We start from the raw sequence: 72089 nt of genomic DNA on the forward strand, positions 1-72089 counted from the left end.
GATGGGACTGTTGAAGGGTGAGTGAGTCTTGCTGACCACCCCTTGGCTCTCCAGCTCACGGATCATTTTGTGGATGGGGATCACAGCATCTCGATTCGTCCGATACTGCCGGCGGTGCACTGTTGAGGTGGCAATTGGCACTCGTTGCTCTTCTACTTTCAGGAGACTTACTGCGGATGGACTTTCTGATAGTCCAGGCAAAGTGTTCAACTGCTTGATGTTTTCTGCCTCTACAGCAGCTATGCCAAAAGCCTATCTGAGTCTCTTTGGGTCTTTGTAATAGCCGTTCCGGAGGAAATCTATGCCCAGAATACACGGGGCCTCTGGGCCAGTCACAATAGGATGTTTTTTCTACTCTTTCTCAGTCAGGCTCACTTCGGCTTCTAACAGGGTCAATTGCTGTGATCCCCCCGTCACCCCGGCAATGGAAATGGGTTCTGCCCCCACATGTCCCGATGGTATTAGGGTACACTGCGCACCAGTATCAACTAAGGCATTGTACTTTCGTGGTTCTGATGTGCCAGGCCATCGGATCTACACCGTCCAGAAAATCCGGTTTTCCCGTACCCCTCCCTGGTTAGAGGCAGGGCCCCTCTAACCCTGGGTATACATGGTAGAGGTACCTTCCAGGGGATCTGACAGATCATACTCAGCAGCTCGGTCATGGCAGGTTGAGGCTACTTTCACTTTACTGGAGTTCTCTCGATTAGTGTTTCCCTCTTTGAGTTGACGCACTCGTGCTGCCAGGACAGAAGTGGGTTTTCTATCCCACTTTCCCATGTCTTCTCCATGATCACGCAGGAAAAACCACAGGTCAGCTCGTGGGGTGTACCCTCTCTCTTGTAGTTGGGGAACGTTGGACTCTGACTCTGGGGCCTGTGACTCGCACTGGTGCCATATGGGAACTGTTCCTCCTCACCTCCTCCCTCATCTCCCTCATCTCCTCTCTGAGTTCTTGGACTACGGCAGAGACATGAGCCTGCATCGGGCCATTAATCATACTTTCATAATTCTTAAGCTTGTTGGCCACAGAACCCACTGTCTCTCGGTTGGTGTCAGCATTAATTGTTGCAATAAAGGTGGTGTATTGGGATGGCCCTAGATTTGCCAGGCTCCACAACATTTGCCCCGTGCACCTGACTTTGTCGGGGTCATTATCATGCTGTCCATCCCTCTCAAAAAGTACCTCTAACACTGCCACTTCTCTCAGCTGTTGGATCCCTTCCTCAAGAGTCTTCCAGCGCATTCTATGGTGGTGCTCTTGCATTCTTTCTCTGTGAACAAACCTCTCTCTGACACTTATTAAAAGCTGCTCTCAGAGGGAAAGGGACCCTGGCTCCCTTACAAAAATCTGATTGATACCTGAGTCCTGGGTCAAGGGTGCCAAATTCCTTGCCTCACCACCATCCAGCTGGACACTTGTACCTATAAGATCCCAGACCCGAAGTAGCCAGGTTGTATAAGCTTCACGTCCCCGTCGTACAATGTCTTTGTGCAGATTACGGAGACTTTCGTACGTCAGGGACTCGGTGATGATCGCAACTTCTGGTTCCCCTGTGGCTTGTGAGGGCCCTCCCCTATCTGGGTGCTCTGCTTTCATCTTAGATCTCCTTGTTTCTACAGGGGCAACTGCTGCTGGCTGTGATTGCCTTTGCAATTCAGCTGGAGCCTGGACAGTTGTAACATCTGTGGGTTCTGCTGCTGCTGCACTGTTAGACTCTCCCTCTTCAGGGTGGGGGGAAGGCCTCTCACCAGCTGGGGAAGTGTATTCTTTCAGCATCTGGCCTATCTCCTTCACCAAACCCCCACCCAATCTGGGTAGTTCACATCTGGAGTGGGTTGTGGGGCAGGGTCAGGCTCTGGGGCAGCAGCATCCCTAGACTCTGGTGGCGCATTAGGTTCTGGGGTAGGTGTCATGGTAGTTATCCAGGTAAGTCTCCCCTTCTCTCTGAATGCTAAATAGAGCAGGCCTATCAGCAACACCAGCCACTGTATGATATCATTAATATTTAGAGTGGATCTGAACCCTTCAAAAACTGGTGGGGCAGACCCAAAGAAATGGCTAAAGGGTTGGGAGAAGATTTCGCCTGGGGTCATTTCCTTACAGCAGGTGCCATTATTAAAGTAACCCCAAAAACACACACTTAATGTGTGATAGCTGTGAATCCATGTGCCTGCTTTCCAGAGGAAGTTAAAAATCTATGAATTCTTCACCTTATTCACCCATAACACAAACCGGATAACAGACACAGTAGCCTTGGTTATAGGACCCATGTTTAGATAAGGGCCTATAAATGGGAGAAATACAGCCACAATCACGTGCCACCCAAACCGGGGCAAGTTGGACCACATGGTGTCGCTTAATGAGGTTTCTATAGCCACACACAAAAGTTAGATTACTCAAGAACTGTTATTCCCTTTTGGTTTCTGTGCCCTCGAGCCCCACGTTGGGCGCCAAAATCTGTCTTGGTTTGGAAAGACAGGAGTCTGCTAAGGAAGGCAGGAGCCTCCCCTGAAATTGAGAATGTAAACTTTCCCCACCCCTCCGAATTGCTACAATTTTAAATTAAGGGGCTCTCAGGCAAAGATATGGGAGCAGGCAATAACAGTTCTTTAATAGGGAAGAAATAAAAAGGATAAAATAAACAATACAGTCCACTGGAACAACACTGACAGAGTCAGAACCCAACCTGACACCCTGTGGGTCCGGGTGTTGGTGGCAGTCTGATTGAAAATGTGGCTGCAGTCTTCTGAAGTATCAGGTGTGGTTCTGTTGGAGCAAGGGGGTTCTGTAGAGAAGGATGTAGTCTTCTTCTGAAGATCTAGGAGGAAAAGGCAGCTGCTGTTCTTCTGGGGAATCTCGTGGAGAACAAAACTGAACTGCAATTTCAGAATCTCAGAGTATATGGGGTAGCAGTGCTTGGCTCCTCCCTCTGGGCGGAGCATCTCACAATGGGATGTTACAGTTCTTATCAGTCATGCACCGATATTCAATAGTCTGTTATCAGCGGAGGTCCCCTCCCGAGGAAGGTGTGAATGTGGTCATTCAAAGAGAGAGATAAGGCAAACTGCCCACTTGACAAGGTAATCAGCCATACAGATGGTAATGGAAAACATCTTGCATGCAATCTTCAACAACTATTAACACAACTAAATGTTATAACTATAAATATTATCAAAGAAGTACAAATCTATCACTATATTTATATGATGTCAACAAAATATCAATGAAACAACAGCAAATAAAATAGAAATACCAATATTGAATTTTATCTATAAAATGCTGTTTGATGGGGTAGGAAATGGACACTAAACTTTTCCACTCAACATCCCTGTCATTTAATGGTTTTTTTTGTTTGTTTCCTTTTTTGTCTGTTCAATTACATCTCTGTTGCAAACCGAGAGCTTGTGAGGGGATTCAAAGGCCAGCCAGGGGAAGAAAGCATTGGTGGAGAATTATACTACAGTGGAGAGATTATTGATTTATGAGGCCCTTTTGAAATATTAATCAATCATGACAATCTCTCTGTCTTCTTCAGTTAGACACTATAATTCTTATTCAAATACAAGAGGAAGCTAGGAATCACAAAATCCTGGAATCTTCAAGGTTAGAAGAGACCTGCAAGATCATCCAGAACCACTATCACCACAGCATCACCATCATGACCCTGAAATTGTGTCCCCAGGTGTCACATCCATCCCCATGGTGAGGCACAGGGCAGGGAATGTCGTGTGTCACAGTGGGCAGTGCTTGTGGGGCACGACAGGAGCCTGGCACTTGTGCAAGCAGGATGTGTGTGGGATGTGCAGGGCACCACTGGGAGCGTACAGGGCGCTGCCCTGAGCTTTGGAGGTACTGGAATGTCCAGAGCTGCAGTTGGCAAGGCCACCTGAAAGCCTGTGGGGAAGGACTGAGGGACAAACCAAGGGAGAGGGTGTCACTGTGGGAGGCTGCTCTTGGCCACCCAGCCAGGAGGTCAACACCAAGGATTCTTAAAGGAACCAAGGGACATCTCCAAATCAGCTGCCCTTGTCCCTGTGGGGGAACTCAGCTTACCAGGTGCTCACTGGAACACCACACAGCTGGTCCAAGCAGCCCCAGGAGGTTCCCCAAACACCTGGACCACAACTCCTCGGTGCAGGGACTCGGGGAGCAGCTGGCAGAGGTGCCCTCTGGGATTTGGTGCTCGTTCCCAGAGGGGCTCTCGTGGCTGCTGTGGGATTGTCTGGGCCACAGCGACCACACAGCCGCCAAGTTTCAGATCTCTGCTGCTCTGCCTGCGCCCGTCTGGCTCCGAGATGGGCCGGGCACAGCTGGGCCTGCCTGGAAAAGCAGCAGCTTTTATCCATGTGGCCATGGCAAAGCTGCTGTGCCAAAAGGGATTCTTTCACCCCGTGTGCAAGAGGCCAATCCCCACACAGAGTTCAGCTCTTTCCTTTATTTACAGTTCTGCACAGGAGGAGGTGCTGCGTGGCAAATCCACAAAGGCAGCACAGTAACTATCAAAACTTTTCACTATTTATACATTTTAGTGAAGAAAGGCATTCATGTTCATTGGCTACCAGTTATATGATTCTCTTACTAATTTCACATATTATTTCTTTTTAAAATTATTTTTATATTTTTATAGTATCATATCTAAATATTTAGATTTTACATTTGTATTATATGTAATTTGTAATGTTCTATGGATATATTACATGTATGATATCTTACAATATTCAAAATATATTATTTCTCACTATTTATTATATATAGACATTATAAATATTAAATAATATAGAATATTTAAGTTTGTATGTTATATTAGTATTATGCTTTGCTATTAAATATTAATATAATAGTTTCTGTTATTATTAGCTAATATTATTAACTGTAATTTATCATTAACTAATATGAATATTTTAATATTTTCTTCTATTGGATATAAGATCCCCTTGCTTCTTATGCTAACTGGTCTTTTTCTCTGCTCAGTCTGTATCTTCTTTTGAAGAGGTTCCTTTTTTTTTTTGCTGGACTTCTGGGATCACTGGGCTGGGGGTTGGTGGCCACTGTCTCCCTGTGCCCTTATTTGGGACACGAGCAATTGGCCAGATGGACACAGACAGAGGGTTGTGGCCAGTGGCTCTGTTGGAAATGATACAACTTTTCAATTTTTTAAGTCAGTTTTGTCATTGGTTTATTCACCTTTGTCGAGGTAGGGGAGGAATTGAAGTTTTTCTCCCAAAGACTCTTTACACCGAGGTTTGGAGTTTCACTGGGTGAGGCCTGATGGGCTTCAGTCAACAAAAAGAAGATTTCTAGACTCTGAAAGTTTAACATCTACAGGTTGGGAAAAGCCAGAAGATACAGAGGACCTAAGTGGGCATTAGCAAACCTGACCCCCCGGTGCAGATGGAGACACCTGGTCTGGGAAGAGATTGATAAGAGAACCAAAGAAGGATCACCAAATGAGCATAGAAGGTGAAGGGATCAATAACCAGTAGGAGATTGAATATTAAGAATTGTGTGATTCAGAACCAGTGAACAAGAATTATTTCAGGTTTTTTATGCATAAATATGTGACAAGTCTGGTAAAGAGCCACGTGTGAAGGAATGATTCCACTGCACAACCTGGGCCATGTGTGAAGAAAAGGATTCCACTGCACATCCTGGCCAGAATAAAGGAATGCCTGATTATCTATGGCTTCAAAGGTGTTGTTGGAGAGTTCCTGCTTTTCCTGCACTTTCAGTGACAGCTCCATGTGTAGCTGCAGGCTGGGATGAGGGGTGTCCCTCAGGGCTCTTGCATGGCTTCCCCAATGGCACAGAGAGCAGATCCAGCTCACCCTCAGGACGTTTACAGGGGATGGGGAGCTGAGAGGGGCAGGTGACACTATGGAAGGATGGGACCATGCAGAGGGACCTGAGCAAGCTTGGGAAGTGAAAGCACAAGAACCTCACAAGGTTCAACAAGGCCAAGTGCAGGGTGCTGCACCTGGGGTGGGGCAATCCCAGAGTCACAGAATCACAGGGAATCATCAAGGCTGGGAGACACCTTCAAGATCATCCAGCCCCACCATCAGCACAGCACCACCATAATCAATCCTAAACCATGTCCCCAAGTTCAACATCCAGATGCTGCTTGAGCACTTCCAGGGATAGCAGCTCCACCAACTCACTGGGCAACTTACTCCAATGCCTATAACCACTCTGTAATTGGCATTCACATTGTCTGAAAAAATCCCTTCACCCCGAAGTTTTCTCCTGGGAAGCTGAGAAGCCTCAGAGAAAAGGAAAACAATTCTTATCTCATTTGCGTCTCCTGTGTTGTGCTCATGTGGAATGTGTTTGGAGATTGTTTACCCACAGGTGATTGCCTGATTGGATTCTGGTGTGAGTTGTTTTGACTCTTTGGCCAATCAGGGCCAAGCTGTGTCGGGACTCTGGAAAGAGTAATGAGTTTTCATTATTATCTTTTTAGCATTCAGTAAGTATCTTTTCTGTATTCTTTAGTATAGTATATTATAGTATTCTTTAATATAATATAGTATAATAAAGTAATAAATTAGCCTTCTGAGAACATGGAGTCAGATGCATCATTCTCTGCCCTCGCTGGTGAACCTGCATTTACAAATACTTAAAGTGATTTTTTCCCCCTAATATCTCAAAAATTAATTTCTCAAAAATTAATTTTCAAGACAAGGGAAGACCTGGAAAAGCTGGAAAGGGAGTTTTTCCCTTAGCTCCCAGGCAGCACTAGTATAGGTTGGGTCTCCCACCTCCTCACAGGAGGAAATTAGCAGGTTAAGTCAGCATGAGCACAGACAAAAGGTCTGAGAAAACTCTCCTGTGAGGGTTAACAGAGATTTTTCTTGCTTACTGTTTGCTGTGTGCGCTCATTCTTTCAATGGACTGTGTTCATTAATGTGGTGCAGTGTCACAGTTAGAAAACAGTAAGAGGAAGCAGGAGAAGGAACAGACAGTATTTACAGAGATTTCAGCCTCCCAGGGAGGCCATCAAACAACCTAAAGAAGAAAAGTCCATGTAAAGAAAGGTAAAATATTCCCATGAATGGCTACGAGAGGGGTAAGAGGCAAATAGCTACTTTTAAAGTCTAGTTACTACAATAAAAAAGAGGGAAAATGAAGAAATTGAGGTCAAACTGCATTTGCTTTTCCACTCACATACAAAAAAAAAATCATTTGGAGTTATTGCAAAATGCTTCACTGCATCCAAAATAGGACATTTCATTTGTTGAATGATGTCACTCTTTTTAACCCCTTAAAAGGTGGCCTGTTTTGAGGCAAAAATAAATTCACAGAAGACTCTTCAAATGATAGTTTCCAGCATGTTTCTTCTTCACAAAAAGCAATTCTCATCTCTGCTCAACAGAGGCCTGGGTAGTGGGGTGAAGGCATCATTTTATGGGTATTTAACACCACCAGTTTTTAACACTCTACATGAAGTGGCCAAAACCAGGGCTAATGAAGGAAGGGAGGACATTGAGAACATTGTAGGTCATGGTTGACAGCCATGAAGTCACAAGGCTCATTTCCAAGCATTCACTGAGCTCTAGCAGGTCCCTGGAGCATGCACAGAGAAACTTTATGTGAAATTAATAATGCTGAAGTGATTTATTCAGAGACAGAGTAAGGAGAGTAAATGCTTGTGTCACTGTGCACGTTCAGTATGGCTGAGCATGCCAGAGACTCCTTGCAGTCCAAGTTTTATCTTCATAGATACCTAAAATGTGCAAGAGCTAAACTTTAGCCTTCTCCATGTGGTATGGAAATACAGGAAATTCAGGTTTGGTGGATTAGTATGGAGCAAAAAATACTGCAGTGAAACAGTACCTTGAGGCTGGGGCCTCAGGGTTAGAAGATATAAGGGATGAGAAAATAAACTACTTCAGTTTTAATGTTTTCTGTTGCAAAGGGGGGACAAAAACAGGTGGAAATTGTGAATGTCATTGCATGTCAATAAGATTAACAAAGTAGAGCCAGACAGAGCTAGTGCTTTTTTTGTGAGGGCCTCAATGTTTTTCTCAGCTCGTTGTCTGGTGGACTTGCATTGGGTTGTCTGACCTGTCTCATGTTTTCCTGGTGTGCTTCAGATTTGAATTCAGACTGTCAGACTCAGCTGGCAATGGGCAGAAATTTGGAAACCAAGGAGGTGCAGGGAGCCTGCCCCAAGAACCCAGGCTCTCTACACACAGCAGCAAGACAAGGACCTGCAAAGAAAAATAAGCAAGTGTTTGGGGCAAAAAGGGCAGTTTTACCCAAGGCATGCTCCAGGGGCTTCCACCCATCCCATTTGGAGAAGAGGGAATGTCCCCCACATCAGGGACTTACCCCCCCCTCCCTCCCTTCCCCTTCTCTGTCCCCATCCCCATCCCCCCATCCATATCCCCATGCCCACCCTATCCCCACGCCCACCCCCATCCCCACCCCCACCCCCATCCCCACCCCCATCCCATCCCCATCCATCCCCATCCATCCCCATCCCCATCCCCTGCGACACAAAAGCTGAGGCTCACCTGAGTATTCCCCACTTCAGACCTCCTAAGAACCCAGGGACAGCCTGGATCACCCTTTGCCCCTCCCAGGGTCCTCTCCTCCTTCTGGCCCCGCTGTTTTGTAAACCCCAACTTCAGCAGCTGCCTTTGCACTGCTCTTCAAACCAGTGTGGCCTTGGCAGAAAAGAAGATACTGCTGGTTCCTTGTTGAAGATTGCATGCAAGATGTTTTCCATTACCATCTGTATGGCTGATTATCTTTTGTCAAGTGGGCAGTTTGCCTTATCTCTCTCTTTGAGTGACCACATTCACAGCTCCCTCGGGAGGGGACCTCTGCTGATAACAGACTATTGAATGTCACTGCATGGCTGATAAGAACTGTAACATCCCATTGTGGGATGCTCCGCCCAGAGGGAGGAGCCAAGCATTCCTACCCGGATATAATCCACAAGTTTCTGGAACACCAGCACGGCTTTTCTCCACGGGATTCCCCAGAGGAACAGCAGCTGCCTCTTCCTCCACTGGATCCTCAGAGGAAAGACTACATCCTTCTCTACAGATCCTCCTTGCTCCAACAGAACCACACCTGATACTTCAGAGGACTGCAGCCACATTTTCAATGGGACTGCCACTAGCACCCTGACCAACAGGGTGTCAGGTTGGGTTCTGACTCTGTCAGTGTTGTTCTAGTGGACTGCATTGTTTATTTTATTCTTTTTTTCTTCCCTGTTAAAGAACTGTTATTTCCTGCTCCCATATTTTTTGCCTAAGAGCCCCTTAGTTTAAAATTACAGCAATTTGGAGGGGTGGGGAGGGTTTACATTCTCCATTTCAGGGGAGGCTCCTGCCTTCTTTAGCAGACTCCTATCTTTCCAAATCCAAGACATTCCTCTATCCAGAAACTCTCTGGCACTCCACACTTGCTGGAATGGTTAAAACAGCAGCTGCTGCTCCTTCACAGTTACTTCACCAGTGTAAAAGTGCTTGCAGCAAACACAGCTCATTTCCACTTGGGCAAGAATAACCTCCCAGCAGGCAGCAGCTTCCCTTACACCTGTGGTGTGTGGGGTTTCTCTGGACCCTGCAGAAATCCCGCCTGGACAAGGGGAGGGTGGTCCCACTGCAGAGGGCAGGGAGCTGGCAGGACAATGAGGTACCCCTCACACAGATCTGTGCCCAACTCCAGCATGCAAAACCTCCTGGGGAAGATCTCAGCAGGCAGAGAGGGCTCACCATTGCTGTTTGTCACTATGATTTCAGAAAACACACTCATCCCATAGAGGAAGGTGCATAAAAGTGGCAGAGCCTGCAGAGCTGACACTTCTCTGTCAGGGGAAGCTGCTCTTGCCTACCTGGTTCAGGGCAAGCAGCTCACCTCCCTGCCAGCCCCAGTGTGACCAGGATGGCACCCAGGAGGATGCACTTGCTCTCTGCCTTCTCCCAACCCAGTGAAGTTTTTCCCTGCAGAGTTAACCAGGATTTATAAATTTCCCCATAGACAAATTGCTTTGGGAAGCTGAGCTTGGTAATTGGCTGGTGGTGACTAATCCCTGCCTGATTACAGAGTAGCAGTTCCACAGGTATGAATCAGAACCTGCAATTGTCAGCCCTCCCCCAAAACAGGGGCTCTTTCTCTCCTGGTTTGATACAGTGGAGCCATTGTGTAGCAGTGACAGTTCACTCCTCACACTCGCCAAAGGGAAATATAATTACTGTGCACTCAGGGGAAGGAGAAAAGGATCAATATACAGAAAAAGAAATAATTACACACAAATGCACAACCCCTGCAAAGAGAGACGTTTCTGAAATCTCAGGGAGGAGGGGAAGAATGGACCACTTCAATTTCATACCTCTGTCTGAAATTGGTATCTACAAATTACTGTCCAGGAGCAAAACTGTCTCTAGAAGTCCCTGAAAAGAGGATGCTTTTCCCCCAATCCAGAGATCCACAAAGGAGCATGAAGCCACTTGGTTTTCAGAGCCTCTTCCTCTCCTCCACAGGACAGTTTCAGCTTCTTCCCTATTCCAGGCACTGTGCCAAAAAGGCTGAGGGTGCCAAGCCAACATTTCCTGAAAAGCATTTCTCCATTTTCCGAAGCTGAGCTTGCAAACCGTGGGCTCTTGCTTCCTGTGGGGGCTCCTGGGCAGGGGAAGGGCAGCCCCCACCAGGGATCCCTCAGAGTGCCTTGGTTTGCCATCCAGGGAACCCAAATCCTCACCTGGTCACTGATGGACAAAGCTGAGCATCTGCCTGCCTGGGGTGGGGGGCTCAGAGGGAAGGAAAGAGGAGCAAAAGCCACCCGTCACCCAGCCAGCTCCTGCCTTCACTTTGGGAAGTGGGAGGCAATTAGAAGAGGTCGCAGCTTGGCATTTTGGGATGTTTTCCCCCTGGGAAGGGGGTAGGACTTGTCATTGCCATCCCATTTCCCATTAGATACAGAGAAAGGGATGTTTAAAAGCCTAAAAGGCTCCTGTAGGTAGGTAGAGATGGATATTTCAGTGCTAAACCAGACTTCTTTCAGGACTTCTGCAAATGCACAGAGGAGAGAGAGCATTTTAGGAACACTTTGCCATTCAGATATTAACTACAGATGCTAAAACGAGTGTGTCAGCTCTCTGCTTCATTTTTATTTAAGCACATAAACTGCTCTCCACTTGGAAGAAATAAGGCCTGTACATGGCCTCATCTGCAGATCTTTGTGCTTGCCATCCCAGAACTGCCATCCAGGGATTACCATCCAGGAGCACTGTGAGAGCTAATGAAATTTTAATCCCCCAGTACCGAGCTCAGTATGTACATAATGAATGTTTGCACACACACAGAGCTCTTTGTCACCCCAAAGCAGCAGCACTCACCTCCTACAGACACTTGTCTGTGTTAGTCAGGGCTGTGACTTCCTGCTCCAGGCCATTAGAGTGTGTCCATCCTCCAGATCCCAGCCCTGTGAGTCGTTTGTTAATTGACAGACCAGTCCTCACACTCAGCCTCATGTGCTGTCAGTGGCTGCTGCTTTGTCATCCAGGGCTAATATTCCTACCAAAATCCATGTGCAGCTCCTCTCTCTGTCACAGGGATCAACCCCACAACTGGCATTTCAATAATTCAGGCAAGAGGAGAATTTTATAGCTGAGCTTAAACCACTTTTTTCTTCATGGAAGTTATTGCTTTGTACAAGTGGGTTCCTTCTTCCTATAATAAGGGCCTTCATACCTTTTTTTTTTCCAAGTGTGGAGCTCTAAAACTACATTTTGTATCTTAAAATAAGCAACCTGTTATTCAGAATACCTCAGTCCTGAGGAACTTCTGTTGAAGCTGAGGGATGTATTTCCAAAATTCAGGTTGCTTATTAAACAATGGAGCTAATAAAGGCTGTTTTCCTGTGAATTTTGTTATGTAATCTCACACCTCCTGCCAAAATAAGCACAGTTCATCCTTATCCCTGTCCCCCACCTTAATCTCTGTCTGCACCTAGAAAAAGGCTTTTTCTGAGTATTTCTGAACAACAAATGCATGTACAGATCAGTGAGGTCTGGATGCCAAATGGCACATACACAGCACTGCCACCTTTGCTTCACACTGCCTGTGGCACCACTCTGGGGACATCTCCTGTCCTCACAGCCACAGACCCTCCAGAGGCATGCAGGAGCATCATTCCCTTGAGAGATATCCTGAACTTCTGCAGGTTAGACTGAACTTGGGTGGTGAATTAAAGGGGAGATGGAGTCAAACTGGGCAGTAAACCCCTTTCTTCCCTTTGGAAACAGGTTAAAAAAACTGGCACTAAATGTAAGCTGGGCTCAGCTGCTGGCTTGCCAGGGCACAAAGAAACACCAGAGCTAGGTGCCACCCATCAGTATGGCAGGAGATGTCACCCAGGCCCCTTGGTAACCCCAGGAAGGTTACAGGCTGGCTTTTAAAAATTAATATCCAAGCAGGCACATGTGAACAAAGTGTTAACCAAGGCAGAGGTTCTTCCAGCAAACTCCCTGCTGAAGTGAGTGATAAGCCCTGGCAAACTGCAGGAACCTCTGCTTCTCCCTGAAGATCCTGTGCTGTTTAGTCCAGTGTGTGTTTCTCCTGGTCCATCCCCTCTCTCTTACAGGGTATTTATTGATGTGAGCAGAAATCAGAGATCAATGAATTTAAACTCAATTTTTTTCACCTCTGAAAACAAATGTGAAGCAAAACTTCAGGAGCAGTTCCCTGTCCTTGACAGCCCACAGGAGCTTCAAAATATGGGACAGTGCACACAGACACACAGGGATCACGAGTGAGGAATTCATTTGCTCAGAGAATGCAGAATTGCAGCCTCAAAGAGGTGTGCAACTCTGAAAATGTCCTTAAAAAACAATAACTTCCAAATCAGGCAGCAATAATATGTTTTCCCACTCTAGGGCCTCTGAGGAGTTATTAAATACAATTTTCCAGGCTTATTCAAATGTCAACTCATTATAGCCTGTGCAAATAGGAAGGCAGACCATGGGATTTGTGTTTTTGTTATAACTATTTTTATATTAAACCTATAAAATGCATAAAGGAGCATTAAGCCCTGTTATTCTCTCTCTTTTTTTTTTCTTTCCCCATAGCTGCCCAGCTTCTTTTTGAAAAGGGTCATTCAAAAGCAGCCAAATAATAAAGGCTGGATGAGGACATTCCAATCCCTCCTTATCCACTTAAAACCCACAATATTTCAAAGGCACTTCTGGAGTGCTTCTTTTGGCAGCTACAACTGGAGCCACAGTAGAAACCTTTCAGTGGGTCATCCTGATGGATGGCCTCTTACATCAATGAGCCAGCTGTCCCCATTAGGAGTGGGAATCATCTGAGGGGGCTTTACAGGAGCATTTATCACATCAAGGATTAAAGGTACCTTGCACTTGTATGGCTCTTTGCAGCAGCAGATCTCCAAAGATCTGCAGAGAGCTTGATTTTGTTATCAGGCAATGGAGAAGGGGAGACCTCCCAGCCCAGAAGGGCTTGTTGAATGTCACCCCATGGTCTGAGCAGAAGAGCTGGGACTAAGGCACTCAAATCCCAGCTTGGTGTTTCATCATCCTCATCATCATCCTTGAGCCTCCTCCTCCTGCCCAATCCCTGTGCAGTAACACCTAATTAAAGGCATGAACACTTTTGTGTTTATTTCTCTCTCTCCTGCAGACACTGGGGTTTTTTTTCAAGCATTTTTGAGCGGTGATTCTGCAGCTGACAGCAAATGTCCTTTTGATGACTTTGTCAGACTGCCAGGGCTGTGAAGACATCTCCAGAATCCTCCACTCTCCCTCCCTGCCCTTCCTCTTCGTGTGCCAGTTCCCACTGAGATGTCCAAATGTGCTCCAGCTCCACTCAGGAGCTCTCCCAGACACTCCAGGGCAACCCCACTTGTACAGACACCACACATCTGACCACAGCGAGGGCTCCCTCAGTCCCACTGCCTTTATCAAAATCCCAGGCGGCAGCCAGGCAAAGCCCAACATCAGTTTATTTTAGAGGCCAAAAAGAGTCTTTTGTTTTATTTGCAAGGTTTTATCAGTCTTTACTGTGTCCAGTTCTGGGCCCCTCAGTTTAGGAAAGACGTTGAGATGCTTGAGCACGTCCCGAGAGGGCAACGAGGCTGGAGAGGGGCTGGGAACACAAACCCTGTGAGGAACCCCTGAGGGAGCTGGGGGTGTTCAGCCTGGAGAAAAGGAGACTCAGGGCTGCCCTCATCACTCTGTGCAGCTCCTGAAAGGTGCCTGTGCTCACCTGGGGCTGGGCTCTTTCTCCAGAACCAGAGCACACAGCCTCAAGCTGTGCCAAGGGAAATACAGGTTGGATATTAGGAAAAAGCTTTTTCCAGCAAGGGTGACAAAGTTCTGGAATGTTCTGCCTGGGGAGGTGGTGCAGTCCCCATCCCTGGGTGTGTTTAACAAAGCCTGGATGTGGCACTGGGGGCCAGGGTTCAGTTGAGCTGTTGGGGCTGGGTTGGACTCAATGATCTTGAAGGTCTCTTCCAGCCCAGTGATTCTGTGGTTCTGTGATTTATCTCCTTGAAAGCAGATGAGCAAATTTCACCTAATATGGTAAAAAGTGAACTTGCTGCTAAGGCAGAGCAAGAAATCAGTCTTATTCCAGCTCAGAATTTAACCAGTGATGAAGCCCTATGCAAACAAAAACTGCCATGACTGGAAACAAATGCCCAAGTTCTTGCAAGTCCAAAGGGCTTACACGAGTCCCTGGGGCTTTGAATTCCTAAATTTCTCAGAACTTCTGGGTTTTTAAAATAAGTACAGTAGCAGATAAACAGGATTAGAGACTCTAAGACCAGATTTATAAACCTTTCCAGGCCTACCCAGGCTGTGCCCACTAGATGGTTCCTAGAAAATTAGTCTCCCTTAAGATTTCCTGGACTGGTACAGATTTAAAATTTAATTTTCTTTAATAACAGTCCCACTGAGTAATTGTTTGCACATGCATGGGCATGCTGAGATAGATGTGGTTATTTGGCTCATTTAATTGTCTGTGCACCAGGGATCTGGCAAGAGGACCTGTTGTGTCAAGCAGTGTCTAATCTCCCATAAAAACCCAGCAATTCTGGCACACACACTCAAGCTCACAAGTTTTAAGCACCCTTCCTCATCAGTTATACAAGCAATGTGTGATCCTCCACATTCTTCCAAAATAATTTTTAAAAAAAGGCTGTTTAAGGATTTTTGTCTGTTTGGGATTTTGTGTTTTGGGGACTTTGGCATTTGGGGTTTTTTGGGGGTAAAATGGGGGATTTTGGGGGAGATTTTGAGGGTTTTGGGGGATTTCAGGATTTGGAGTTTTTGGGATTTGGGATTTTTGGGGATTTAAGATTTTGGGATTTGGGGTTTTGGGATTTTGGGGGTTTGGGACTTGGGGTTTTTGGGGGTAAAATGGAGGATTTTGGGTTTTTTTTGGGGGGCGATTGGGGTTTTTGGGATTTTGGTATTAGATATTTTGAGGGGGGGTTGGGGTGGATATGGAGGGATTTGGGGAAATTTGGGATTTGGGGTTTTCCCAAGACCTATCCTGCCATCCCACATGAACCCCCAGCCAAGCCAGCAATGCAAGCACAGGTCTCTTCACAGCTGGTAGCTTTCTCCAAATCATACTTTTTGGGTTTTTTAAAATCTGGATCTCAACTTTCTCTACTTTAAAAAAATTGGTTGTGAGAGAAAGGGTGATGGCAAAGAAAAAGCTTGAAAAAATACAGATGTTGTGATATCTGAAGGCAACTAAAATCAATCAGAAATATGTACTTTTAAAAAGTTCATTAATTGTGACTTTGGGGTTGATTACATGATTTTGGGGGTCAGATTTGTGCTTAAAAGCCCTTTAAGTGGGTTGAAGGCCACGTGCCTGAATAATGTATTGCTTGACCATCCATGCTGCTGTCTCTCAGGGCTGTGATTGACCACGAGGTTTCCTTGTGTTGTCACCTCTTCCTTGCCTTAAGAAGGGCTCTGTGAAAAAGGGGGAGTTTCACCATCTCTGAAGCATACAGGGGAAAAAAACCTCAGAGTTCGTGCTGATTTAAGTCTGAAATGCTGCAGAAAAATGCAGCCTTGCCTTCAGGCACCTGATCTCATTGCAAACCAATGTGTTCTGGGGAGATGAGGACTGCTTTTCCAAAGCAGGTTGCTGGACTGGTTTTCTGCCTGGGCTCGCCAAGGGCTGTGTGAGTGCTGCTGCTGGCACCAGGGAGAGGGAAGGAGCACGTGGCTGGGAAGGTGGACAGAGCTGCTCCTCCTTCCAGCAGGCAGGACTGTGGTGCTGCAGGGATTGCCAGCTGGCTGGTGGCAAGCTGGCTTTGGTCTCCAGATGCTGAGAATAGCCCCTAAACAACAGGACACTGCTCCCCTCTCCCTGGGACACAAGCATGGGTCAGAGGGAAAAGCAGCCTTGGTGCCTTCTCCAAGTTCCCAGACAAGTTGTTAGAAATAATAATAATAAAAATGAATGAATATCTGGAGGTTTTTCTATTCCAGCTCTGTAATCAACAAAATGCTGTATCCTTCCCCACTGATGAGCATTTAAATGTTCTGTCCCCTAGCTGCAGCCTGCTAATGGGGATCATGAGGCCTGGCTGTGCTGCCAAGAAGAAATCTCCAGCATGGCTTTTTCCAAATCTCCACGGGTGCCTGATCTGTGTGCAAATGCTTTTTGCATTGTTTTTTAGTCTTCTGTTTTGTTAGGTTTTGCACTTCCAGATAATGCCCCTGGATGGCCACGTGGTGGCTGGGAAAGGCAGGAGGGCACCAGTGGGAGATCTGGATGCTCTTCCACTGCCCACTACCAAATGGGGTTGGGAGGGAGCTAAACACAACAGCCTTCACCATCTTTGTGGGCTAGGCTTTTTTTTTTTATGGTTTTCATTTGAAAGCCAGCATGAATTAGCATATTTCTCTCTCCTTTTACATGAATGCTGCTAATTATTTTATTAGTTGCAAGAACAAACTGAATTTGTGATTATTAGTGTGGGTATAAATCTCAGTGTGCTCACAGACATGCTTGGGAGGTTTTGCACCATGTTTTAAGATAAAGAACAAGTGACTACAGCAGTGATTATGACTGTTGCTTTAATCTTTCACACAGTTGGAGAGTTCAGTGCCCATGGCTGAGTCCTCATTCTCTTCTTTTCCTGCTGAAAGTGCTCCCAGTTCAGTGCATCTAAGTGGGAATAGGGACACGGAGTTCATGTCCCTACAAAGGTTAAGATGTCCAGTATTTCTTTTACGTACACAGTATTGTTACTGTGATTTCACAATCACTCAGACACAAAAATGTTAGGTAGCTTGCCAGGGAAAGAAAAGAGAGAGAAAGGAGGACAGGGAATCCAGACAAGTAAAATGGATGGTTCTGGAGAGGGGCTGCAGCTGCATCCAGCCAAGGCAGGTGAGGGCTGCATCCCCCACCTTGCACTGGTGCCAGCAGCAGAGGAGGGCATGGACACCCCCAGAAAGGCACTTCAGCCCTCATTTCACCTCCCTTCCTCCACTGTGTGTGTTTTCCCCACTGGTGCTAAGGCAGACAGGTCACCTGCAGCATCAGCTCTGGCACTTCAGTGGAGGGGCTGCAGAGAGTCTGGCTGGAGCTGGAGCTCAGCCTGGTCACAGGCAGAGTGCTGCTCTTGCACTGCAACTTCAGCTGACACCAGGCACGCTCCAGTAATCTGAAAATCAACCACTTCTTTCACAATGAGGGATTTGCAGTGCAATTAGGCACAAACAAACCATCAGAAGTGGATGTGGGCAATTCAGTCAAACACCCTCATACACATTCTTCAACTGGTTACCTCATGTCTGTATCAATGACATTGATATAATGGTTCTCAAGCAGAAAAAGGCTGCAGCAGCTCAACAACTCCCTGTCCTAAGCTGATTTACAGCCTGAACAAGACAGAAGGATCTCCCATGACTTATGCCTGAGAGGGAGAATGTGCTGAGTGCACGTTTGTCTTTGGTCCAACATCATACCAAATGTGGCAACATAACCACTCTGCTTAGGACCTCTTAATACTAAATCTTGATTCACAGTCTCCATGAGGCTGTTTCAAGTCCTTCTAACTGCAGCCTGATGCAGACATGAGGTGCTGCACACGCACTGAAGGTGCCTGTATGAACATGTCTGGATAGCACAGAAAGAACTGGTGCAGAGACACCCAGTTTCAGATCCCCAGACTTTCCTACTCATCAGTCTGAAGACAGAGGAAGGAAGAAGAAACCCCAGCAAAAGAGAAGCAGGACTCTTCATTAGCAGCATGAACTTTCACAATGATTTTATCAAAGGACAGAAAAACCACAGGTCAGTCAGTGGGTGGCTGTGACTTAACACAATATTGAGCTCAACCTTCAGCTAATTAAGTTCTCTAGAAACCACAACTGCAGGAAGGCAGACACTTGCTAAATAGATTAAATTTTTCTTTGCTCATGTATTTTTGATACCTGTCATCTCCATTCCCACCAGACAAAATCACCTTTTCTGTCCCATTTCTTAGCACTTGGACCATCCAGATCCACAACAGCTCTCAGCAGCAAAAATCCCACACCCTGTGGGACACCAGTGACCTGTGCTAACCAGGGGGTGCCTGCATTGGGCAGCTGAAAGGGAATACAGGTGGGGGCACCTCCAGCACCATCAATATGAGGGTCCAGCTCTGTACCACTGTGAGCAGACAGCTCCTGAAAGCAGAAAACTAAACAGAACCACCACATAACTGAGCTGGCTCCTGCCACCTGAGCTGGAATCCTGTGCTTGGGTGGAAAGCCAAGTGCCCTGAGAGCCCCTATTCTTGCAGGGTGTCTTTGTCCATCATGTACAACTCCAGGAGTTGTATCTGAAACATTTCAGCAGCAGCAAACCACAGCTCAAGGGGCTGCTACCTCCCAAGGTCCATTAACTCACCACAAATCCCTGCTGCACAGCTGGTGTGGCTGAGATGTGCCTTACACCTGATGCCAGAAGCTGCTCAGTGGAGCTTCAGAAGATGCTTTTCCTCTCCCTAAAAGGAATAAAAAAAGAAGGGTTTCTGTTGGATGTGATGAGAAAAACCTTCCCTGGCCAGCTGCACTCTACAGGGCTCTGTTTGGTACACATAATTATCTGCTTTGTAATGGGGATTTACTGCACATGTGATGATGTGCTGTGTTTATAAAATACCTGATGAAGGTGGAACCTGAGCACACCTGTGTGTAGCTGTGCAGTGTGCCTGCTCTGAGGTGGCTGGTGCGGGCTGCCCTACAGCTCCTGCTTTGATAATTTGTCCCTCCATTATCCCTGCTCTTTCACAGGCACCAAAAGATAGGGGTGAGGAGCTGCAGCAGAACAGCTTTGCATGATGGCAGCAGAGGGTGCACACATGGAAAGGATAATTGGTGATGGTGAGGGGAGACAGTGAAACTAAAGCACATGACAGCCCCAGAGCTCCCTGTGGATGTGGCAGGGATGGACATGATGGATGTCAGCCTCTGTGGAGCCTTGGCTTTCTGTGGGAGCTGCTCATGCAGCACAAGATGTAACACATATTCATCTGTATGCAAAACTGGGGCTGGGTTTAGGAGAAACAAAGGAAGCAGCTGTGGAGTGCAGCAGGCTACCAAAGTGGAGAAAGCCCAGATGGTGAGGGGAAAGGGATCTTGTGCATGCACTGGGCACCAGCAAGCACTGCTGGCAGGGAGGGAGAGGTAGGTGCATTTTTGCTTGCCCTTCAAGAAGGATATTCTGACCTGCACACCATGTCCCCTGCACTGCACAGGGGTGGGACACTGAGGGCATGTGTGGGGTTTTTTAACCTGGGTTTGAACTCTTAGTGTGCAAACTCTGTTGCTGTCACAGCTTCAGCAAGAGCAGCTTGCCAAGTCAAACCCCTGCAGTTTGGTTCACCTGCATCTTTTTTTTTTTTTGGCACTGCTCTTTTAAACTCTAAGGGGAGAGGTTTAAAGTAGGCGTTAGGAAGAGAGTAAAGAGGTACTGGCACAGGTTGCCCAGAGAAGCTGTGGATGCCCCATCCCTGGAAGAGTTCAAGGCCAGGCTGGATGATCAGATGTTTTAAATAACCTGGTCTAGCAGGTGGCAGGGGAGTTGGAATGAGATGATCTTTAAGGTCCTTTCCAGCCTAAACCATTCTATGATTCTGTGACAGCTGGCTGAGGCACAGAAAGGGTTAAATCATCAGGAGAACTCAGGACATTGAAAATGTCTATCTATCTGCAAATGGAGTGAGAGTTTTGGGGGTTTTCTTCCAAGGTGAAAGGATCTGCAAGTAGCCCTGAGGAGCAGGACTCTTGGTTTGATGGGGTTGGAGCACAGGCCATGGGGTGTCTGGGGCTGTCCCCAACAGGTGACCTTGCTGCTCACATCCAGACCAAATCTGGGGATGTTTAAATGTAGGATTTGGGTTCAGTCCCCTTGCACAGACACAGTGGAAAGCTGAAGGTTGGGAGGCACTGCTGTGGGAGCACGTGGCCTTAATTCCCTGCTGCTGGGGTCACTCATGGCGGGCTTTGGTACAGGGATCCTCTGCCTGGTGCCAAGAGAAATACTGCTGTGGGCTTTACTGACCCTGGTAGATAAAGCAGTCAGATTTAGCTGTTTCAAGGTAAAAACTTGTTGGGGAAGATGAAACAGGAAAGCCTTATAAATATGATTGTCTGGCAAAAGATTTTGAGAATATAGAAATTATAAGTGATTGAAATGAAAGCAAGCTTTGAGATACCTTAGTTACTGAACAACTGGAAAACAATGGTTTGGCCAGGCTGAAGGTAATCTCTTTTGATGGAGCAACACCCTCTGCTTGCAGACAGGTCCAAGGGTCAGAGCAGACCCTACTAGTTTGGCAGAAGGGGTCCAAGGAGTATTTTTTGGGGTTTAAAATGTAACATAGCATGGTAATGTAGTGATTCTTATAGGCTGTATGTAAATGCTATAGGATTTGTATCTTGTACTAGATTGGTTAGTGAGAATTAGAATATTCAGTGCAGAATGTAGCTATGATATTTTCTGAAAAATCCTTTCCTTAGGATTTTTTTTCTCCTGAGAAACTGAGAGGCCTCAGGAACAAAATGTAAACAATGATTATCTGCTGCTGTGGAATGCAACAGGTGGATCTGTGATTGGTCTCATGTAGTTATTTCTAATTAATGGCCAATCACAGCTAGCTCAGACTCTCTGTCTGAGCCACAAGCTTTTGTTATCATTCCTGCTTTTTCTGTTCTTAGCTAGCCTTCTGATGAAATCCTTTCTTCTCTTCTTTTAGTATCATTTTAATATAATATCTATCATAAAATAATAAAACAAACCTTCTGAAACATGGAGTCAGATCCTTGTCATCCTGGGACCCCTGCAAACACTGTCACACACAGAAGAAGATTTATTGTATTGTAACAGGAACCTTATCCTCTCTCTCTCTCATCCTCTCTACCCCTCTCTCCTCTCGGGCCTGCTCTGAGCTGTGGCTGGCAGCTCCCAGCAGGGCCCTGCCCCCAGGCCCTTTGCAATAAACCACAAGTTCCACGACCTGGCTGCAGAGATCTCTTGTCTCCGTCCATCCCGACCATCCTACCCCCCAACACTCCTACAAAAACTGAGTGGGTAACCAACCACCTCTAAAAACCTCCCTGTGCTACAGAGCTCCCTCACTGCTCAGCCCCTGTGGGTGCTGGCCTGGGGCACCCTCCCTATCCCTGGACACCCTCCAGCCCAGCAGAGGCAGCCACAGCCCCCCACATTTGCCAAGCCTCTGCTTGATTCGCTCCTTTATGAGGCCAAGGGGTTTTTCACGCTCTGTGTGGCAGATTTGGAGTGGCCCAGATGAGTGGAACTATTTGCATGCAGTTGAGGTAGATGAGATAAGGCCTGTGCAAATAAAGGGTCGCCAGGCTGGGCTGGACTGGGATAAAGCTGGCGGCCTCCTCACAGGGCTTTGGCAGCAAAACCCAGCTCAAACCTGATGCAATGGGTGCTGTGGGCTCGTGGTATTTCCACAGAGCTTGATGTGTGTGATTTGGATCTTTACGAGTTTGTTAACAATTGTATTCATGCCTAGATGGGCGAGATGAAGGAGCCAAAATTCCAGGCAGTGGAAGGTAATTAATGCTCATCTCCAGTGCCAGAAGTTGTTGGGAAACTGTGGCCCCATCCCAAAAAATGGGCAGAGTCCTGTCTCACTTGGATAAATCCCTGTGAGGTAAGAGAGCTGGAGTTGTACAGCAAAATCTGTCACTATGGACACGGGGTCCAAGAGGGGCTGCACAAGAGCCCTGATCTGCCCATGAGCCCTGCTCTGCTCATTTCTGGGAATGTGGCAGCCCATGGATGGGCTGTGGGATGAGGGTCCTGTTTAGCACAATCCCTGTGAGGATGCCAGGCTCCCCAAACACCCAGGACCTCTTAAAAATACAGACCCAGGGGGGGGTCTGCAAGCACATGCAGAATATTTGGAAGGCATTCATACTGCACTGAAGGGTACAATATAACGAGTCATTTTTAAAATTGTCATTTAAATATTTGATTCGATTTCAGGTAATCTAAAAATGGTATTTCTTCCACAGTGAGTAAGCAGGCATGACATACTGGGACAAGTGAGTCCAAGCTCCTGTCATTAATATCTTACAGAAATGGTCGAAGATTAAAACAAATGACTGAAGCCAAATACATGTATTCATTACTAGGAATTTCCCTAAAATATCATAGATTCTTCCTTTTCTTAAAGGCAAATCACTTGTTTAATCAACTCAACTCTACTTTTCCTCTGAACCCTTTCTTTTCCCCCAGCTTTAACCCATCTCATTGGGTGGCTTTTTTTTTTTTTTTCTCTGATTAAAAACAATTTCCTAGATTTTTATTTTATTCATGACAGAGTGTGGGTAGGTAAGGTTGAAAGGTTGTGGTGGTATAAAACTGTAGAAAAGCACGGTCTTAAAAGTAGGTTCTTTATGTTGTTATTATAATTTTAATCAGGGATATTATTTTTAAAGGGTCCAAGATTGTCCTCAGGCCTTGGCTTATGCTCAACTATTTAGTCATAAATCTTAAAAAGAAAACACCAACCTTGTTTGATTCCCCCCCCCCCTTTTAAAAATAATCTGTTTTAAAATATTTTGCAGTTGCTGATTCTGAATGAAATAATGAATGCATTTAGCATGATAAACAGTATACACTCAAAACTGTAAGCAAGAAACTGCTATTTACAGATCTTTGCACACATCTGTAATCCATTCCACCACATTTCACGCACACAAAGCCAAGTTAAACAGCAAAAACCTCAAAAAAACCCAAAGCAAAACATAAAAAAGCACATTCATCCAGAGCAGGATTGCAAAGTCTTTAACTAGACCAGGAAAGGACTGAGAGTTTATCCAGTATAGCTGTTCAAGCCACAATCACAATTGTGTTTTCCAAACTTGCTAAATAAAGTGCGCACCTTATTTTTCCTGCCTTTTCCCTCCAGGATGGAGTAAAATGCCTCAAGCAGAGAACATGAAGACACCCAGGACTCTGGACTGTCCTTTCTGCCTCCTGGGCACAGTTAGGTTTTTAAACAGCTCAGATGCTGAGCTAAAGTGGTCAGTTTTGAAATCTTTATCTGGCTGCTGCTTCCCTCTGGGAGGTGTGCAGAGCACAGCTCATTAAGTGAGCGTTGGTTTCTGTGGACAAGCCATCTGCTGGGGAATCATCATGCCTCTGTCGTGTTCCTTCTGCTCCAGGGGAGACAGGATTCCCTCTGCCTTCATGGTTTCACTCAGCTTCAGTCACCAGGAGTGTTTGCTCTGTGGGGTCGATGAGAGCTGCTGTGACGGCTGGGCCAGAGGGCTGGAACCCCCTAATTCCATTTCTGCCTCCAAGTTACTTTTTAAATGTTCCCAGAAATGCAGCAGAGAGGAACAAGCCCCAGTGGGGTAGTGGGGCAGTCTGCTTTCCTCTCTCTCAGCTGGTTTGAAAGGGCATTTATAGCTGATGTTCTTTGGGCACCACCAAATAGTTGTTGGGATTGAGAAATTCACCTGAGCATCCTTGTTTCTTCAGTTTCCTGAGAAGAAGGAAGTTGTGTCATCTTCCTGAGTCAGGCATGGGGGAGACTGGGATTTATCTCCGACCTGTGGACACCTAGAGTTCACCCATGCCTGTCTATGCAAGCCATTCCTTGCAAGAACATGGAGTGAAATGTGAATTTTTTGAGCCCTGTTCACCCAGTCCTCTTCAGTTCTGCTTGAGCAGAACTACGGTGAGCTGCATCAACATTTCAGCTTGGTTCACCCATGGGCTCTCAAATATTCTGAATTCTTGGTGCTGCCATCAGTGACTTGAATGCCTTCTCCTCAGGAAAATATTTGAGCAAGGACTGTCACCCTGACTGAGAAATGCAAAGTATTCAGGGGCATCTGAGCTGGACAAGGCTGCTCTGGATCTCTTGGTGTAAACTGCTCTCAGCCCAGGCAGTGCTGACCTTGGCAATGAGCAGCTGCCTGTGCCTTTGCCCTGCCAGGACCCTCCAGTGGCACAGGGGAGTGCTGGGGTGGCTGTGAGTGCTGCTCACAAGTGGCATGGGACTCTTACAGCAATTTTCCTTACAGAGAAATCCCTGTGGCTGGTTCCTGGGAGATACAATGCACACAGGGCTGCCTTCAGTGAGGTTGGGACCTCAATCTCTTGAGGCACTAGGGAGCCCAGGTCTGTGAGAGTGTCCTGTCTGCCTGGGGGAAGGCAGAGGTAGGTAGAGACTGAGGGAAAATTCATCTTCCCTTCCCCTGAAGTCCCACATGTTTTTCTTGCAACAGAGAGGGTCAGGTGAATAATTCTGATTCCCTTCATCTCAGTCATTCATCTCTTGAACAAAACAGAACACAGGAGCAGGGTGTACTCTCAGCCTGTGTTTCTACCAGGCAAGTCAATCTGTCTTCTCCCTCCTCTCCCTCTCTAGCCCATATCAGTCCCTCCACCACATGGAAGGGAAGCAACTCTGCTCACAAACCCTCTGTCAGATAAAGCACCTGGTCCAAGGAGACCTCTTGCCACTTCCATTGGCTCCATGCAGTGTCAGGGAGCTCAGAGGCTCTGCTCTGCTCCCCTGGCATGACTCTCCCTGCACTGAGCAAGGCTGCTAAGACTCTTACAGGATTAGGGATGACCAGCACTCTGTCATAACCATTTCTGATCTCTCCACCCTCTCTCAGCACTTGGGGCTACTCAAAACTCAAGTTTTGAGGCATTTTCCTTGCATTCACTGGAGAAATGATGCTTTCAAGCCCCCCCTTCCCCTCCACCAAGAACAAATGCACCACCTGATCTTAATCCAAAAAGGAGGTGTTACAAAGAGGGTCTAAAAGGAGAGGGAGGTGTGATATGGTAAAAGTTGAGAATTAAGCTAATTTGGATATTTCCAAAGTTGAACATTCCCATTGCATTTCGCTGTGGGATGTTCCCCATCATGGCTCCAAACAAAGGCTGAATTCCAGTGCCAGATGAACTCTCTCCCTGTGCTTGCAACCTGAACTTAATCACAAACATAATTGTGGAAAGAACAAACAGCTTCAAATGAAGCTTTTCTCTAAAACCAAAACAAGAACTTCAGTGCTATGGACAGAGAGATGATCTTGTATCAAAGCACAGGATTTAGTTTTCATTTCGTTAGGGGATTTCTGGTGTGTCTGGAGACAAGACCCTGTGATTTGGGACAGAGCCTAGTATGGAACACATAAACAAGGGACAGTCCTTTCTGTATAGCAGGGGTGTTGCAGGAGGGCACAGCAACACCTTGAATGAGACCAGAGACCTGCTGCTGATGGGATACCTGGGAAGTGCAGTCTCTCTCTCATAGCTCTCATTTTGTGTGGTCAGGTCTTTGTTGCAACCGCAGGGTGCAGATTCTTCATCTTGGTGACCTGGTCCATCTGTTATCCTGGCGAGCTCTGGCACAGCTTTCTCCATTAAAACTAGACACTTGTGTCTTTAGTCTTGGGTCCCAAAGGTCTCATACCCAATGACAAGTCCTTGTACAGGAGGCACTTCATAAAGCACAGGGAATTAGCTCAGGGTGAGAAGAGAGAGAGAGAGAGAAATGAATACCAAACCCTCAATGTGTATGTACATGTATATAACAAAGTGACAACATAACAAAAAAGGGGTCACCACAATATTCTCTCACGCTCTTTGGGAAATAAGTGACCTTTCAGCAGGCAGCTTTATATTAGCTGATTTCTTAGGTATGCAAGCTATCTAAAAACAGTTGCTCCCTAATCTGCTCTCATCAGCTCCAGGTTATGGGAGTTCATAAATCCATGTACGTTTGACGCTAATGGAAAATCTGCATCGTGACTCCCTGGGGTGACCCGAGTGCGTGACAGTAACGAGCGAGCTATGCATTGCTTGGTCTGCCCACAAAAACACAAATGGGGAGGAATGAGGCAGAGACAAAGGGAAGAGGTTGGTAAGATGGCAGCATTTGTATTTGTTCTGCCTGAAGCAGCCTTCGCTTCCCAGAACCAGACTCTGCTTTCAAAGTCCCCGCCGACACCAACCGCGGTCACTGAGGGACTCTCCTCATTTGTTGCAATGCTCTGAAAGCATGATTTCAGACAGCTGGAATGGCAGAGACCTGAGGGGATGGGGAGTGTTTGCCTTAATACATCTAATTTATCATCTTCTGCCCACAGCTGCAGGAGAGGGAGAGAGAGATACTGAGCAGATCAGTCCAGCAGTGCAATGAATTAAATGCGGCAGATGAAGTGGGACACGACGCAGTTTGCTGTTCCCACAGACTGGAGACTGGGTGGAAAAAAGCTGTTTCCAAGGGCTCCACTTCACTTCCAAGGCACTTCAGTCTCTCCCCAAGCTCTGGCTCCAAATGGTTCAATAGGAATGTGAGGAAACCAGGGGGCAGCAGGGAAAGGAGAGAGATTTTGCTTCTTTCAAATTTGTGATTTCTATCCCAGCTGTATGTTGGGAAACACAAGGGCATCCTTGTGGCACTCAATTTACCAGAAAACATAACTAACAACAAGTTTTGTCAAGCAAACAAGGTCCCCTGAGCAGAACCTGTGAAGTGCTTGGCTGTTTTTATGCAGAAAGCTGCCTGCTCTTTCAGGGAAGGGGGGAGAAAGTGCAAAAGGCTGCTGTGCCAGGTTAGTTTGTAAATGGTCAGACCAGGACAGCTGGAATAAGGGGCCAGTCAACATCCAGGCCAAAGAATTAAAAAAACAAAACAAAAAACCCCACCACCACCACCACAAAACAAAAACAAAAACAAAACAAAACCAAACCAAAACCAAAAAACATAATGGAACAAACAGAAAACTTTTAAGCAGGTATTTGTTCTTTCCATGACTACAGACCCATTTGAAAAATTGTCTCTAAGAACTTTCAAAAAAAATCAATATTTTTCTGATGGGAACTGCCCAGGCCATCTTAGCCAACTGGCCACAAAATGACACCGAATCACTTGGTGCTGCTTTCAGTGATTATTTCCCTGAAGGACTTTCAGGCCCCAAAAGATGACTGACTCAAGTCCCCGGCCAGCCAGTCCTGTGCAGGGGTGCTGAGGAGCAATTTTTAAAATGTATAATGGACGCAGCTGTTTCCCATCTGCCAACTATGCCATGAGGAACAACATCCCACAGCTGAGGCCCTCTGAAAGGCTTCCCACACAGCCAGAGCCTGCCCAGCTGCAGTCCCACCCAGCAGGAGCGTGTGATGGAAACTGTCAACAGGTACCCAGTGTCCCTGACGTGAGACAGCAGACTGAGGGACAGAGGGGGCAGAAAAACAGAAATGGTGATGCAGAAGTAAGAAAAGCAGCACCTGTGTCACTCAGACTTACTTAGAAGGGTTTGGTATTTTTGTTCCTTTTTTTTTTTTTTTACACAGGCACAAATGTTTGAAGCTAAAGTCTAAAACAAGTCAGAGCTACTTCACACCCATCCAGTGCAGAAAGCCCTGCTCTTAACACCCCAGTGTGTGTTTAGACTAGTATTTTATTAGAAAGGGGGGAGTGGAGAGATGGGGAAGGGAACTAATGGCACCCTGGATGGAAGAGACCCCATTAAGACCCCCTGCTGTATAAAGTGTTGAAACCATGCTGGGCTGAGGGCTTCCTGAGCTGCTTCTATTAATACAACAGAAATAAATGGATTTTTGGCTGGATGGTCTCAAAGGGCTGCATGGTCTTAGGGCAGAGGATTTCAAGCCTTTGTTAACAATGAGGAGATGCAGTTGGACTTATTTATTATTTAGCCACCTGTGGTACAAATGGCTGCACACCCCTCACCCCTGTGCTGGGGTTAAGAACTTACTTTGCTTCCTTCCGTGGACTGGGATTGTGGAGTTGCATTTCCCTCTCCCAAGCTTCTGCTGCCACTATTGACATCCCTTTTTAATCACCTATTTCTGCCTTTTTCTCTGCTCACAACTCCCCTCTTTTCTTTTCTTTATTGACTTCCCATTCTTCCTCCCCCTCTGGTACTTTTCACCCTCGCGTTGACCCTGTTGCCACAGAATATCCAAACAAAGCCAGAATAAAATAAAATAAAAACATAAATAAAATAAAATAAAATAAAATAAAATAAAATAAAATGTAGTTTGTTGACTCCCAGGGAAATTCTCACAGCACCAAGAAGCCAGAAGAGAGATGGGGCATTTGCTTTGCAGCATTTGGGATTTTGCAAGAGTTCTCATGAATTGAACGCCAATTTTCTCCTACTGGTTCGTGACCCAAGCATTGTAAGGAAAACAATGGCTGTCACTGGTGCCAGTGTGTGTTCCTGGTCCATAACCTGAATGTCAAAGCAGCAGAGTTATGGGATAAAAGGCAAAATGGCACAGCTGACTGAAATTTCCTAAAGGGCAATAGACAAGAGTATGAGAATAAAAGAAGACTTTCTTCAGCATTTCAGAGAAATTCTGATCAGAACTCTCACAGCTGAGAGGCTCCTGTAGAGGGACAACAGCAATATTTTCATTTCCTTCCTTCCTTCCTTCCTTCCTTCCTTCCTTCCTTCCTTCCTTCCTTCCTTCCTTCCTTCCTTCCTTCCTTCCTTCCTTCCTTCCTTCCTTCCTTCCTTCCTTCCCTCCCTTTGCCTGGTTGCTTTCCTTTTCTGTGTTGGTTCTTTCCATTTGGAATCTGGAAGTAAAATCTGTCCCAGGAAAAGCCTTCCCAGCAGTGGAACTGAGATGAGCTTTCCATTGCCAGAACGTCCATCCTTGTTTTACCGATATTAAATTTTGATGCACAACCAAAATTAGCTTGGCTTCTTGATTTCAGCCCAGCCAGGCCAACTCAGCATCCCAAGAACATGAAATGAACACGTTGGACAAACCCTGTGTTTAACAAGCTCCCTTTGTTCTCCAAGCCCCAGCCACAAAAAGCAGCACACACAAAACTCAGGGAGATGTGGCACCAAAGGAGGATGGTCTCTTCTGAGCCTGTGGCCTTTAGCCCACACAGCCCAGGTATTTGTCTCCTCCCTGGAAGACATTCCCACATGGGAATCAATCTCAATCACACACCAACTTGGCAGCCGTTCCAAAGTGACAGCTGGCTTTAAGCGCGTTGTCTTTATTCTCCTTTGCCCTCATCCTTCACAGATGCCCATCACAGCCTCGTGCCAGGATGGAGGGAACATTTCCTGTGTCTCTGCTGGTCAGGGAAAGCCCTTCCCACTCTGAACTGGAGAATGAATCCAGGCACTGTGTCACAAGCCCAGGGGATGCTCAGCTGCCTCCCAGCCCCTCCTTTTCACAGCTCATGGCTCTTGTGGCTCACCTCAGGGACCCTGATTGCAGGTGCCTGCCTGTCCCTGACACAGGAGGATGTGGTGGTGATGGAGGGATAAATGGCCAAAAGCAGATGTGCTGGTGCTTCTCCAACATCTCAAAAGCAATGCAACCATTTTAACTTCATCACAGGCCCCAGGGCGTGCTCAGATGGGCTTGGGACAGAAGAGAGGTGAGAGGGCTGGTCTGAGGAATTAGAGGAAAAGGATGTTTCTTGGCTAAGATTTTCCTAAAAGTACTAAAGATATTAAAGATAATTCCTTATCCTGCAAAACCTTCCCATAGGTGCTGTAAACCACAGCCCAGCTGCTTTAGTAAGGAAGGCAAGACTGCACCATGGCTGCCAACTTAATACATTGCTGTGGGTATTTTGTAAATCACAAATGTTTAGCTTTTTCCTCAAAGAATATTCATTGAAAACATTTTTCCACATCTGTGGTCTACTGCAGGCTAATAGAAGTTGTACTCTGGGTATGCTGCAGGATCTGTGGTTCATTTGAGTGCTTTCACAGATTTCTTTAATCTGTCCAAAATTGCAGGTTTCAAGTAACTTGTAGTATTTTGAGCCAGACGCCTCCAATTAACTCTGCTCCTTTAGCTGAACGTACCAGGGAGGCCCAAGGCATTAAAACCAGTTGCAAGAAGAAACCTACCCAGAATAAATACAGTTAGAACCTAAGCTTATTGTTCGCAACGGGGTAACTCACACAATTAAAGAGCTTTTCTTTTTTGCAGGAAAACAGACAAGGGGGGGAAATTAGAAGAAAATGGAAAGCCACACACGGTGCCTGCCTCAGTTTCCCTCCAGCACTGCTGCTTGCTGCCCATCCTGTATCTCCGTGTCCCCTGTGAGACACCCAGGTGTCTGGGGCATTCTCAGGTTCCGTGTTGCTGAAATGGCTCCCGAGGTGTTAAAGAGTCTTTTTTTCCCAGCTCTGTGACCAAAGAAGAAGTCAAGATTCCTCAGCTCTGGTTCTCAAGGTTGTTTATTTTCTCTTATCTAAAACATTCTTTTTCTGACCTGCTGAGATCTGTCCAGCAGGTTGGGTTGAAGCACGCTGACCGCCCTTGGGGTGGTGTTAGCTTTTTATACTAAAAACTACATGTACTTTATTTACAATAATCTTCCAATATCTACCACCTATGTTAGACAGTCTGTCTCTACTCTAAACCAATCCAGAAGTGTCACCATCATAGCAGAAGATGGAGGACAAGAAGAAGAAGGAGAAGGAGGACAAGACACACCCAGATTCCTCCATCTTGCCTCTTGAACCCCCATTCTAAAACCCCAAAATTCTACATTTTCACCCTGTGATAAATTCACTATCACTCTACTCAAACTCTTGTGGCTTGTAACTCTTCACACAAAGTTGGTAATTGTTTCCATGGGCTAAAATCAAAGGCACAGGTGTCTTTGACTCCGTGCCAAGGTCTCTGAGCCCCTTGCCAGGGTCTCGAGTCCTCCAGGGCAGCCAGAGGAATGTTCTGGGTTCCAACAGGACGTGAGGTAGCATCACCCCAGACTCTGACCCGGATGGGTGGCAGCCAGCTGGGGGCTGCAGCCCCGCTTGTGCTGCTCCTGTAGGATTTGGGACAGCATTCCCCAGCCCAGCTGCCAGCAGCCTGGCGTGCCCAGTACCTTCCCAGGTCAAGGACACGCTGTTCTCTCCCTGCAGGGCAGATAAACTTAGGGCTTATCACCTTCCCCAGCCTGGAAATCCTGACAGCTGCCCCAGAGGTCTGGAGAGACAAAGGGCTTCTGTGGGCACACGTGGAGGGGCGATGCTGGAGGATGGCGTGGAGGGGGAGACCTAGAAATTGCAGGGTTTTAGCAAAAATGTGGTTCCAAGCCAGGCTGGTTCGTCTGGCTGTGGGTTTTGTGGGCTCACAACAGTTCTGGGTGCTGGGCTGAGCCAGCCCTCTGAGGTGAAAGTTAAAGAGGAGAGTTGGGGGAAAAAAAAGGGAAAAAAAAAAAGAAAAAAAGAAAAAAAAGGAATGGAAACCAATGGGAGGAATTGCAGGAATGAAACACTTCAGCAAAAACTGCACATTTTGTCACTTTGTGCTGTTGTGTCTTCTCTTTTGGTTAAATTGGGAACTGCTTATGACAGCAGAACCCAGTGCTGGCATCACAGCCTGGGATGGAAGTGCAGCCTCTGCATTAGGCTTCTAAGTCAGCTGGTGGAAATGCAAGAACACAACATTAGTATAGACACAATTTCCTTTTTTTTTTTTTTCTTTCAAGTTTTAGACACTTTAGGTGTTGGATGACCCTTTTCCTTCATACTCTATGAAGAAAAAAATCCCATAGACACACGAGTCAGTCTTCTGCCACTGCCTGAATCAAGAGCTGTGGCTCCTTTTTCTAACTTTAAGCAGAAATGCAACTTCCAATAAAGGCACTGAAATTACAGTCCTGCAGATGAAAGTTTTATATATCCACAGAAGGGTTTTGTCACAAGGGAAGCTGTAACCACCAGAGAAGTCTGCTCTTGCTGCAGACTGACCTGAGTGCAGCTCTGTCCCAGCAATGGGTCGTTTCTCTGTGCTCATTTATTTGCCCAGACAACTTTCAAGGGCACCAAATGCAGAAGGAGAGTGACTTTCTCTCTCCTTTGCAGGCAGATGTCCTGTGAGACTCCTGCCAGCAACACAGACCCAGCAGGAGGAGAAGCCTGGAGAAACCACTTTTTTGGCTGCACATGAGCCATACTTATCCTTTTCCCCATGGAAAGGGAATTGCATATTTGCTGGTGCCTTCACTGATCTAAGCCCTGAGGTCAGCACCATGTGCATGTGAATCCAGGCTGGAACAAGCCCAGGGAGGAGAAAATACCTCAAATTCTGTACTCTGAAAGCCCTAGGTAATTACCTATACCCTGAGCCACCCAGGGTTATTGGGAAGGAGCCACATCCCAACCTCCCATCATGCTGGGGTGGCCCCACCACACGTGGATACCAAGCAGGGAGGCAAAAAGCCATCCTGAAAGGCTCAGCAGCTGTTCTCCTGCCCCAGCTCTGATGTCTCTACCTACACACTCTTCCCTGCCTCTTGCAAACCTGTCACCATGATGTTTTCTGAATAATCCTCTTTGCCCAGGATTTTCTCCTGGGAAGCTGAGAAGCCTCAGAGAGGAATGAAAACAACAATTATCTGATTGCTGCTCCTGTGTTTGCTGCTTTGGAATGTGGCCTGGACATTGTTTACCAACAGGTGAATGTTTGATTGGTTCCATGTGAATTGTTTTTAATTAATGACCAATCACCATCAGCTGTGTGGACTCTCTGAGTCAGTAAATGAGTTTTTATTATTCATTCTTGTTAAGCCTTCTGTCTGTATCCTTCTCTTTCTTTAGTATAGTTTTAGTGTAGCATAATATAATATAATATAATATAATATAATATAATATAATATAATATAATATAATATAATATAATATAATATAATATAATATAATATAATATAATATAATATAATATAATATAATATAATATAATATAATATAATATAATATAATATAATATAATATAATATAATATAATATAATATAATATAATATAATATAATATATCAGCCTTCTGAGAACATGGAGTCAAATTCTCATCTCTCACCTCGTCCTAGGGACCTCACAAACACCACACAAACCTCTCTCCCTCCATGCCCAATCCCTTTGTCCAGTCCCTCAGTTTCTCAGCCTTTCCCTTCCCAGCACAGCTATGGGAATGAAATGTCCTGAAATGTTTTGACTGAAAACCCAAAGGGATGGAGGGTGAGGGTGATTTTGGTTTGAGCTGTTCACTCTTGGTGAAGAACAGATGTAGCAGAAACAAAATCTGTGATGGAAAGGGCCAAGGAAGCAGCCAGAGGCCAAACTCTGCTTGTTAAGGGGAGGAGAGCTGGGACTGAGGAGGAAAGAGCACATGAGCTGGCAAAGCAGAGGACAAACAGCAAGCACCAAAATTGGAGACAGGGGAAGGAAGGGATTTCACCTTCTGAGATGCTCTCAGGCCTATTCATGGTTCTTATGAACTGATTGACTTTCAGAGAGCAAAGGAGACATCCCAATGCTCGTGGCAGCTTTCTTTTTTTTTTTTTCTCTTTTCTTCCAGGAAAGACCTGGGTTGTCTCTCTCCCTTCATCTCACTTCTTCCTTTCTGCTCCTTTTCCTCCAAGATTAGACACGTGCAGCTGCCAGTTCAGGTTGTTCAGGGCACAGTTTTGCTGCCTGTGACTGGAGATGAGAATAAATGGACAACTCAGCACAGGTCAGGGCAAGCATTGCCATCCAACCTGAGCACTTCCAGGGATGGGGCATCTTGTGCCCTTAAGAGAGAAATCAGCACTGTGGAGGCAACTGTTTCAAAACTGCAGCACAAATTCTGAGGAGCCTGAACACTTTTGGAATGTCAGAGGGAAAAAAGGAGACAGACGAAATCCAAAGCCACTTAGGGAGAGCTAAAATGCTTGGTAGGAAGCTGTGGTTGTTGGCTCAGCAGCCCTGAAATGCCACATTAGCTGCCCTGAGCCCACTCCAGTTTCAGGCAAGGAGCCTGTGTGCAGACACTGACCCTGGGAGCAGCAGTTTGCTGCCAAGCAGGAACTTTCCACTTTCCAAGCCCAATTTCAGTTTGCTTATGGCAAAAAAAAAAAAAAAAAAAAAATAATGCCCCAGCTCAGCAAGGAGCCCAGCCACCCACTAGAGGTGACAACCGTCAAGATTTGGGCTTCATCTGGTACCAGAGAGGGCTAAAACACTGTCCTTGCAAGCATCTATTGCTGCTGGAGATGGGTGAAATAATTGGGCAGAATCAACAAAAAGGGAGAGCTGTCTGAGAGAATTAGCTCAGAAAAAGACAACTAAACAAAGGTAGGCAGGTAGGTGTGCATATATATGTATAAATGAAGGAATTTTATTCAAAGTCCTTAAATTCATGCCCAGACTTGGCACGGCTTTCCCATGACAGCAGCAGCCCTGTGGGGTGTGGGCAAGCAGGGCAGCCCTGTCCCACCACGCTGCCCCCCCAGAGATGGGACAGGTTATTTATGAGGGGCTTTTCGGTGTAAATTCATGGTGGAGTGCCATCTGCTGGGCTCATGCAGGGCTCTTCTGGCACGGGAGAGGGAGAAAGTGGAGATAAACCCCAGAGAAATGGGCTGTGCCTGTGCTGGGACATCAAACTCACCAAACTTGAGACCCTTCCCCAGGCAGCAGCCACAGCCAGGCTGGCTCACCTTGCAGCTCGGCATGGCCTCTGCAAAATGCTCCATGGAAATGTTCCCTGGCTCCCAACAACTCCCAAACCACCTGGGAGAATTGCTGGGGAGTGGATCCAAGCCAAAATCAGGCTAGGGACCATCCTGGTTGTGTGGATGTACCAGCAGCAGCCAGTGCCTGGGGATATCCCATGGCAGCAATCCATTTGTTAGCAGAGATATTTTCTTTGTATGAGGTGCATGTGATGGATCAGGCCTGTGCCAGGGAGGAGGATGAGCAGATTTCATATCTTGCCACCTTAACTATCAGTGTGAGCAGCTTTGAACCACATCTGGGGGTATCTGCTGCTGTCCAGCATCCACTCAGGGAGTTTGTCCCCCTAAATGTGCAAGATCCTCAGCTGAGTGCCTGAAGCTGTGTGAGCCCCTCCTGTTTAAAATCTCCCAAGGGAAAACCACCTCCCTTTGAGCCATCCCTGCCTGCTGCATCTCCTCTGATTCATCCCAGATGGTGGCAGCCATTGAAACCTGAATCACACTTGCATTGTGCTAACCCACCTCTGATTGCAGTGTGGATGAGGAGCACAAAAGGAGGAGGGAAAGGAGCAGGAGAGAGCGGAAAGCAAACTGCAAATTAAAGGCAAATCACAAGGTTGGTTTAGGCTATTGTGCAAATGAGGGTGGCTCAACTTTCTGCTGTGCTGGCAAACTGAGAGGCCAACCATAGTGCCAAAGATCTTCAGGATAGCAGCTGTAAGATCCCTGCTTTTTGTCCTGTTAGGGTTCCACCTTCCTAGTGGATTTCTGTGTTTCTGTCCCACCACTGAGGAGCCTGGGAACCAAAGGAAGAACATACAGGGGCAAACCTTGTCAAGGGCTCTCAGAAAATGGTTATGAAAGGACAGAATCTAAATCCATGCATGCTTTAGCAGCATTCAGTAACCACTAATTCTAGTTTCCTCTGTGAAATACGTCAAAAGTAAGATTCTTCTCCATCAATCAATCATCTCCCAAAAGGAGGAAAGAGACCTTGACAGCAAAGAATGGATAAACTGAACAAGCAAAAAGCAATATGTCCTTCAGAACAAAGCACATACTTTCCTGACTGTAGGGTTTTATTCATGTGCTTCCAGCTCACTCCAAGCACAAACTTATCACCCTGGTTTTCGTGTGCCAAATCAATAACAGCTTGTGCAGGGATTGCGGAATGCAACATCTGAAAGCCTCTCATGCACTTTGCTGAAGTAAAGGACTGATAATAATTAATAGCTGCCAAGGACATTCAGCCTTGTTGAGTGATTGTTAGCATGGTTTTCCCCTGGACACAGTTTAGACAGAGCCTTTCCAGTTTTCCTGGACAGTGTATGCAGAACAGGAGACTTTGCTGCGTTTTTGTGGACAATGCCTGGCAGAAGTTGAAGAGAACATCCCATGAAGCCCTTGGACTGAAAAACTTGCTGAGAACTGGGTCTGCACCTCTCCTGAAATCTTTTCCCCAGTTGCACTAGGAAGGCAGAGCTTTCCCACCCATAAGGACATCCGGGTTTGGGTAGGTGAAGTAGCTCTGGACAGGCTTTCAGGTCACAGGGGAGCATCAAAACACTGCGTGCCAGAGGCTGAAGGATTTGTTCCAGATGGTTTCTGCTTCTTGCTCTCATTATTCAACTGCTCTGAGAGGGTTAGAAACCTTAGGAATTACGCCTGGATCGTAAGCTGCCTTTATTCCACAGTCATTCTGGAGCTGATCCTAGAAGCGATGCTTTTGGGAGCAACAAGTCTAATAACATCACACAGCACAGTAGCTGAAGGAAGCAAGAGAGCTGAAGTTCAGCTCCTGGCTCAGCAGCTGACTTTTGTCAGCTTCTCTCAGAGCAGAGGAGGCAAGTTTCTGAAACCTCCCCAGTTTTAATTTTTTCCTTTGGGCCATCTGGAGCTGGGAGAGCTGCAGAGTCAGAGGGCACAAAGCCCCTCAAAGGCAGCGGTCTCACAGAAGGAGGATTAGCTGGCAGGAAGCCAGGAAAAAATAAATGACCCTGTCTCCAAATGCCTCCCAGGTAAATTTAGGTTCCTTAACATTTCTCAGCAGGCAGGTGTTTTCACTTCATCACTTCAGCTTCAGTTGCTGCTTCAATTTTTCATCAGAAATGCTTGTGACAGCATGGGACACACCTCAGTGGGACACAGTACAGAGGAGTGCTCCAGCACCTGCCGTTTTCCTTGTGGTTTTCTCCCTTTCATAAGGCACAGGTGCTCCTTTGGAGGTGCCAGTGCTTATGCTTGGGCAGCTGGAGGAAAGATCTTCAAACAGATTGAGATCCTTGGTTTTCCCAGAGCTGTGTGGTCAACCCCAGGCTGTAGGATCGAGATAAGGGATCAGATCAAGCTCTGGCTAAATGTGCATGTGATCAACAAGGAAGCTGTGATGGGAAATGCATGCCCAGCAGCCAGGGGATGCTGGCAGGATGCAACCACTCTAGACCTTGGATGAGTTACTGGGAGAGAAAGCTGCTTGTGGCAGGGCCCAATCTACTTCTTATTCCCAGCAGTCAGGGAGACCAAAATCCAGTCTACACAAATGCAATTGAGCCCATTAGCAGACATCAGAGAAGCTACCTGCCTTGACAAAAGCCAGCTGTGTTTCTAATTAAGCAGGGATACCTCAGAGTGTCTGTTCTAGCCACTGTGGCTACAATCCCAAACCCCCACAACAAATTACCTCCCCTTCTCTCTGCTAACAGATTTACCTGTTTATCTACCACTGTTTGCCAAATGCTGGAGCACATCCTCACACAGAGGTGTTATTGGAGCTGCCACCTGAGATTTGTTTGAGCAGGGCTTGTAGGTTTGTGATATAAGGGTCCACTCACAGCCTGAAGGGCAGGAGTTCCTTTTGAAGGGTAAACAAAAGAGGTCGGTGGGAGTTCAGGCATCCCTCTCCTTGTATCTCTTTGCTGTTCCTGGTGCCAGCAGCTGAAGAGACTTCCCTTTCCTGCTGATTCAGAGGCAGAAGTGAAGGAAAGGCACACACAGGCAGGTGCTCTTGCAAATTGGCCAAGGCAGGTGCTTGATCCAGGGCTGCAAACGAAAGTTGCTTCACCTGAGCTGGATCAGCCTGCTTCTTTGTGCTATGTTAGTGCTGAAGCACTAATACATAATACCCAGGCTGGAGCTAAAGCTGCTGGTGTGGGTATGAGCCACAGCAGAGCCCCAGCAGCCGGGAGCTCACTGCCAAACCCTCTGCAGAGCCAGGGAGGGCTCAGGTGGTCAGTCCTGCTGCGCTCCCAGCTCCCATCTGTGGACCTGCTCTTGGTTTTCTTCATGAGCAGTGAAACAATGGCACATTTCCCTCCTGGCTGCCTTTTGAAGGCCCTCTCCTTGCTGCCACCCTGCCACCTCAGCCTGTCAGGCTGTGACAGCTGCAGGACAGGGGTGCCCAGCTGCAGGAAGGGGGTGCCCAGCTGCTCTGACCTTCAACGCTCGCACAGGCACCCATGCAGGGCAGCTGCTCTGTGACGGGGAGTGAAGAGGAGTAAAAGGAAAGTAAATCCTCATCTGCTCAGTCTCAGGTGGATAAGTACTGTGAAACAGTAAAATGACATTTCCAAGGTGCCAAAACACAGCTTGGACCTGGGTGGCAACTGATCTGCAGGAGATGTGGTGACAGTCCTTTTCCTTTGTGCTTAGCTTAAAATGAGCGTTCTTGCCGCTGCAGCAGCAGCACTGGTCAGGGTTCATTGCTTCCCAGCTGTCCAGTTTCACCCTTGCTGGCAGGCAGAGGGATAATCCTGCTGTCATCTGTCCTGCCAGCGCCTCTCCTCCTGACATGGTGGAGCTCCCTGCTGCCCCTGGGGCGCCCTGTGCTGCTGCACCACAGTGAGGAGGGTCCCTGGGTGCTGTGACCCTTCCACCAGAGCCCAGAGGGAAGGGTGGAATGAGAGCTTTGCCAGAACTGATGCTAAAGTGGGTCCCTGGGCTCCATGTTTACTGGGAGGTGGCTGTTTCCAGCTCTGGCTGCTGGGATGGCTGGACTGGAGTGGCCTCCATGCAGGGCTGAGCCCTCCATCCCTGCTCCATGGCTTCTCACAGAGGGAAAGGGGAGCAACCAGCTGCTGCCCACAGGGCCAAGGACAGCTCGGGAAGAGACCTAGCACAGGTTTGAGCTTGGCATGAGTGCCTTCAAGGGAGAGCCACGTGCTGCTGCAGCAGGTGGTGGAGCTGTAGCAGGATGATGGCATTGAGAGGAATAGTGGATTTGTCTTTACAAACCAGCTGTGGGTCTGCTGGTGGATAAAACCAGCACTGGGAGATAAAAGAAACAATAGGAAGGATTCCACTGATGAATGGGAAAAGATATTTGCTTTTACAAATAAACTTTATGTTTGCTGATAAATGAAATTAGACACTGAAAGATGAAAGAAGCAATGGAGAAGAAAAACCCCTAAATTCCATAAAAATTAAAAATGAAAAAGGAGGGTTATACATTAGAGGGAAATCTCTGGTCTCAGGCATTCTGGGCAGTGTGTACCTCTCAAGTACCTCAGCCAGTGGGGAAAGAGAGAAGGGAAATACAGCCAGGAAAGTGGGATAAAAAGCAGTCTGCAACCTCCAAAAATTTGAGAGATCCCAGGGGAATGCCCCATGGCCTCTCCCTGTATTCAAATAAAGTCAGAGGACTCCTCTGTCTCCTTTTTGGGCATAAATCTTTCCTGTTTGTGGATTAATTTTCCTAACAGCATCTTTCTCCAAGCCAGGAATACTGGCAGGTGTCAGTCATTGCAGGGAGGATGCTGAGCTCCCAAGTAGAACATGGAGCACCAGCAAACCTGGGGTTCTGCCTCTCTGTGCAACAGCAAAAACATCCCCTTATTCTCAAGCTGCACCAAGGGAAATACAGACTGGATATCAGGAAAAAGTTTTTACAGAAAGAGTAATAAAGTTCTGGAATGGCTGCCCGGGGAGGTGGTGCAGTCCCCATCCCTGGGTGTGTTTAACAAAGCCTGGAGGTGGCACTGGGGGCCAGGGTTCAGTTGAGCTGTTGGGGCTGGGTTGGACTCAATGATCTTTAAGGTCTCTTCCAACCCAGTGATTCTGTGAATTCTGTGAATTCACAGGTGCCTCAGCTTGGAAACCCAGAGGCACAAAGGATTTGAGGTCTGCAGGAGATGAATGAGGGCTGGATGGGAAAGAACAGAGCAGCAGGGACATGGACTGGCTCCTGGCAGGGGCATGGCCTGGGCTGGGTGGAAGTGCTGGCTGCAGGAGGCTGGGCCACAGGGTGCACAAGGACAGAGGGGACACAGGGTGAGGAGACAGAGTGGAAATGTCAGGCAGGGCACAGTGAGCGACTTCAAGCAAGGCCTGGGGCCAGGAGAGGGGAAGGGTTGAGTGCAGAGAAGGACAAAGACAGCAGAAGGTGAAAGGTGTGCAATGGGGACAGGGGAAGGCACTGGCAAAAACAAGCCTTATCCTTACAAAGAATGTAACTTCTATTTTTTTCTGTTAAAGCTTTTTTATTTCAATTGCTATTCCATTTTTCTCTTAGCTTTCTCTGCCCATTCTTCCCCTCCTGGTCCTTGACCCCTGTGGTAATTCCCCTTCAGAGTTTGCTAATTTTCTGTCTCTTGCTCTGCCAGTAGAACTGTCACCACAGGCATTGTGCCGTGTCCTCTGTGGAAGGATGTGGAGATAGCAAACAGTCTGCACCTACAATACAAAGGCTGCTCTCACCTCTGCTCAGGCAAACAGCTCAGAACTCCCTGCCTGTAATTATCCCTTGGTTCTTCCCTCTGTCCTCTTCCATTCCTCCAGCCTTGCTTTTCCTGTGTGTTTTCCACAGTCTGGCTCCTCTCCAGCGTTGCTTCCCCACCTTGAGCTGAGTCTATCCTATCCCTGCCATCACTTGCAGCCCTTCTCCCCCTTGCCCAGGCCAGGGAAGGGAGTGCTTTGACAGGGAGGACGTGAAGAGCACCCACTGCAGATCTCTGTGGTCATGGCTGAGGTCAGGGAGCCAAACATTTATGGTTTGTGCGTGGGTGTTATGTAAATAGCAGCAATTATTCACTGTCAAAACTCCACAACTGAGCCAAAACTCAACCGTTTTTGCTGGACTGTTCACAGAGGCTTCTACTTCTAAAGGCTCGCTTGCAGCCAGACTTTAGCCTTCCTCTCACAGATGTAGGGTTCTTATTGCTATTAAAGAAGTCACATTTATAGTCAGCTCGTCACACCATCCTCTCCTGCCATGAGAGCTGTGATCCTGCTGGCTATGGTCCCAAAAAACATATTCATTTTTTTTTTTTCTGTGAATATGTGATTTTTTAAAATTTTTTTCAGTCTGTTACAAAGTGGCAACAGTGGCCTGAAAGTGCCTGAGCGCAACAGGGCATCACTTCTGGGTCTGTTCAGGGTGTTTGAAGGGCTCCCACTGAAATGAAGGGAAGCATCTCCCCATTAACTCAGCAGGTTTTAGAGCTGCTTGCACTGAGGTGTGTCAGCCTCTTTGTACTGCTCACCCTTTTGTTTATGAAATCCTGTGTGGATGAGAAGCTCTATTTCGACTACACAGGAGGAAGTGTCCAAATTGTTTGAGTCGTTTCAGTGGAGGCAGACACTTGGCTTGCACAAAGATGGCCTCACTTTCTTCCTTTGGCCTAGAGATTTGGAAATGGCATTGGCTCTTCAAAAGGCAGTGAAACCTACCTGCAGCTGGGTTCACTGGGTAAGCGACAAATGCTTCAAAGGGTGACAGAAAGCCATCAGGAGTTGTGACACCTTCTGATGACCCTTCACTTAGTGCAAGGTGGTGGAGGGTGGAGCTCCTTGGTTATACCTAGATCCCCAGGAAAATCCCTTAGTAATCCCCATCCATACACCCTTTGCAAGAACACTCCTCCATCCTCCTTCTGCCATCACATGCAGAGTAATCCTCCTTTTCCTGCGTCACCCCTTTGGTGATCCTTCTTATTCTGCAGGATCACATGCACAGTCACCTTCCCCTCACGCTCACTGGGCTGGGGAGAAAAAACCCTCCCCTTCTACACGTTGCAAAGAAAGCCTCCTCTTTGGGTTTTTTTCCTCCCTTCACCCTTCAGGAGTTTAGGTCCCCTTTCTTTCACTTTGGTGCCACAAAACCCCTCTTCTCTCAGTGTCACCAACAGCAAAGGTGGTGTTTGCTGGCTTTTCCAGCTGACTTTTGCCAGTTCTTTGCCTCAATAACCTTTCCCACTCACCCCGCTGCTCCTCTGAGGCCATGAGCAAGGCAGCAGTGTGTTTTCTCCTCTGTCACAGCACGGGGACACACTGAAAGGACAGAGCAGGACCAGGTAACCCTGCCAGCCCCCCCTGCCCTCGTGCCCTTGCAGCACACAGAGAGCTTTGTGCTCCAAACCAGGGTGCTGCTTACTCACAAGGGAAGCCTGTGCAAGCTTGTAGCCTCAGGTAAAGAGCTGCATTTTTTCAGTGTGAGAAACAGAGGGGCAAAGCAAGAGAAAATACCCTGTGAGACTGCCTTCCTCAGTACATGAAATCCCAAAATGTCAGGGCTCACAGACCCTCTTTCTCCCCACAGTGTCACAAACCCCACTGCAGCCAGCGCAAGTCCTGAGTGCCGAAGGAAATAACTCTAAGCATTCACCAAGCAGCTGACCAGAGGAGAATAAATGAGCTCAAAAGCTGCTGGCTTCTAGATCATTGTTATCTCGTGACTCCAGTGCAGCAGCAAAATTGGGACGGAGATGATAAAACCCAAAAGTGATGGTGGTTTGCTTATCTTTCCCTTCCTCTCCCCATCAGCCATACAAGAGCCTGTCTGTGCCTCTCCCAGTGCAGTCTCTCATTCGGTGGAGATGACTTAATCCAGAAAGGGTGATGAGAAGGAGAAAGATTTAAATCAAACCCGATTACTGGGGCTTGATAGGCTTCCCTGGCAAGCTGTTCTGGGACTGACCCAAAAGTTGTCAGCTCCCTGCCTGCTCCCTTGACAACGCTGTTCAGGTGCCTTATGAAATGCAGCTGTCCTCTGAAAGCTCTTCTCAGCTGCAAAAACAAAATCCTTCCCCCTGGCAATGGGCAGGTGGGCACCAAGGGCCACCTGAGCAGCGTGTGTGCTTTGAGGCAGCCCTTTGGCTATTGCTGGGCAAACAGGGGCACAAACAGCTCCACGAGTGCTTTGTCTGAGACTCCAGAAATGGCATCCTCTCGCTGCAGCTTTGGGAGCAATCCACCCAGGAAATCACTCTGGTGTGGCTGTGAGATAATCCTGCCAAGCCACTGCATGTGCTCAGCCACCATTCCTGATGTGGGGCTCTCCCAGGCCGTGTGGATGGCTCGTGGTGGCCACAGGGACCTCAGGGCAGGCACCAGGCAGGATCCAGCCTGTAGCCACTCCTCATCCCAAAGAGTGGGGTCTGCCTGGGGCTTGGGACAGGCAGAAGGTGTCACCACCCTGTTGGCCATTGCAGGCACCACCCTCCACAGCAGGTATGTCCCTCCTGGCAGAGGCGGGAAGCAAACCCCTAACTTTGGAGCTCACAGAGTTTATGGAAGGGGTGGTTGGAGATGGTCCTGACTGTTAGCAGAGACCTGAGCTCAGTGGCTTGGAGATCCCATCCAGTCTCCTGCAGGAGGAACAGATGTTTACAGGCACCATAGGAGGGGCAGAGGGACAAGCCCAGGGGAGTTGCAGAGTGGTGTAGTGGGAAAGTTCTGTATCTCAGACCCAGCTGCAGCAAGGTCAGCTAACACTGGCCAACACCTGAACCCCCCAGGGGGAATACAGGCCACTAAAAGTGACAAAGAAACACTTCAGACATGATTTTGAAATGAGCTGATTACACCCTTTTTCTTCCTCAACTCAGCCATAAACACAGCTATGAAATCAGATTGTGTTATAAATAATTTTGTTTTAAAGGCGCTGGGCTAAAGCAGCATAAGTGATTTATCCTTATTAAAAATGGAGAGTAATAAAGTAAAGCTGTAATAATATAACAAAAAAGTTGACTAATATCTGTGAAAAATTTGGAGGGCCAGAGAGAGAATGAGCTATTGTGCTTTGTGGCGGGTGGGGTGCTGGTGAAGTGTTTGTGGTTAGGACAAAGACACTGAATTTTGCAAGCAGTCAATGAGTTTTAGGGTTTGCTTTCTGCAGGCTTCCTGCACCAGTGAGGAAATTGTTCATGCTCAAGAAAGGCAGACTTTTATTGAACTCACTAGAGTCTCTTTTGAGGGTCTGCTTTTCTCCTCTTTCTTTCTCTCCTTTCCACTACACTGTGCCGTTGATAAGATAGATTTTAATATTGCAGAAAGAATAGCAGTGACAAAGAGCTCCTTGTTTTCAGGCTGTATCAAAGCTCTTACTGCAAACCCAACACCACTTGCCATGTTACCTTGCTGAGCTGGCTTTGTGCAGGGGAGCTGGTGAGACCTGGCTGAGGAAAGGCTGCGTCCGTGAAAACTTCAGAGAAGTAAAAGTTCAAAGGAGGAGAAGGGAATGGGAGATAAGAAAGCTTCAAATCTTCATTTAAAAGGAAAAGAAAATCTGATTAAGATGTGCTGGCTAACTGAAAACACATGAGCCTGAACATCAAAAGGTTCGTAATTCGTACACGTGCTGTCGATAATTATCAGTTTAACTTGATACTTCCTACAGCGACAGAACTGACGTCAGGCAGCTCTGGTGACTGACTCTCAATCCAGCCCCTGACACTGAGCGAGGGCCCCGCTGCTGATGCTGTTCCTCTCACTGTCCCTTGTGTCCCTGCCTGCCAAAAACCTGCCTGGATCCCCTCCTGGCTGCCCTGAGACCCAGGAGAGACCCAGAGAGGAGGCAGTGCCTCTCCAGCAGCTCTGGGCCCTCCCACTGCAGGGGACCTCTGGTAGATCCCCTGTCCTCAAGTGAAAGGGCAGTGATGGGGAGCCTATTTTAATTGAGAATCTGTCAAAACATGGCCTAGAAAATAAATGTCAGACTCTGCTTCCTCCAGTCCACTGTGATCTGGGGATGGCTGCTCCAAAACTGCTGGCTCCTCCAAAATTGCTCCTGTGCTGCCAAGCAGCGAGGCACGAGGGGCAGCTGGTGGCCTATTCCTGCCCTGGCTCTCCTTTCCCTGCTTGGCTGGTGGGAATGGTGCAGCAGGGCCAGGCTTGGGGACACCAGGAGCCACACGCACAGCCTGGCTGCCCCGCGGCCACCGCGCTCCCGTGGAGCTGATCTTGAAACTCCCTGAGTATTTCCAAAGCCAGAAGGTCGGGGCAGAAGGTGGGTAATGAATCCCAGATTTTTCCAAGAGAGTCATGTGTAGCATAAGAATAATGTGACTTCGGGGAATGGCAAAGCAAAAGCGTTTTCCTTCCGTGTGCAGGAGACTTCTGTTGAGTCCCAAGCTCTCCCCAAGAGCAGAAATGCCCTTCTGTCTGCCTGTCCACAGGAGAGAGACAGACAGACAGACACAGACAGAGACAGGGCGTAGGCAGGGGAGAGGTCATGTTTTTGTTACAGGGAAAAAATTCAAAAGCCTGCTGGTGAAATACTCCTAATCCCTATGACTCTTTGTATGGTGGAGCTGGGAATTCTCTCTCTCTCTCTCTCTCTCATTCCCCATGAGTAGCTCCATGACTGTTTCTCTTCATGAAGAGCGCCGTGTGCCTCATCCACAACCCCAAGACCACCTTCTCTACATTCTTTTTTAATTTAAGGATTTTATTGCTTCGAGGGAGGAGGGGGATAACACTAAGAATTACAGCTAAGCCTCCCACTGGGCACTCTGTCATTACCCCATCCTTGTGGAATATTTTTTTTTTTCATGCACTTAATCATTTATTTAATGGACAGCAAATGGCATGTGAGGCTTCGAGGTCTATGAGGAATGAAGCCCAACCTGCAAGACACTCTGGTAAGTCAATTGTTTACAGTAAGCACAGCAATCCACTAAACATCCTTCTGAAGGCTCCTTCTGAAGGATCAGTTTGAGGCCAGTAAAATAGTCAGGATTTTTGTGTGAGGAGAAATACAGTTTCAAATATGCCTTTCTGCCTATGCCAAGCCTGAAATGCAGGTAACACCTTGAGAGAAAGCCAGTTCACTTTATAGCAAAGTGGATTCACACTCTGCTGAATATTAGACACACACAGACTGACCTCCCTCCCCTGGAAGTTCAGTTCTGTCCCACTTGGTGATCAATCTGACTTCAAACAGCACAAAGTACCCCGTGTTTATTTTAGCAAAATGAACTCTAAACACTATTCCTGCAATGCTGTCTTAATTGCCTCAAAATGCTGACAATAAATTTACATTTTAATTAAGGTGAATGAATTATGCATGACTGTGTAGTACTTTCTGTATAAAAGCAGTAGATGAACGCAGGGACAGGTATGGTGGGGATTGCAGGGATTTATCCTGACAGTACAGGGAAAAGGCAATCATTCAGAAAAGGGGTCACTCCAGGCAGGCAGCAAAGAGTGAAAATGGTCCTGTGACAAGAGAAATGTTGTATTATGATGCCTGAGAACTGAATCCAGCTTCTCCCTGTCACAACAACACAACACTGGAAAAATCACATCGCTGGAAGTTTACCCCTCCTGAACACATTTGGGTTGTATATGTAGGAAAAGTGATGGCAAAATGCAAAATATCTGCCATCCCCAGCAGGGACATGCAAGCACCAAAGTGACTGTTGGTGTTGCAGACTCCCAGGATTTTGCCATGTTTTGGCAGCTCATCTGTCACAAGTGTCACTCATCCCCACATAGAACCATAGCATTCCTCTGAGGAGGAGGAGACAGGAGGAAGTCAGATTTTCTGGATGCAATATGCAATTGTGAGTACATGCAGACAGGAATCTTGGAAAATGAAACCACTGAGGGACACCCTGGACCTCCACTGGATGCTTGATTTGTGGCTACTTTGGGGATGATTTACATCAGGAGTTCTTAGCAGCAGGAGGGGGAACAGAGCATGACTGTGAAATTCTTTGAGATTTCTCTACCACTTCTCCCTCTCAGAGCTTTGACCTTCAAAACAGTTTCTGTTTTCAAGCAAAAAGATGTGAAAGGCAAGAAAAAATATTAAAACCACCAAGGCAAAAAAAACCCACAGAATTGTGTCTGATTGACACCACCCTGTCTTTGTGTCAAACTAATCTGGCTGACTTCCTTGACTTTCATATTTTAGCTGTTTGCTTTGGCGTGCTGATAGCAATTTCCTTCTTCAGCTGCAGTGGGATGAGAGCTCCAGCCCTTCTTGGGGTGTTGCTGGAGGCATCACCCTCTCACATCCTTTCTGAGGGGGCACAAGGATACCTTGGAGACCAGAGAAGTGGCACTGGAACCTTGTGGTGAAGACAGGTTGTGGCTTTGGCATGGACAAACGGATTTTGAGGGCCTTGTTGGTGAATATATAGGATCACATAGAAAATTAAGGATAACCGTTTTAGCCTCTTCTTTCACCCTGCTTTACACAAATGGAAAGCTTGACAGGTCTGATACTAACAGCATATGCAGCTTCTGTTATCCAAAGCTGACTGAAACCAAAGAAATGAAAGATTTACTGCAGTACAGAAGCGTGGGAGGTATTTTAAAATAATTAAAAATGTGAAGGAAAGCCAAAATTGAATGTTACTTTTACTTTCACCTTTAATGTGATGAACTCAGCAAAAGCAGAGCTCAGCACCATAGGGCTCATCCAAGCTGTGAGTCCTGTACCAGGAGCACTGGCTTCTCTCCTTCTCAAGGTACACAACATAAAGCTACAGCATCTTTCCAGACAAGGTGTTCTTAGGAAGTTGTAGGAAGTTGTAAGGATGTTATATGGAAGATGGCCAGAATTTGGGCATGGCTGCTACCTCATGGCCCATTAAAATTTATCTGTAATTGCAGCCATGCCTTACTGGCAAAACCAAACCTTTCATTTTTATATGTTGCAAACATACATAAGATCCTTTGCCAACAACTCTGTTCTGAAGCTCCACAATTCAACTCCAATAACCAGGACAGTTCACAACTGAAGAGGTCTGAATACGTCATAATTTAATAAAGTATTACAAAAGACTTCAGAGAGCTTTGTTATTCATTTCCACATGCATCAGCTCATCAACAACTCTAAAAGTTTTATTTGTGGATATTTTTTACTAAGAATATAGCAGTTATCTCTTTAAATTAAATAGCTACAAGAGACTATCTATTAACTTCATATAGGCCACTGAGCAGCCACCAGTAGAAATTTTTATCTGTTTCTAACCTTATCTGAAGTCAAGCTCATGACCTTGAAGCATGTCAGTATAGTCCCTAGCCAGCTTCCTCAGTGAGACCCTGTGCTTGCTTCTCTTTTCCTCCTTGAATTTTCCTTTTGTGTTTGGTCCTGGTGACATTGAAGGGCGGTTTTAACTGGTTCAGCCAACAGAAGGTACACCTGATGTCCCTTTTGAGCAGCTGCTCTCCTCGAGGCTGGCTATGGAAACACACGTGGAAAGAAAACTCCTGAAGCTTTTGATGATGGAAGTGCTGGGAGGTTTCAACATCTCTCTGCTCCTCCACAGACCTCAAAGTGACAAATTACTTTTTGATCTCAGTCAGATCTTCTGGGCTTCTGCCATGAAGAAAGCAAATAAAACCCCATCCACTCTGAGCTGCTGATGTATTTGCCTTTGTTGTGCTCTTTACCAAGCCCCCCAGCACCAGAGGGGAAGGTTTGACTCACACCAGTGTGACTCTGCATTTCACACAGCACGGTCCATTTGGTTGCTGTGGCTTTGCTTGAAGCAGGTCATGGGGAAGGATCAAGCTCCTTCCTTCAGAGCCAGCAAAATCCCTCCAGTGTGAGCAGGCTTGGCCAAAGGGAGAGGAGCCTGTCTGTCAGCTTCTGTGCAGCTCCAGGTGAGCAGGGAGCCTGCAGCAGCCTCTGGAGCAGACACTGCTGTAATGTACTTGTGTCTTCCAAGTCTTTTGGGAAGGGAAACGGAATCTTGCGATTGCAGTGGGGACCAGTAGGGGAATCTTTGGTGCATGTCCCTGCACCTGATGGCATGCCATGCCTTTGGATGGCTTTGACTTTGGGAAAAATTTTTCCTTTTTTTTTTTTTTTTAAGTATCCATGTCCCTGATATCTTCCCCTCCAAGTTGTGTCTTCCTCCTCGACTCTTTCCCCTGCTTTCGCAGCATCTGTCAGCTTAGTTTTGGCATGTTTTGGTCCTTTGCACTGCTCCTGATATAATCCTGGTCCATTTTCTTGTAGTCACTAAAATTCCCAAATTTCTCAATTTTCTTTTTTTTCTTCTCCAATTGCAATTCCTTTGATGGTATCTCCATTCCAGAGTGTTTATAAGTCCTTCTGACTGCTGTATGACCTGCACGTCTCTTGATCCTGAAATGCCTCAGAAGATCTCCAGATGAGCTGGGCTTTCAACCCAAAAAGATGGCATTGTCCAAAAGCTTCTTGAGCTCTGGTAGGCTTGGTGCTGTGACCAGTGCCCTGGGGAGCCTGTTCAGTGCCCAACCACCCTCTGGGGGAAGAACCTTTTCCTAATGCCCAACCTAAACCTCCCTGACACAACTTCATGCTGTTCCCTTGGGTCCTGTCAGTGTCACCACAGAGCAGAGATCAGTGCCTGCCCCTCCTCTGCCCCTTTGAGGAAGCTGTAACTGCACTGAGGTCTCCCCTCAGCCTCCCCTCTCCAGGCTGAGCAGCTGTACCTGCCTGTGGAAGGGAATTGGGTGAAGTGATTTTTGAAGGTCCCTTCCAACCCAAACCATTCAGTGACTCTATGAATGACTCACACTTCCATGACTAGGGAAGGAGTACAAGAATAACAGATAATAAGAGAATCTGGAAGAAAACAGAGTTTCTAATGGAACCAGGCAAAAAAAGGTCATTAGGATGGGTGAAAGGCATTGCAAATATCTGGGCTTATTAAGAGCAGGTGCTCAGTGGAGAGAGTGTGCCCAATACAACTGGAAAACTGCAGGACACATTTCCAGCTATAAGAAAACTCCCAACAGAGTGAAACTGGAAGCACCTAGATGTCCAAGATAGTTACACTTATGGCTGAGAGAGGCTGAAAGGAAATATTTGAGAATTTAACCACACTGCCAGGTTGGTACAAATATGTTTCTTGGCTGGGGAAAAAAAACCTCCCACACCTAAATCTTTCATGGAAGTACCAGCACAACCTAATTTCAGTTATAATTCTTTTAATGAAGCCAAAGGGAGACATTTAAGGAGACAAAACTCATACCAGTTTTTGCATGCTTGTGCTACAGCAAAGCAGGAAGAGGCCTCAGGCATTAGACTTGTAACACATGCCACAGATATTACACCAAGTCAGAGTATCATTAAAATAACAGAAGAAAATGAAACATAGATTTGCTGACATTCTTTTCAGAAAGCTGAGCTTATTCCAGGATATTGCTGTAACTGTACAGAGACAGTCCAACCAAGAGCCCCAGCTAAGCAGGGGCTCTCAGCCCTATTCCTGGCAGTTTCATTTCCCAGGCAGAGCCATTTCCAGACCAGCACACCCCTGCAGGCACCTGGGCTGCAGCTGTCTCTCTGCCAACTTACTGTACTCATCCCAGTGAAAGGTGTCCCTGCCCATGGCAGGGCGTTGGAACTGGCTGATCTTTAAGGTCCCTTCCAACTCAAACCATTTTGTGATTCCTTTTTTCTTCCCAGATAAACCTGGTGCTCTTCACCTGGGACCTCCTGCTCATAGGATGCTGCTCCCCACCTGCCCCTGATCTGCCACCCCCATCTCCCTCCATGTCCCTCCACATCCCTACAAATGCCTCCATGTTCCTCCACCCCCCTGGGCTGCTCCACCCTGGGAAAAGGAGGGACCATTAAATCAACTGTTCTGCTGGGACAGGTGCAAAATGTGCTGCTTTTACCTTTTCCTTTCTGCCAAGATCAGGGAGAAATCAGGAACAGCCAGTGTCATCCTTGTCCCCGGGCTGGGATCACCCCCTTCCTGATGTGTTTGTGGAGCTCAGCAGTGTCAGCTGCCCAGCAGGACCATCCCTTACACATCCTGGCACTGGGATCTGCTCCTGGTTTTGGTCTCCCAGTACTCGGAGTGGGAGATGAGGAGCTGGGAGTTGGAGCAGGTGGGAAGAGGTGCAGGCCAGTGTGCAGCGTGCCAGCTCAGAGGGACACAGCTCAGACCAGCAAAAATCAGATGCAAAATAACTCATTTGGCCAGAGATAACCAAGCAGATGAGGGAGGATGGGCTTGTTAGGTCTGGAGCTCAAGAGAGAAATCAGACATGAGAGTTACACTGCACTTTGTATCCCATGTGGAGAGAGTTCTCATCCTTGGACTTACTCATCATCCTCTCCCTGAGTGTTTCCTTCAAGCAGCGACAAGAATGAGAGTGAACCAAAAAGAGAGACAAAGTTCTGTGGAAAAGGGGTGCAGGGGTGGTCATAGGGGGAAGCTGAGCCTCCAGGCTGCAAATGGAGCACTCAGGAAATGGCTGCCCATAGAGGCAGGTCCTGCTGCTCTCTGTCAATGGCAGTGCAGCAGGGAGAGCAGGGATCAAGCAAGGGAAAGGGAAGGAGAAGCACTGTGTGCTTAACAGGATTATCCTGCGCTGAGAAGGAGCCCCCCAGATAAATAAACCCTGCTCTGAGGCACATATTGAGGTTTCTGCTGCCTTCTCCCAACTGCTGCTTCAGTTCTCACCTTGGCCGATTTCCCAAATTTGCCAGACCTGTGGTGTTGTGGAAAAAGGTACAGGAGGCATGGGGACCACAGCAGGCATGGGACAATGTGAAGAGTGAGCAGAGCTTGAAAGCAGTTACAACAGCACACCATTTCTAAAATCCAGAGTGATTGAGGCCTCTTAGGGGTTTATTCATTTTTTTTCAAACTGAAGGTGCTGTTTGTCAATAGAAATATGGTACAGGCTGGGGACCGTGCTCAGCTGATATCCTGCATTTCTGCTGGGACACGAGATGGAAACAGGGCTCTGACTCCTCAGGTGGTGTTGGAGGCACAGCTGGGTTCAGTGTCACCCACCCTGCTCACAGAGGGTGTTGGAGCTCTGAACTGGGCTGGTATTATCCTGTGAAACAGGGAGTTGTACAGATACTGCACCATACCTCTCTCCTCCTTCCCACACACCTGTCCCAATTCCCCTCCATTTTTGTACCAGCACTTACAGGGAAGAAACTGCTTGTCTAACCCAGATTTGCACTCTGAATAACAAGGGGAGCATGTCAACAAAGTCCAGGGGGAAGGAGCAAAGCAAGGGGAGCCCCTGAGGTGCTCAAGAATTGGAAAATGGGAGGAACAGAGCAGGCAGAGCTCCTGAGATGTTCAGAAACTGGGAAATCAGCAGTGCACAGTTTCTGGGAGCATGAACAGGACTCCCTGGAGAGCACAGCAGCCACACACTAAGAGCTGCCTGTACTCTGTGGACCTCTGTAAGGGACTCCTGAACTTGAGTCTTTTCAACACTGTGGCTCTTTTCAGACAGTGCCTGGAGGGGTTGTCTCAGCCCAGGTGTTAATCCAGAGAAATGCCAAACCTAGCTCTGATTCTGGACTGGGAGAAGGGAGTGGTGTGAGGGATCTGGGCTCAGGGAAGGACTCTCAAGGCTCCTTCCCAGGGGACCTGCTCCTTTGGTATTTCACAGCCTGTACAAGTGACTCCTGTGGTAGAGGGCATCTCCTGCACCATTAAAGCCCTCCCTGCACCAAGCCATGCAGGTTACAGTGTAGACATCCTTTTAATCATGCTGGGGAATTTTCTCACCTCCACATCTCCCTTTTCTACTGAGACATTGAGTTCTCCTATTTAATCCCCAAGCAGAACTAAAGGGGGCACAAGACAGAGAAGACAGGACAAAAGTCTCAACACGCCCTGTGTAAGAATGGATGTGCAGATAAAGCATCTTGATACTGGGAGGGAATGCAGGAAGAGAGAGAGGAAGGAGATGTGTATATGAAGCTGTCAGATGAACAGAAACCAAGAGGGATGGAAAAAGCAGGGAGCAAAAGTGGCTTTGTTGAGGGGAGCTGGTGAGAGTCCTGGGAGCAGAGAGGAGCAGGCAGGGGGTACAAAAGGAGCTTGTGGGGTGAAGGCATCCCTGCTGTGGGAAGCCAGGTAGGTCTGCAGCCAAGTGTGGCACACACAGACCTGTCCAAGACACACGTGGGCAAATATCAGCCACCAGGGAGGAGCCTCCGTGTATGAAGGTCCCTCAGAATTTTGCAGTGGTGCTCAATGAGAACCAAAGCTGGATCTTCCTCATGTTTTTGCAGGAATGTTCAGGTTCCTTTAGGCTACAGACCTTGGTGCAGAGTAGTGGGAGGGCTGCTGCTTGCTTGCTTTAAACTAGAAGCAGTTCCAACAGCACAGAGCCCGGTGTGGACAGCAGAAGCTCAAGGACTTGCACCGAGGGAGGGAATTTGATGGGACAGATGGAGAAACGTTGAGTCCTGCAGGAGAGAAGTGTTGCAGGCTGTTGGGCTGCGATGGGGACATGGAAAAGGCTTTGAGGAATACACAAGAGGATAAGGTGAGGAAGGCTCTAGAAATGGCTTCCTCCAGGAAGGTGGCAAATTTATGGAAGGGTCTCTCTGTCAGCAAGCTGTCCTTGCTTTTCTACACCAATACTGGAAGGAGCATTGCACAACCTCGTCCCCAGGCCCTGCTCCCTGGCCTGGCCTCTCCAAGCCTGTGGCATGGCAGGCTGATGGGGAGGCAGCTGGCCCAGCCCCTGTTCCACACAGCAGGACACTTTCCAGTCAGACAAGCCCCGACCTATCCGATAGCACAGAGCGCTTTCGCTTTGTGAATTACTCATGGCATTTCCTGTAAACACCACCAGCACCTAAGGGCTGTGAGCAGGAAAACACAGTGACATTATAAAATGCCTCCTGAAAGGGCAGCCCTGCCTCCTTTTTTCCATTATTTGCTAGTTTCCATGTTTGGGAGAGCTAGATGTTGGAGCAGGGAGTGGAGTGAGGGGAAATCCAAGGTTGCTTGGGAGGAGGGCAACCTTATCAGAACCTCAGGACAGAACTTTCCAAAGCTGTCCAAAACCTTGTCATGGAGCATTTATTTCCCTAGAAAACTTTGGATAAGAAAAGATGAGGAGTCCTCTGATTGCTTACCAGTTTCCCATCCAGCTTCTGTACACTCTGTGCCTGAGGAAAATATGCTTGTGGTCTAAATGTCAGGATAGAAATCAAGCCTGAAGAGGACATACAGGCAAACAGAGCTGCAATCTAAATAAAACATTACCAATCTCCATGCTTGAAAGTTCCCCAAATTGTGACCTGGATTGAAAAATGACTTAAGTATTTTGCTTTGAAAAGGAATGAGAAAATAGGCAAACAAAGAAACCTCAGCCTCCCATCAGGTCTATTTGTCTTCTGATATCTTTGTTTTCAGGTTCACTGGGGAAGGGTTCAACCATCTCCCTAGGACTGTGACACGTAGAAACAGCATAAAAATTGACGTCTCAGATTGTCATGTGACTGCAAACATCCAGGCATTTAGAAAGCAACAAACATCACAAGATTCAGAATTCATCATAAGAGCGAGGAACCATCACGTAATTTGCCACTAGCACAAAGCAAAGCTGACTGGCAGTGTCACCTTACACTGGCATAAACTAATGAATTGCTGTAAAAACAGGCTCCAAGGACTTTTGAAAGTCGAGCTGATTTTCCCCTTGTTTGTTTTATGGTGTCCTCAGTCAGGACAAGAGGAGTCACCTTGCCAGGAGGTTTATAAAGACCCATTTTTTCCCTCAAAGGCTCACAGTCCAGTGTGTGATAGGGTCCAGTAAAGGGCTTGACAGGACCAAAGCAATGAGCCAAAAAAATATGTAAAGACTGGATGTAAATTATTGCCCTGGACTGGGTAGAGAAAAAGACAAAAGAATTATCTGCATGATGCACTATCACAAAAAAATGTGAAAGTTAAATAGACATAGGCAGCTAATTCAACCTGGCAGGTGCTGGGGCTGTGCTGGGGCTGTGCCAGAAGGATTGGTGCCATCTGGTCCATGGCCTGATGGAGGTTTTAATTAGAGGAGGAGCCCTGATGGATGGATCATGCCAGGGCAGATGCAGGGCAGAGAGAAGGGGCAAGAGCAGGGAGACACTGCAAGACACAATCAGGTGACAGCACATCTACAATTATTTTGGAATGAAATATCCAAAGCTTAATTTTATTGCAAATTTCTGAAGCCATTTCTACTGAGTTCTGTCCTTTTCTAAGAACAGTCCAAACCCTCTTTCTGCTGCCCATCACAAGGGAGAGTGGTGGTCTCTTGTAAGAGTCCCAATACTCCTTTTCAGACCACAGCAATTTGAGACTATCCCAGGAGGAATTTCTGATATTCTACTCCTGCAGATAAACATGGAAAAAGGGAAGAGATTCCTCTAGTAGAGAGGAAAACTAATTAATCTATACTTCTAAACATCCAAGAACCTGAATCTGTTCTGACTCTGCAGGATCAAAATATCAGTATTTGGGCAGGTTGGATTCTCAGCCCAAACCTCCCTCTTCCTCTCCAAAACCACTGTGCTCCCACACAGGGGGTTTTGTGGGGGATGTTTGCTCTGAGTGTCACCTGGAGCCCCCAGCCCAGGTTCCACATTGACCCTTGGTGTCACACCCAGTGGGCAGGAACACTGGCACACGGGCATGGCCTGCCTGATCCACCTCCCCAGGCAGCCCAGCAGCTCTCCCAGGCTCTGATGGACAACTTTGAGAAGATTTTTGCCCCCTACCAGCGAAGTCTCCAGGAGACATGGCAAAGCAAGTGGTTGGATCATCATCCACCTAGCAGAGAATCAAAGGATATTTTGGGTTGGAAGGGACCTTAAAGATCATCTTGTTCCAACCCCCTGCCATGGGCAGGGACACCTCCCACTTAACACAGGCTGGTCAGAGTCCTGGCCAACCTGGCCTTGGACACCTCCAGGGAAGGGTTCCTTGGTCTTTTCCTGGTATCCCAGCTATCCCAACCTCCATGAAAATGTTTCCTCAGAGGGTACCAGGACAAGCTTGAGGATGAAGAACCCATAAAAGAACTTGGAGGGGTTTTGTGCCACTGCCCATTTCAGTGGAGGACATCAGGACAAAGAAGGGAGCGGACAGGTGGGTGCATGGGTGACCCCAGCACTGTCCATGCCCTCGGTGACAGGAACCATCCTGCAGGATCCACACATGGCAGACACACCTGGGGGGTTCTGGAGGTCCATGGACAGCCCCCAGCACAGTGAGGGGATGGGGCAGGGTCAGGATCAACTCAAGAGCTGAAGGAGACAAGGCTGAGGGCAGGGCTGGGGACAGGATGCCAACAGCACAGACCCCAGGGCTATCCAAGAGGCAGGGCTGGAGAGAGCCACACCTAAACCAGGAGGGGACTAGCAGCCCCAGGTGGGGCTGAAATGAGGCTCCAGGACCCATGGCCAGGGTGTGGGGAGAAGCTCCTGGTGAGACTGGTCAGGGCTGTTAAGGATTGTAAAGAGCCCTGCGCTGGTTTGGGCTGGGGGAGAGTTGATTTTCTCTGCAGTGGGGCTGTGTTTTGGGTTTGGGCTGGGGTAGAGTTGATTTTCTCTGCAGTGGGGCTGTGTTTTGGGTTTGGGCTGGGGTAGAGTTGATTTTCTCTGTTGGGGCTGTGTTTTGGGTTTGGGCTGGAGGCAGTGGTGACAGCACAGGGTTGTTTCAGCTGTTGCTGAGCAGCTCTCACACAGAGCCAAGGCCTCTTCTGCCTCTCAGCCCAGCAAGGGGAGGGGAGGGGACACAGCCACGACCCCAGGGATGTCCCACACCATGTGAGGCCATGCTCAGCATGGAGAAATGGGGGAGAAGGAGATGTTTGGAGTGGTTAATTTGTCTCCCCAAGTCACTGTTACCTGTGATGAAACCCTGCTGTCCTGAAGGTGGCTGAACACCTGCCATGGCAAGTGGGGAATGGATTCCATGTTTTTGCTTTTCTGAAATGCACAGCTTTTGCCTTACCTGTTAAAATGCCTTTATCTCAACCCAGTTTTTTTCACTTTTACCCTTCCAATTCTTTTCCCCCAGCCAACTGTGGGGAGTAAATGAGGCAGCTGTGTGGGGCCACAGGAAGAGGGGTCCATTTTATTTAAAAGCAAGTTCTTTCCTTAGCTCACCTCCCTGATGTGAGGAGTTTCTATGGAAATTATCAGCTCCTTAACCAGTGCCTGCAGCCTTGCCTGCAGAGTGGTCTTTTGTGCAAAGCCTGCTCTCACCCCAGAGAAACCTTGCTCATACAGCTGACCTGTGTTCTTCAGAATCAGCTCCTCACAGTACACCCCTAAAAACAATGTTTGTGGAGGTGCAGAGTCCAAAGTTAGGAAATGCTGTGATTAAGGCCACCTGTGCAGCCTTTCTTCATCAGCCTCATGTGTCTGTGTTGGGAAACACTCTCTTAATTGCCTGCTGCACAGTGTCTTACTCACTCAGCTCACAAGGTGGGCAGTGCACTGCTGCTTGGTCTCTGACCTGTTCTGTACCCACTGACAATGGGCTTTGTGTGGCAGAAAATGATTCTTTCACAGCTTTTCCCAAACTCCCCTCATTAATATATCAGGGCACGTGCAGTGGGGGCTTGTCCAGCTTGACAAAAGTCCATTGAAATGTGGGAAACCAGCAAGAGACAAAATGAATGAGTATTCCATTTTTGGCGCACAGACTGGGAGTCTCAGAGCCTGAGCCTTCCCAGTGCTCAGTAACTTTAAGGACAGAAACTACCAAATTCAACTGAATTAAAAAAAAAACCCACAGCATGTCTGCTAGGTAAATCCCAGTGCTTCCACTTGTAGCCAAAGCAAAGGAACAGCTGATTACTTCTGGGCTTCAGCCACTTTTTAGCATCTTAACAAGAGCTTTGCAGAATAGGTTGCAGCAGAGTTCTGTTACTAGAACATGATCCTGGACAAAAGATGTTTGACACCCTGACTGCTTCCTTCAAGGGAATTAATGCACTTATATGTACTTTAAGGTACATGTTAGACACACTTACATGTATTTCATACTCTTGGGTACAGAGCTATACACAACCAAAAAAAAAAAAAAAAATTAGACAGCGTTTTTCAGGAGGCTGTGTTGGCTGTGCCCAGGAATGCTATTTTCTCAGGGCATTACATGCTTTTCTTTATGCTCTCTGCTGGTTTGACATCCTGGAGCTGGGAAGAAGAATGAGAGGTCAGCAAACATCTTTGTTTCAGCCCCATCTTTCTCTCCCTCTTATCTCCCTGGCTGTTCTCTCCTGTGATGAGCCAAAGCCCTCACCATTCCAGAATTCCAAACATCCTTTCCTGAGCCAGATCCATCAGCCTTGGAGCTGCCTGCAGTGACTCTCTCTGCCATCTAAGGTCTTACAAGCTGAGTAGTAGCCACTAAATTCACCAGGTACCAGCCTTTGCCCCATGCCTAAATCCTGTCTACATCCAGCTCCTGGTTTTTGAGTAAGACGAGCCAGCCTTTCTGCAATCACTGGGCCCTGCCACCCTTGTGCCACTGAACACCAGGAAATCACTGCTTCCTTGGGCAACCTCTGCACTCTACAGGCTTGGTCCTCACCCGTCCTCAGGTTTTTCCCTCAAAATCTCAGGGAAAATCTCAGCTCTGTCCCAGTGATCCCATCTCCACTCCTTTCCTAGACACCGCTCCTCCATCCTTGCTCAGAGTCAGAGCAGCCATTCTGCCTGTCTTCCATGAGCTATCCTCCTAATCCCTGTATCCTTTCCTGCCCTGCTTATGTTCCTGATCTCCCCTGCAGTCTCCCAGGCCTCACTCTGCTCTCTTTACAGATCCCACTCACCATCTTCTTGCCCAGATTCCTCTCTTCATCCTTCTGGCCTTCTCTTTACAAGCTTCACAATTTGAGTGGGTTTTCCACAGAAGGGGGAGAAAACCACACCCCATAACCCAGGTGTGTACTCATTCATGATGTTACATACCACCCAGGCAGTGATGGGGTGAGCTGACAGTGTCTTTGAAATTAGTCACATATTTCTGAAAAATTGGACACAGGTACAAGATCAGGCAGCAAAACTCATGCAAACTGTACACAAAACAAATGCTCTTCCCTTTACTCAGACATTTTTTCACCTTAGGAAGGAAATACTATGTCTGAATGTGCACAGGACAGGCTACAGGTAGGTGTTCTGTGGTTTTTGTTGTTCACAGATAGATTTGCATTAAGGGCAGACACAAAGGTAGACTGAGTAGACAGATTAGGTACAATCACATCAGGTGATGTAGAAATGCTCCCTTTTTTTCCCCTGGTTCATTATCAATTTAAATTACATTGGACTGAAAAAACAATAGAAACACCAGCAGTTCTCCTTTACCTTGGCAGTGTGAAGCCAGAGCACAACCAGCTCCTACCCTCTCTAAAACCAGGGTGACCAGAGGTGAATGACAGAAGAGCTGAAGAAATTTCTTGGCTGATCTTTATCAGTCAGCCCAGCATCATTTGGCATAGCTAATTCCACCCACCACAGGTTTGTTTTGAAAGCAAGATGATGCCATTCCTTGTTGTGGATGCACTGTTTAGGCATGTTAGAGCATTGCCCAAGCTCAGCAGGAAAGGGAATAACATTGCTAAGGGCAGGTGATATCATTCCTGACTGAGAGCAAGGACATGCCTTTCCCAGCACCCCTGGGGAGTAGAAACACTGACAGCAACAAGCAGTGAGGAAAAGAGGAGTTGCCATGGTGGTCCTCATCCAACAGCTCCCAAAACATGCTCACAAGCAGCCTCTGATTAAGGTTCAGCTCATGAGAAGCCCCTTTGGTTTAGGGTCAGCACTAAATCATGGCCATGATAATGTGTAAATACAAGGTGGAAATCCAGTCCTAAAGCTCCCCAGGCTCGCAGCAAGGATCCAGCTGTCTGCCACAGAGATGGGGATGAGAAGGAACAGACGGATTGCCAAACAGCCACAATTTATTTTTGTACAGTGCCCCAATTTGTAACAGAATGCAATCATGTATTCAATGTGTCAAAGAGGCAGAATCCTTCAAGGCAAACAAGATTTTCTTTTTCCCCGACCGAAACACAGTTATTGTAGCAAGGCTCAATTACTTGTTTCTTCAAAGAATGCCATGCAACCAAATGGCAACCAGTCACTTGGATTTGGGGTTCCCATACCACAAGAGGAAGGGCAAAAAGGCAGAGAGTTAATCCCATAAGTTTCATAGGCTGGAGTCCAGCAGGTGACGCAGAGATCTTCCAATCAACAGTAGATGAGAAGTGATTTTTAAATAAGGGAAAGGAAAGAGAGAGAGAGGAAAATTCCTATTTTCTTTGAAAGCATCTGTTTGGGAACAAATTGGAAGCAAACACCAAAAGTGGATGTTTACAGCTGAGTTGGCTGCTTCTGGAAAGAGGAGAGAAGTGGGCATTTCTGGGACACAGTTTGTCTCATCCTCATGTAGAGGTCTGACAGAGATCAGATGACTCACACCATGGAAAATCCTGCTTCTCCTCCCTGATGATAACGGGAGCCCAGAGCGACTGCCGCAAACCCCACCTGCAGTCCCTGTAAGAGGCTGAATCACATTGGTCTGATTAAAAAGAAATCATACACAATGAGAGAATTGTCTTCAGGGTCACCTTTTGCTGTATCCAGGCTTTCCTTGGAAAAAATTTGCAGTTGACAGACCTGTGTCTCCTTGGTTTGGGAGGAGGCTGGGCAGAGACACAAGTTCTGCTGGGAAAGGATGGAGCCTCTGACCTTGCTGACAGTAACACAAGTGCCCCCCTTCAGAAAGGAACGGAAAAAAGCCCTTCATGCTTCAGAAGTTGCTAATTGAGACTTGTAGCAGTCATTTAAGGAAATCCCTCTGTGCTGCTGAATAACCTTTGAGGAGGAAAGCAGTGGCTGGCTGAGCTGGCTGACGTGCCCTGGTACGTCACCGGGAGAGCAGTGGGATTCATGGGCACGGCAGAGCCCTGGAGCTTTGGGAGCTCCTTGCACTGCATCCTCTCCCAGAACTGGGTGAAGGCAGGACAAAACCCATGGAAAAGATGTAGAAAAAACAGCTGATAAGAGAGAGGAGGGGGAGCTTTTGAACGTGACTGGGCTCTCCCTCCCCCTGTCCTCATCCCTAGGGATTTCCTTCCCTGGATTGAAATGCAGGAGGGCAGCAAGAGGGCAGGAAGAAGAGCACAGCAGCTGAAACCTCTGTGCTGCTCAAAGGGAAATATGGTGGTGTGCTATAGACAGCCTGTCCTGCCATATCCCTCCCATAATGGTGCTGGCTCCTTAGGAGATCAGGCGTGTGGATGTGGGGCTGGATTCCAGCTGGGGGCCTTGGGAAGCAGCCTTTGGGTGCACTTGGGAGGGAGGACACAAAGCAGGAGGATCTTGTTGAACTCATCAGGCCAGGAGTTGGTTGGTTCCACAGGGAGGCTTTCAAATGTCTGGGCTCAACCCTTCCCAGAACCTGTTTTAGCCAGGACCTCCCCCACTATAATCTACTCTACCCTGACCTTCATCCATTTGATAATGTTATTTGTACACCTTGGTTGAACACCTCTGGTGAACAGAGTTCTCACTGGCCAGGCAAGCATTGTATCATTCAACCTTTGCAACTTCCAGCCTTGGCAGGGGCTGCCCAGGGAGGTTTGGAGTCCCCATCCCTGGAGGTGTCCAAGGAACAGCTGGATGTGGAACTCAGTGCTCTGGACCAGGTGACAAAGTGGTGATCAAGCACAGGATGGACTCGATGACCTCAGAGGTCTTTTCCAACTTTAATGATTCTATGATCTATGGCAAGGATGGCTTTTAAAAGAAAGATAACCTTTCTGATTTATCTGGAGCTTGAATTCACTTGTTGCTGTTGTTCTTGTTGCCATAACAAGAAAGAGCTCTTGGTTTTCTAATGTGCTGTTCTTGGTGAGCCTTTTGCCAAAATAATCTTGTGAGGTGTAAGTCCCACAAACCTCAAGCCTTTTTATTTATTTTAATAGCAAGGAGTTTACCACAATGAGCTGTCCATGTTTCTGTCTCCTTTATTATGTTGCTGTGCCTTGTCTTTCATTGAAGCAACTCATGCAAATTCTTTTCTTGAATAAAAGAATCACTATCAAGCATTTTGAAATCAGCAAATTGTATCGCCTCTAGGCAGCCTGAAACCCTCCCACCTGTCAGATTTATTTTTTTTTATAGGTCTGTGTAAAGCACAGTGCAACCTTGAGCCCAGTACCTCTGCTTAATGACGCCAGTCTCAATCACAGGCCTAAAGTATCAGGTGTTTGGCACCAAGAATTCAAAGCATAACCTTGAAAAATAAGTTGTAAGCTTGCAGAATTTAACCAATACAAACAGCTTGGAATAAAAAAAAATGTAGGGAGAAGGGGAATAAATAAAGAAAAAGTTTCACTTATTCTTTGATATTCTTTGATATTCTTTGGTATTCTATCACTCAATCTTTTTAGAATTTCTAGAGAATTTTTTATTTAGCACCTAGAGCATAAGACTACCTATCTACCTTTTATAAGTGTGAATTAACAGTTTTCCCCTACTCTGATGACCAGGAATAAAAAGTGGAGAAAGGTGTTCAGACCCCATTGTGTTTTCAGTTCTCCTGCAACACAGCAAACCAGAAGAAGTGCTGGATGCTGGACATCAATATTGCATCTGTCCCAGGTAAAACATTTTTCTTTTACAGCATGAAGGAAGTGAAGAATTCGTTTCCTGGGATGCTTGAGGAGCAGATGTGCTTCCTTATCTAATGGCCCAGCAGTCACATCATTTATCTGAAGTGCAGGAGATCTGATATTTTCCCTTTCTCCATGCAAAAGAGTTTGACCCTGCACCTTGTGTCCTTTAGACGGCTGTCCTGAACGTATGAGATGACAGCCAGGAGCAAAGGGAGCAAGTAGGGCACAGCTCAGTTTCTTCTGCTGACGTTTCACTTTGCATGACAAATTAAAACCTCCACATAATTGAAGATGAGGGCTCCCATCCCCTCTGTCACAAGTGTACCTCTGTCACTAGGGTGGGATTTCACCCCTGCCCCTCTGAATATGGAATTGAGACTGTTCAAACCTGCTCTCCACCCTGCTCACCCTCCAGGCTGTCAGCTGCAAAGCTGTTGGGGTTTTTACTCAAAATGCATGAGCTCAACTCAGACCCAAGCTGTGCAGTTGGGCTTCACTTTGAGGATGTAAATGGCTGGTTTAGCATTGAGGGTTTGACCTAATATTCACGTTGTGTTGACACAGCTACACCTGTGACGAACCTGGAGTTCCCCCAGAGGCTTCCCACACAGCACTGCAGTACAGAATCATAAAATTATAGAATTATTTAAGTTGGAAAAGACCTTTAGGATCTTGAATCCAACCTTTATCCCAGCACTGCCAAGGCCACCACTAAACAAGGTTCCACATCTACATATTTCTTAAATACCTTCTGAAATGGTGACCACCATTACCTTGGGCAACCCTTTCCAATGCTTGAGAACCCTTTTTGTGGTGAAATTTTTCCCAATATCCAATCTAAGTTTGGGATGCTCAGCAGAACAAATGCAGAACCTGAATTTTTGAGGCTTCCTGTACTCATCCAGTATGAGCCAGCAATGTAGCTTGTGCTGTTGGATGGATGATGCATCAGCTGCTCTTGACTTTCAGTGCAGTTCCACTGAATGTCTGTATTTTTACAGTAAGTTTTAAATATCCATATAGTTGGCAACAACAGGAATTTTGAAAAGCAGCAGTTTATCTGGGCTTGTTGGGAAAGTTTTGCAAATGTTCCTGCTCTTTGTGGAGTCAGAAGAGGCAGAATCTCTGTGTTTTGAGTCAGATTAGTCTGCTGGTGGCTAACAAGCACCCACATTGCCCAGAGGAGGCTTTGTGCACTCCTGTAACTGCTGTCTCACATGCACTGTGATTTACAACAGGTCCCAAGACACAAGATAAAAGCCCCTGGTGAGCCAGAGAGTCTCCCTGCACCACCTGCTCTGTGAGCTGACATTTTTACCTGCCTTGAGAAGAACCTACCAGCGAGGAGAAGATGGAAAACGCCACCAGCAGTGCAGCAAACCCTGCGGAGATAAAACAAACCCTGCAGACTCCCAGTGAAAATGCAGTGGGAGCTGCTCTAATCCCTTTGCTCCTTCTATAGGACTGTGTAGAAGCTGGAGAGCTTTATCTGAGCATCTGAGCTGTGGCTGGGAGAACAGGGCCCACTGAGGTGCTGACTAAGGCTCGGGCTCAGTAAAAAACAATGACGTGACCATTTCTGTGCCAAAGCTACAACAAACACAGGGTCAGAAGCTGGTGAAGAAGCTGGCTGGACCACACCAGACCATTTAAAGTGGTCTGCTGATACACAGCTTAGGCATATTACAGAGCTGAAAATTTTTGCCCACTTAAGAATTTCAAGTGACCACACCCAGGAATGTGTTAATACCGTTGTAATTAGGGGTGGGACAACTGGTACAGATAAAATAAAAAACAACCTGAAACTACACCCAAAACTTTAATGATCCTCTCTCATCCTGCCCTGTGTTGTTTCACCTTTAATCTCTTTTTTCCTCCTCCACACACCTTTCCAGCTTTGAACAAAGAGGAAGCAGAAATACTGACAATAGCAGAGCAGGCTCCTCTCGTTTCAGTGACCAAAACCACCAAGTATTGCAAGCCTCATAAAAAGTCAAGACCCTAAATCTCCAGCATGTTATACACAAATGATCTGTGCTTTATAAAATCTCTCCCGGGCACAAATTTTTTAGCCTCCCTCCAGGTTTCAAGCAAAAAAGGTAGTTACCATTCCCTGATTGTATTTGTGAGCACCTGATGTTTGCAGTTTAAATCATCACATGTTTCTGATGAGCAGCTACAACAGTCTGGAAAACACCTTTCTTCCCAAGACCCTTCCCTGCCCCACTTCCTCACATGGGGGAATACAGATCAAGAGAGGATGTAGGGAAGACCTGCATATTTCCATGTTTTTTTCTCTTGCTTCTCTACCTAAGGTCAAGCTGGTTATTGGATGTAGAATAAAGGAAGACAGCCCTCCTGCTACCCTGAAGGTGAGAGTGGAGAGAGGATAGGACCCCTTCCTTTTCCTGTAGCATGGATCCACCTCCTAGGATCCCCACTGGGACTGAAGACTTGCTCTCTTTCTTCTGCCTTTCTGGAAGCTCAGAGCATTTTTGGCTCCTGAGCTGGGGTGTTTTCATCTGCCAGAGCATGGATTTGTGGAGGAGAGATGTGAGGAGGGAAGGGCTGTCTAGGGACTGTTTAGTGGTCCCCATGGCCAATGATTTCTTTTTAATTTGTGTACAAGTCATGTCTAATCTTTCCAGGTGACACTGTGAGTCCTAGACATGAAAAGAAAAACAAATGGTGGCAGAAAAATTAAGATAGTGTTGAGACTTGAGTAAAGGAATAATATTTTTATGATTTATGACGTAGCCCTGAAAGGTTAACTTTTTTCTGTTTGCTTATTAAACCACTTGTTTGTTTTACCTTGAAATTATCAGAAATGCTTCAGGTTCCTCTTTACATTTTGTTAGTAGTCAGCCTGCAAAAAAACTTCAAGGAACGTGGCTTGAGACAGCTCCCAAGGGCTTCAACAGCAGCAACAAAGGAGCTGAATCCTTCCCACATGGGCCAGGTTAGTTTGTCCTTTTGCCCCAGCTGCTTCTGCTGCTTGAGTTACATTTGACTACATTGATTAAAGTGTAGTAAACTTTAGCCTGACTGAAAACTCCTTCCCTTTCAGTTAGGTGGCATTTCTTTAATGGTAAAGTGTCCTCAGCTTCCTATGTTTCTTTCATGGTGTGTACTCTTTAAACAAATAAATTCAGCACAACAAAACCCATGCAGGAAGCCAGCCATTTACTAACAAGGAAACTACTGTGAAATCATGAGCACCTTTTGGATTAAGGGAAACTTTCTGGATTTTGTCAGGAACTAGTGAAAAATAGACTGCCTTTTTCACCCTCTTTGAGCAAAATTTCCTCCCTTTCCCCCAAGTTCAACCATAGACATAAATCTCGGTAAGAATCACCTTCCAAATTCCAATAGAGCATCTATTAAGAAAATAGATTTATATTTGGGGGCAAATGTGGAAAACTGCACATACAGCTTACAATTTTCAGGTGCTTAAAGTATGAAGCCCTTTGTCACGGGGAGTCACAGGTGAGGGCTGTAAATAGGGTGGGGACAATAGCACAGTCGCTGACCCCAGCTCTGCACCCACACCTGGGTTAGTTCTGATGAGCTTCACGTGCCTTTGATCCCCATATGGGCCGTTCACTGATGATTTTGACTTGCTCATCCTCGTGAATCCCTTCCAACTCAGAATATTCTGTGATCTGATACCCCAATTTTGAATGCAAAGAGCAGCCAGGAAACATAAGTGGAGCCCAGCCCATGGCCACACCATGTACCTACATTCTTGGCTCTTCCCCACACCACCCTGACAGCCTCCATCCTCCAAGGTCTGAGAGCGCTTGGCTTTTAGCAGGGAGGGCTCCCTGAGAGAGAGGGCTCCTGAGTTCCCCAGGCACCAAGTTAGCTCCTCCAGCAGGCACCATGCTGCACTCACTTTCCAGAACTCCTGAATTCCTACCTCTCACTGCCTGCTCTTTCCCCCTTTCATTTTTCTCCCTCTCTCACACGCCATGACCTTGGTGGCAGAATGAACACCCTTAATCAAAAAGGGAAGAAAAACAAGTGCAGCCTTGTGCCACCACCTGTAAGCTGCCCTGAATTCATTACCTGCACGGTGCCAGACAGTGACGTTCCCAGCCACCGTGAGCAAAGTACAAACACTACCTCACACCAAAGGCATGTGCGTAGGAACAAAAAAACAACAACAGCATTCCTGTACCCATTACTTCAGTCTTGCAGGCTTTCTTTTTCTTTTTTTTTTTTGCGTTATTTTGCTTCAACATGGGCATTAGGGCCAGGCTTTTGATTTATCTCATTATTTCTTCAGATATGCGTGAAGTTTGTTGGCGGGTTCAGCCGCTTTCTAAAGCTCATCACAGAGTTTAAAACAGCTGGACAGCTCTGCAAAATAATAAGCAAGGCTCCTTGTTGGTTTAAAAGCTAGGAAATATTAGAAGATGACAAGCACCAAATCATCTCCTTGCTTTCCACCTTCTGAGCTCTTGAAGTGTGTGCTCTCAAATTTCCAAACTTCCCAGTCATGGTCATGAAGGCTGGAAAATCGTGTTGCTTTTGTTTTAATCCTGCAGCTCCCCCCTCTTGGGTGGCGCAGCTTCAGGTGGCTCTTGCTCTGTGAAGGAATTGCATGAAAGTTTTAAATACAGGTAGCTTTTAAAACACCAACCAAGGCAGTAGTTGTAACGTGTTTGGCCAGGTTTCAGGAAGATTATTTTCTCAGCTTATCTAAAGGAATGTGTGCCTTGCTCATGGAGGCAGCTACTGGTTTTCCAGAGACAGGGGCATTTAGCAGTAAAATGGCATCAAGAAACAGCCACTTTCCAGCTCTCCTGACCTCATTTGCCCTTTGCAAAGAGTTTCAGCTTTCTGTTGTTTAAAAAGCCAGAGGTGCAACGGGTAGATTTTCTGGATTGCATTTAAGCTGTTCAGACTGGGGTATCTGGTGGCAATCCCCATTGTGAAACAGGCCACCACGAACAACTTAGAAGCAGAAAAAGTTTGTGTTTTGCTAAAGTTTGGACAGTCCTTTGTGCAGATAGGCCACATCCGAGTGGCCCGTGCAACTCATCTGCTCCATTCTCAGCATCCTCGAGGGCTGCCTGGGAGGTGGCCAAGAATATCCCACCTATGAAGAGCCCAGATTTATAGCCCGGCCTAAATCAGCCTGGGATGAGGGATTTGGTATCACATTTCCATTCCTGGGGCACCCAGGCGCTTTGCTTGCTACTGCTTAGTTTTTGGTAGTTTCAGGTTCAGAGCAGTAATAAATTTAAAGGGAAAAGGTCACACTTTAATTATAAAAATACCAGGTTTTTTTGCTTCACAGTTCTTGCTTTTTTCCTCTTCCCGACGTATCAGTCATTCAGGGATCGTATTTTACCATGTCTCTGCTATTTCCCAAGCCAAGGTTTGGTCAATGAAACATTAGATCAGAATGAAACAGCAGCAGTTATGTGCTCAGAAATGCAAGAAGTCCTTTTTCCTATGGTTTTGCTCTTATCCAATTTCAAAGGCTCACTAGAAGACTTGTGAAACTAACCCACTCAAAGTGTGAATCAAAAGCTTGGTCTGTGCTTGTAAGCCGTGCTGGAGAAGGAAATCTGTCTGTCCTCTGTGCTGAGTCAAGCTATTAACCCACCCAAAACACATGTATGGGGAATTTACGGAGCACCCACTTCTTACCACGTCTGGCCTCGCTCCTGCTGGTCTGACACAGATCCTGGCTTCCACCCCCTCTCATCTGCACCTCCCATTTGTCCTTTTCTAGCTCCCCTTTGCACTCTTGCTCTGGTGGAGTGAGAAATTCTGAAAGACAGAGGCAGCCCGATGCACACAAACTTCCAAAGTGTCAGCACTGGGCTCCTGCACCTTCCCAATCTCTCTACAAAACCCACAGTTCTGGTCACTGCAATCAATTCACTTTTCCCTGGTGTTTGGCAAAGGAGAGCCCAACATTCAAATGCTCTCAGCCTGGGACCCTCTCTCTGATCAGTCAGCACCTTCCTCTGGGACTTCTACTTTACAGCTGCTGTCCAAGGCCTGAGGTTGGGAGCAATAATGGGATTTGTGGCCTGTAAAGCATTGATCTTGTTGCTGTTGCCTTGATAGAAATTTTTTTTAAAAAGTAATATTTATAACTGGTCATCAAACCTCCACACTTCCTTCAACCGGGTTTTTAAAAAAGCAAAAAGAAATCTAGCAAAACAAAACCAAACAAAACACTTCCTTTGGCCCAAAATGTCAGTTGTCCAAAAAGTGCTTTGTTATTACCAATGTTTCCCTGAAAGGTCAGCATTCAGAATATGACTTTCTTTGTTGGATTGAAAACCCTTAAAGCATCCAATATATTATTTTCAAGAGTTTTTCATAGGGAAAAATTAAAAAAAAACACCCTAACTTTATTTTTTCCCTTCTCTTTCTTTTACATCAGATGAGTTCCACACACTGTCTAATAAGGTTAGGTCTTGGGGTGAAATTATTTGATGTAGGGAAGGGAAGGGAAGGCCAGACCTCCTGTTTTGTTTTCTACCAAGGGACACTGTTCTGGGAGTAGACCACCCCATCTACATACAAGAACTTGAGCAATGAACAGTCAGAGCTGAACAAAATATTTTTTGAACATGACAAATAATAAAAGCAGAGATGGGAGAGATAAGTATCATTTACATATTTAAATACTTACCAACTTGACTCTGGTTGACAAATTATATTTAAAAATGATTGAGGGAGAAAAACATTTTGAAAGGTATTGATATTTTAAAAATTAGGCAGTGTGTTAATTTTAGAATAGAGCTGTTGTTTCATACTGTGTACATGTTAAGTAGGAAAGATGTAGGGAAAAACTTTGCCCTGAAGATGAAACAGAGTCTTTGGTCTGAGCCTGCCTTTTGCTGACTCAGAACAATGTAGTGTTTGTGAAAGGGTCACACTGGAGGAAAATAAACCCAAACCCTAAAACATTTCACACCAGGGTTTTGCTCTTGTTTTGTCTTTATTGCAGTTTGGCTACCAGATCAAGGACGTATTACTTACATTTATTTATACTTTTATAATTAACGGGTATGAGCATTATTAGTGACCTCTTGCATCATCATCACCACCACCACATGCTTTCATATTCAAAGTGTATCCAAGGGCCTAAGCAGGCAAAAAGGGAACAAGTTGTTTGTTGTAGCAACAGCTCTTTCATTTTTGCCGGGAAAACTCCTTGTGGCCTCCAGACACTTTATAAACGGGAGGAACCACTTTGGAGAAAGGGAAGATGCTGACTCAGTTTCCTCCCCCCAGAGGATGAGAGGGTGAAAATATCCCGTGGTCATATGGGGAAAACGCTAAATTAAACATCTTAAATGTCCATTCAATTAGGCTTGAAGGAAGGTAGCTCAGCATTCGAGGATAATGGGAGTTATTTACAAGGGATTGTCAGTTACATAAATATTCCCAGGCTGCTATCTGGCATTCCCCATTAATCACTCAGTACTTCGGTTCATTTTTGCAGCTACCCCGCACCAGGGTTGTTGCCCTGGACACACACTCAGCTGCTGGCTGGTTAATCCGTATGTCCAGGCCAGCCCCAGCGTTTCCTTAGTGCTTTTTCCTGCTGCTCCCATTGCCTCAGTGCTCCACACCCTCTCTCAGAGATTTGGCGACGTCTGTCTGCTCCTGCTGCCGCCCGGCTATTCCGCCTGTGCTTGTCCTTATGGGGAGAATCCAGCCCCGACTGAAAGGCACACCAAAGCCCCAGACAAGGATGGTGATTTGTTTATACCCCTTCATTACTTAATGCAAAACATAAAGCAGATCATCTGCTGCTAAGAGGTTCCAGCTCCCCCTCCTTCCAAAGCACGAGTCTGGCTTTCCATGGGACTTCTCAGGAAGCAAGGGAGCTCATGCTTGAGATTACTGTCAGAGATTGCCCAAAAAAGGAGAAGGAGAAGGTTTGAAAACCTCCCCTTCTCACCCCTACATTTATATTTTTTACAGAAGAGCAGGTCTGGGAAGGTGAGGGGGTGGCATACAGAACTTTCCCAATTGTCAGACAGTGTGAAAATGCAGCCAAATTCCTCATCCAGCAGTGACCCATTTACCTTCAGGCAGAGATGGAGATCTCATTAGATACTATAAAACATCCCCATTTTTTTCTTTCTTTATTTTTTTCTTCTCTCACAGCCTGGGTGTTCTTAAACCTTAACTTGTGAAAGGTCTATTCTCACCTGCTCCTCTGGCTGTGCTGGGTTTGCACCTTGCAGTGCTTCTTTCTACCAGAAAAATCAGTAGTTTTGAAGAAATCTGTAACACCAAAGTAGGCTGACAAGCCACTGAGATGTTTGAATGTGCTTGTTAAAGCTTTAAGAGCCTAAAATTGTTTCCAGCCAATATAACAACAGCGACAAAAAAAATGTCTTGGGCTGCAAGACCACTGGGCTGGTGAATAGAATTTTGTGACGCCCTTTTTGTAAATATAATTTACCTTCACTTCTGTAAAACTCAATTTCTTTATTCTTTTGTTTTCTTGAAAAGGGATTTCTGCTCTTTAAAGAGCATTTTACTTTTAGGTGAACAAACATGCTGTGAGAACCGTGGCAGTGGGGACTGAAATGACAGCAAAGCTCTGCTTGGGGAATAAAGAAGGGAGTATCCCATCCAGGGAAAACAAGGTAATACACCCACATTTGGGAGATGAATCATGAAAACAAGAAAGAATTAACCCTTGAGGATTATTTTAACTTTAACTTTACAAAATAAAGTTTTCCATGGGAGAAAAACAGAAAAATGAGATGGGCTGAAGGATGGGCAAGCCTGGCCATCCCCAGGGTCTGGGTGGAAGCTCCATCCTGTCTGTGAGCTGCTTTCTGCAGCTCTGGATCCTGAGGCTGTTTTCCAAACATCTCTTGACAGCACAGGATTCACCAAGCATGAACCTGAAAGTTAGAAGCAGGAAAGAGTTAATGGCAGTGCTGATCTGACCAGTTTATATCTTTATTTGGAAGAATGTGTTGCTCTTCTGGTGTTAGCATGTTCATGGTTTGTTTTAAATCGCTGTTCCTTTATTACCTTAAAAATAAAAGATCTCTTTCACAGAAGACTGTTGCAGCCAGCTCAGACCAAGTATATCCAACATCCACCCAGCTCCAGCAGAGTTCCTGAGCTGAGAAATGTTGTTATCCAGCTAGATAACAGTCCATCTGATACCTATAAAGTGCTGCTATGTAGTTTGGGATTTAGCAACCATTAATTTCACATGTTAATGTGCAAATGTGTGTGTGTGTGTGTAAGGGAAGTAATCTTTAATTGTTTCTGTTCAAAGGAAACCCATGAGCATCACAAGTTGGTTTCTGAGACAATTTAGGTTGATCAGCTTTGATACTGATTCAGGTAATTGACTGGTGGCCATTGAGAAGTTTAAAAAGTTGAAAGTTTCAGGGTTTTCAATGGAAATACAAAAAAAATCAGGAAAAAAAAAAAGTTGCTGTA

This window comes from Camarhynchus parvulus, chromosome 1, assembly GCF_901933205.1.
Source record: "Camarhynchus parvulus chromosome 1, STF_HiC, whole genome shotgun sequence".
Taxonomy (NCBI): Eukaryota; Metazoa; Chordata; class Aves; order Passeriformes; family Thraupidae; genus Camarhynchus; species Camarhynchus parvulus.